At 37.5% G+C, this 72,089-nt stretch overlaps 1 long non-coding RNA gene across 2 annotated transcripts; it reads right to left on the reverse strand.

The window, feature by feature from the left end:
• Positions 1 to 1,780: 1,780 nt before the first annotated feature.
• On the reverse strand, positions 1,781 to 54,625 carry LOC142140443 (uncharacterized). Of its 2 annotated transcripts, XR_012688480.1 has the most exons (5): positions 53,677 to 54,625; positions 37,715 to 37,807; positions 36,407 to 36,474; positions 6,029 to 6,122; positions 1,781 to 3,095 (listed from the first exon to the last, which is right to left on the reverse strand). It is a non-coding gene; the product is annotated as an uncharacterized LOC142140443 (long non-coding RNA). The 2 variants fall into 2 exon arrangements; XR_012688481.1 differs by lacking the exons at positions 36,407 to 36,474; positions 37,715 to 37,807.
• Between the last annotated feature and the right edge of the window lie 17,464 nt (positions 54,626 to 72,089).

The following is a 72,089-nucleotide window of genomic DNA, read 5'->3' on the forward strand; positions in this document are numbered from 1 at the left end:
AATAGGCGTTACAGAACACCTGAGGAGACTTCCTTTAAAGACAAGGTGGGAGTGTCGCCCGTCAGTCATCCAAGCCTGTGGGAGGAGACCTTGTGTATTTAACATTGAGTTGTGCTCTTGTCAGAGGTGACTGATGCTGAACTCGTTGGCCAGTCAGTAGTGAGCTGGTCTGTGTCTAGTTAGCTGTAAAGTCACCAGGAGGTGCAAGCAAAAGGGATTGCTTGCTGGTGTCATCCTGACAGAAGAAGTGTTATTTATTGTGATGCAAACAATAAATATATTTGATTTAAAACAAGAAATTTTCGTGTTGCTGAAATCTGCTGGGTGTTCTTGCAAAAGAAGGTGACAAAAGTGCCATGAGAAGGGTACGGTTTTGATTTTATATATATATATATTGTAAGGAAGAAGTTATTTTGTTTCCTTGTTTGTATGTGAATATTAATAATATAAAGAAAAGTAGTAGCAGGCTCAGGCATTGTATGTTAGTTGTTCACAGCACTACACTACAGTCTCAAAATTATTAGTGTGATATTGAATGTGTCTATTACAGTAGTGTCAGGAACATGTACAGAAAACTGTACCCAAAAAGGACTTATCTTAACAATTGTTTAAAATATACAGTTCCTATTTATAACTTTCATTACTGATCTCATGAATTGTTATTGTAATACAAAAATTCCTTACATAAAAAATAGTTCTATTTCTGTCTCTCCTCATTCGTATTAAATACTTATATAGTGTCAGATATAGTTTATATGTGAAAGTCACATCTTAATATACTTAGGAGTATATTTACTAAACTGCGGGTTTGAGAAAATGGAGATGTTGCCTACTGCAAACAATCAGATGCTAGCTGTAATTTATTTAGTACATTCTACAAAATGATAACTAGAATCTGATTTGTTGCTATGGGCAACATCTCCACTTTTTCAAACCCGCAGTTTAGTAAATATACCCCTTAGAGTGCTTTCAATTCCATGTTCAATTCTGTGTTTCAACTATAAGTCTTTCTTACTCTGAATCGCACGCAGTGAGTATTATTAACCTCTTACTGCTCTAAACACGTATTTGCTTCCTTATTCTGTTTACCAATATCTCAGCTGTTACCTACTTTAGATGAGTGACAATATCAACCTATTACGATCATAAAGGCATATTTAATTCCGTGAAGTGCTACAGAGATAGATCTTCATTGCTAACACTAGATGGACATTTTTATAACTCACTCCAATCACATACCTTTAATCCCATGTTTAGTTACATAATGGTCTCACTGTCCTCTATATTAAATAAATATTACTATGAATCACTTCAAAATTTGCACTGAACCAAAGTAACCAATCAGCAATACCTTTTCTGTCTTTTACAAGATGGATAATGAATGTAAGTGTCTTATCGTTTGCTACAGTTTAGAGTTTTCAACATTTTTTCCTGCGGTCAAAACCACTGGAAAACCACAACCAAAGCATCTCCTTACACATTGCCGTCCTCATGTGTTACATGATAAAATACAAATCAAGAGATTTATGAAGCTGAGATTTCTCGAACCACTGGAATATCTGCCGGTAAGGTATTTGAACTATTTGGCTGTTCGGAACATAAGAGGAGGCACAATAAACTTAAATTTAACGACAATCATTATTTATGGATCAAGAAGACAAAATAATTATTACTTATGTGAGCAAAATGATTGCATAAGTTGTTATGGTTCTGTTCAAAACCAATTCCTTAATTACAGCCATGGAGCCAGACACGTGATATAAACGTTTAAACTGTTTATTGCAGAGAAAGTGTAGTCCATGATAGGCAAAAATAAACAGTAAACAGTTCAGGCTGAATGAAACAAAAGGACTTCCAGATCTTGGCAAACAATAGGTAAATAATAATGAAATGCAGCAAATAACTTAACTGAAACCAGTTTGCAGTAGTAGCCAGAAACATGCAGGTAATCCAGGAACAGAGAAACATGAGCAGGTTAGGAACTTCAATGACCAGCAAAGGATTCTGAAAAAGGCAGGTGTGGATGATTACCTAGCAGTGCTAGTTAACCCCTAATAGTTGGAAAGACCGAACAGCAGCACCTCTGGAGAATCACAGGTACTGCAGGGTAATATGCACACAGGGAAACAAGGCAAATAATAACACAGGGCAAAATGCACACAAAGATACAAGGCAGATCATAACAGCAGGGTAATATGCACACAGGGAAACAAGGCAAATAATAACACAGGGCAAAATGCTCACAAAGATACAAGGCAGATCATAACATAAGTATAATAGGGGTGCAGAATTACTGTCTGATAATATTAAGAGGTCAATACTATTTTAAAATATATTAAGGGAGCAATATCATTTTATAATTATATTATGTGGACAATACTATTTGATTGTTAAAGAGGTAATAATAATTTATGACAAGGGCAGTACTTTATGTCGCCACCATTTTTACTGCACACTTGTGGTATTATTTTCATGTTGGCACTTGTAATGCCACAATTATGCAGCATTAAAACTGTCCATATCGGACACTGCTGCGTGGCACAAGCTTATAGTGCACTGACTACATGCATGCACCTATTCCCCTCCCTCTTCTGTCTCTGAAATCGTAAGCTGTCATAAGTGTCCTTGGCCTCGAAGATTAATTGAATGTTCACGCATTCAATGGCATTCAGTCCGTTTCTGGGCATGAGCAGAGCGATTTTTCACAAAATATGGCAAGTATCGGCATATCCATTCCTTAATGAAGCGTGTCCTGTATGTCATGTCCAAAGAGGCCTAGCTCCATGCTGGCCACTTCTCTAACACTATGCGGCCATGCCCCCTCTGGTGGAACACAACCGTTTACCAAGTGGTAAGGGCACTGATAAGGCTGTTGCATTATGGGCCTGAGTCAAGGAAAGCAAAACGAACATAATGTGCGTTCTTTTTTAAAAAAAACAAACAGAAATCCTGCCACTTAAGCATGGCAGCCGGTTCAGGTGGGTTTGCTTTACCAGCCACAGGTGGAGCAGGGTTCACTTTAACCAGTTGTAGTGTAATGAGTTTGTCAACATTTTTGTGCCTTCCAATCTGTGCCTGATGTTGCGTTGATTGTCCTGTAAATTAAAATACACGTGTTGGTATTTATGGATAAAGATACGTGTTGTTGTGTTTTTAAAAGTTGGACTCTTCTGCTACTTCCTCATAATGAGGGTTGGTCTGTTTCAGATGCGAGGTTGTCTCTTCTAAACCATCCTGAGCCTCATTTGCCACTTTCTGGCCTATGTCCCTATCCTCCTCCTACACTCTGTCCCCGCCAACACCATCTCTCATTCCTATCTCCATAACCTCTATTAAACAGTAAACAGAGATTGACAAAAGAAAGAACTACACTAACGAGGACTCACACACAAATAACACAGGACTTAAATCAAAGTACACAGCACAGAGTAATAACAACAGAGAAGTAGTAAGACAACAAAAAAACACAAGAAAACTTTCCGTACTCACAGAAAAACAAAAAACTATTTACTACACTAAATCAAGTTCTCCTCTCCTATGCCCTCAGACCCCTATCAAAGAGTTGAGGAAGTCACCAGACTTTTATAATTGTTCTGATGCAACAATCCCATCCATGTGTTTTGAAAACCAATTCAAATCAGAAAGTAAAAAAGTCATGTTTCAGGTTTGGTGCTGAAAAATGGCTTTTTGCAGTAAACTGCCAATGGTTTTGGACTCTCCAAATTGCCACACATCTCTGGTGATTTCACCTCTCACCCTCCAAACTTCTGGAAATCTACAGTAATGTACGTCTATGTGTGGCGGTTTATAAACTGCAAAAAAAAAATTGCAACCCTGGGGGTACATTTACTAAAGCTTTGGAAAGTGGAAAAGTGGTACCAACCAGATTTTAGCTATTTTTTATTTAGTACAGTTTAGAAAATTATAGCTAGAATCTGATTGGTTGCTGTGGGTAACACCTCTACTTTTTGTTTTCAGCTTTAGTAAATCTGCCCCCTAGAGTTCGTTCACAGGGTATTATTCACTAACTTTTTAATGGAGAAAAAAACAATTATATATCTTTTGAGTTACCAAATATTAAAAGGGTGAAAGTTTTAATTTTGTATATTTATTTCTTTGTGCAAACAATAAAAAATCAGGTTAGGCTACATTTTTCCTCTCCAATGACATTTAACACATCAAGAACCACCCTAATCTATTATTTATGCTGATAGAAAGTGATATTTTCTTTTACGTATTTCTACTTAATATAGTATATAAAAATAATGCAGCTGCATAGTAATAATAGTAAATGGTCAGAAAGTAATTTGCAGTATTGGCTTTTTCAGTTTTATAAAACAGTAACATCAGTTCATTTTTTGCAGAAAATAAGTGACATTGTCCTACATCACACTTTTTTTATACCACAAATTGATCCCCATTCATATTATGTGCAGGATAGAGTGGGGAACAATACACTAGCCCTCAGGTTACTACTGATCTCCTTGATATGGAGGAGTGAAGCTAAAAATTACCCAGTAAATATTGTTTGATAGAGAGCAGCTCAATATGTATACCTTCAACTCAAGTCCCCATTAGGTAAATTGTGGGGTCTTGGAGATGCCTAGTAGCACACCTTTGTGTGGAGAAGGAGTGGTACTATAATATAGCTCCGTGTCTAGTAATGTGGGCCTTAAGCTAGGCCTCACCTGTTGTGGGGTTGGAAAGATGACTATCTTTCCTCACTTGTGAAAGAGGATGATCTCATAAAGTAGCTCCTAGCCTGGTGCTGGATCCCTAACCTGCGCTTATGGAGTGGGTCGAACAAAACTATTTGTCAGAATAGTCCCATCATATCGCATTTGGTCTAAAGATGTAGCATATTTCGCTGCCTGAATTTGATTTTAAGTGTTTCCAGTCCTACCACAAACACAACAGGCACCAAGTGAATTGACTGCTATTAACTGAGATGTATACTCAGACTATATAAATTCTGCAAAATGAGAATTTACTAATACAGTGTGAAATTGCCACTCCACAGATGGCGAGAAAAAAAAGCAGAATATGAAGATTATATCACTAGAAGCTTGCACCTCTGCAAACTGGCCTGTTTTGCAGAGCAATTCAATTTACACATAACTTTTCCAAAACATCACTTTTCTGTAGGCCACAGTAATCACAGTTAGTCTTCAACCCAGCGTTGTGGCTTTTCCGTGAGATTTTTATTATTCTCTGTCCATGTCAGTTATGTCCAAAGGAAATTATTCTACCACATGACTAGAAAATATGTTATCAGTTACATAACTCCAGTAAACAAACAGACAATAGGAGCTGAATTAATCATGGCTTTGTCAGTTAATCGGTCTAGTGTATTAAAGTGAAGTTACTAAATACATTCTGAAAGACTGCTTGAAAGCATCTGTTCCCAGAAGCAGGTGTGATCACATTATGAAAGATGCTGCCTTAAGGGCAATTAAATTTAACAACCTACTACTGAATAATTAAACCACCATTTTCTCTATGGATCAGAACGTAAGAAGCAGTAACACAATAATAGCAATCTTGTATAAAATAGTTTGGTCATACAATTAATTACTTTTAAACCTTAAACAACAATTCTGGCAATCGCGACGTCACAGTGAAGTAAAAAAGATGGCTAAATCTTAACAATATATCAAGGCATGGGAGTCTGTGACGGAATCTTAATAAACTCTTGGTACAACATACATGTAAAAGCTGAAGTGACCATCAGAGGTAAAACAATTGTCTAAATAAGTCAACTTGAGTATCTCTGTGTAATTGTACTATAGTCACAATGACTTTTTAACAATAATATTTAAAGACTTGGGGCAATATAACAATCTCATATGGGAGCTTTTCTCAATATTGTTCATTACAGATTACATGATATGTTCCTAGAAGAAACAAATTTTTATCTACATTACTGCATTTCTTTAATTTTTTTTATGAAAGATATTCTTAGCAAAAGTATGAATTACTTTAAATCATTAAACATTAATATTTCACATGTGCACAATTTTATACTTACATGGAAATACAGCTGACTCTGCAATTCTGCTTGTCACGTTTTTCAGGAGAGCTGTAGATACCTACGTCCACGTTCCATGACAATTCCCGCTATCCTGGGTCCAAATATAATTTTGCTTCTGGTTACAATCCCATTAGGATGTATTAAATATAATACAAGGTTCATAATCACAAGTCTATGGTCTTTGCCACCAGGTAGGTAGAGTGGTAGATAATTAGCAATACACATATTCCAGTTTCAGAAAGCATAGGATACATACAAATAGGATTTATTAAAAATGATAAATAAAATATTGTACATTGTAACTCACGGATCAGGCAAAAATGAAAACTGCAAATGTAGGTTATGTACTATATCGTGTTATACAGTGCAAGAATATAAGAATTTTAAGAGAATTTCTAGGACAGTATCTCCTTAATAATCTAAAGTATTGGATACATTATTGCTTTACTTTAATTAAACAATCTGTTCTGTAACACGAAGACCCACACTGACATAGACTGACATACAGAATCACATCACACAGACTCACAATTATAGACTTACAAAGACAATGACACTGACAATTTGACAGAGGTCCTCCCCCGATACCTTAATTTATATTTTTTTGTCTTCTATTGACTATTTTTATAATACATTTTTTAGGTTGATGACAAAACTGCCTTGTCATGTCCACAGTTGTAGGTCTGAAAAGTTTAGAAGACACATCACTGTATTGACCTGAGATTTATTTATAAATACTTACACTGGTTAACAAAATTTGTATTACTTTTGGTCACAAGAGTGAATATAAAAAGAACTGTAAATGGATAGAGATGTGCCAAACTTGGCCATCCAATTGAAAAAGACATACACCAATGTGAGAATCCGGCTGCATCAATGTAAGAGGCATAGAGCCAGATTTAGTGTTGGAAGTAAGTCCATTTGCACCAAATGTGACATGCGTAAGATTTGTTGTACTGCAGATGTGCACAACTTACGCCCATAGCTTAAGTTGAGTGTATCTTATAATTGCATCACCTTTTGCTTGGAGAGGTTGTTCAGGGTTAAGTTCAGTTCAGTCTAATCAACCACATTCCTTAGAAATGCCTCTGATTTTAACCTGCACAAATTTAAAATATGTATTTTAGGAGGTGTATCTTTGTTCGTTCCATAGGCCTTGTGTAAGGTTCTAAGCAGATGATGATGGTCACATCTTTGCGTAAAATGTACCTGTACGTTAGCGTTAGATTTTAAGTTATTATTATTAACCTTTATTTATAGGGCGCCACAAGGTGTCTGCAGCGTCGTACAGAGTACAGATAGTGGATCATAGAGGGTATAACCATACAGAATGTGAAGGAGCTCCTATATCGCCACTGGTGATGCAGTCGCGGTGGGCGGAGCTTGAGCCACGCATAATGCAGTACACAAAAGAGAAATACTGACCATACACTCATCATGTCTGTAGAATCTATAATGTATTAACTGTATTGTATGCAGGGCCGTCTTTCCGACTGGGCACGATGGGCAGATGCCCGAGGGCCCAGGAGGAAAGGGGGCCCAAGACGGCACTTACCTTAGCTTTGGCGGTCACCTGACCGTCAGGTGACGATTTGGCTCCTTCCCTGGTCCCCTCTTCCGTGCTGTGCTCGCAGTGAATGTCGGGAGTAATATATATATATATATATAAAATAATTTTTTTACATACATATAGAATCACTTATGTTTATTACACACACACACATATATATATATATATATATATATATATATATATATATATGTATATATATACATATATATATATATATATAACGTGTGTGTGCAAAAAAAGTAATTTTATATAAAAAAAAGTGTTTTTATATATATATATATATATATATATATATATATATAGGGGCCCCTGTGCACTGCTTTGCCTGGCGGTCCATAATGTTGTTAAGATGGCCCTGATTGTATGTATGCATTTATGTATTGTGTGTTTGATTATCTTTGTATAGTAAAAACCTGTACCTTTTTGTCTCTTTTGTATGTTTAGATAACTGGTATGAATAGGATGAATGGATGTTTATATAGATGATGCAGTATAGTAAGGTAACTGATAGATTGGTATTTATTTAGCGATTAACACATAGTGGTGGGCTATCTGACGTGGAGGCCAATAGATGTGTAATGCTTAGGCGATATAGATATATATATATATATATATATATATATATATATATATATATAGCCTTGTCAAACACAAAATCTCAAAAGGTTGTGTGAAGTAATGCCTCGAAAGTGCATTTGAGATGTCACGGGTGCGTATTATTCGACGTGACTAAAATAGCTAAAAAGATGCAAATTGCATTATATTCCAATAATTAATTAGCTTAGTTATTATGGACAGCGGCATCAGTAGACATTTAACAGATAATGATACTCCAAGGCCATAATGTAAAATGGTGGAACATGTAACTGACCAGGGGGCAAATGTATCAATATGCGGGTTCTTCAACACCCGCGTGTTCAGCCTCTTCCGCGATTAAATTAAGTTAACCCTTTACAATGCAGCGCCGCTTGAAATTTAATCGCGGAAGAGGCTGAACACGCGGGTGTTGAAGAACCCGCATATTGATACATTTACCCCCAGGTGTGATACATATGTTCGACAGATACATGGTCGACATAATATGGTGGGTACCCTAATATAGACAGGTTTGGAAAGTCAACAACAATGACATTGACACTATTATTTGGACAGCAATTGAAATGTAAACAGATGGTATTTATTAGGTTGACAATTCAAATGTAGACAGTATTATTTATTAGTTTGATAATAATATGCCAAACGCTAGTCCTGTCCCTAGCCATATTCCTAACTCTGTCCCTAGTCCTATCCTTAAAACTTTGCCTAGCCCTATCTCTTTCCCTAACCCTATCCCAAAATCTGTCCTAGCCCTATGCCAGACCCTGTATCTAGCCCTATGCCTATTCCTATCGCTAACCGTATCTCTAAACCTAAAATAAAACTGTCGACATTTGAGTTGTCCACCTAATAATAATGTCCACCAGTCAACCTAATAATACGCTGGATGTGTGAACCGTCGACTTAATGTTGTCAACGTTGAATGTCGACTAAATGATTGTCTAGCTGTCGACCGCAATTAAACAGGATGATAGACCATGGTCAAAATGTAAAATAGTGCAAGACGAAATTGTCCTTGGGCCCAACCATGCACCCATATGTTAAAGAGGACATGCACATAGCTTAACAAACCTAGCACTTCAATGACAGGGACAGCAACTTTTGCAGCTGAAGTGATTGATTTTTTTGGGCTCCCACAAAAGAGAATATATTGGTAATTGGTTGATGAACTGGATTGGAGAATAGACATTTTACTTTTTAACAAATAATTAATAAGCATTTGGCTATCAGTGGTCATATTTCTCTATGGTGACAATGTCATCACCCTCATCATCCTTATCATACAATATTATGCTTATAACACAATATTAGTTCATCCCCACTGAAACCTAGCGTTACAGATTGTCTTTGTAATTAGTGGCAATAACAGTATTCCTTATACAATTTGTAGCTCATTCTGATGAACACCAGTTTTATACATTTTTGGAAAGTAGTCTTCCCTGACAATCACTCACACAAAGGAGGGTGAGCAGCTTAAGTACACAATAGCTAGTTTATACAAGGAGCTCCAAATTGCCATGTTTCCTCCCAGAATTCACAGGGACTGTCTGATATGCTAATTTATACTTTAACATTAAAGTAATCCTCCACCATTCTACTAATAAAAGGTGTATCAGATTGAGACATCGTAGAGGCTTCAATAGATTTGGGCATTTCTTTTAAGCCGGAACAGATATCACAATTGTTCACATTGTGTTGTGGTGATTCTTCATCAGTGTGACTCTTAGAAAAGAGAAGTTTTATTCAGGTACCATTTTTAGGAGAAGCTGATGTTTTCATTGAGATTGACAAACCATGTTTGGACTTTGAGGATACTTACACTTAATTCCTGTATGACCCTTTTAAATTTAGACAATTGGTTCTTAAAAAAATGTTTTATATATTTTTGGGGTGCAGCTGCTCACACTCCACTGTCACTCTCTGGTTTTTGACCGCTCAATAAACATGTCACTAACTGCACTTCACAATAATTGCTTTGATTAGCAGAAAAACACACTTTCAACTTTAAAAGGAAGAAATAAGAGATATACGAGTTGCTGTTTGTTTGTTGTTGGAGGGGGGGGGGCATACACTCCACAAACAACCTGGTTTCTACATGTTCTACTGACTGCCCCTCACAAAAATTGATTTGACTAGTAGAAAAATACACTTTCAATTTTAAAGAAAGAAATGAAGAAATATATGTGTTTCATTTGGGGGTTGGGGTGCGACTGCTGACATGGTTTCTGCACGCTTAATAAAGAAGATGTCACTGACTGTGCCTCACAAAAATTGATTTGACTAGTAGAAAATCACACTTTCAATTTTAAAATAAAGAAATTAAGAACTGCATGTGGTTTTTGGGGGGTGCTGCTGCTCACACTCCACCAATACACTGGTTTTTGCACACTTAAGAAAGAAGATGTCACTGACTGACTCTCTCAAAAATTGCTTTAAATAGTCGAAAAACACACTTTCAATTTTAAAAGAAAGAAATGAAGAACTGCATGTGGTTTTTGGGGGGTGCTGCTGCTCACACTCTACCAACACACTGGTTTTTGCACACTTAATAAAGATGGTGTCACTGACTGCCCATCACAACAATTGCTTTGTCTGTAGAAAAACACTTGGGGGTAAATGTATCATACCCTGGTTTTGTTAACACGCCGAGGGAGTTGACAAAATCGGGGTATGATACATTTACCCCATGGAATTTAAAGAAAAATGTTAAGAAATATATGTGTGCATTGTTTAGGGGTGCTGCTCACAGTCATACAGCATCACTACCCCTGTTTGCAGCCAGTGAGTACTAGTGCAGATGTCTATACCAGTAGTATATATTTTTATATATATATATATATATATATATATATATATATATATATAATAGTACACTATGCTATTTTTTTTATTGCTAACACAACCAGTAGCACCTACTTAGTCTAAACTCCCTATTGATCAATTCTTGCAGACTAGTTTCTACATAAATAAACTGCAGTAAAATGATAGTTAGCTTGCTTGCCATCTAAACTTCATAATTTCATCTTCTCTAACCCTCTCTACACGGGATTTTCATGGCAGAACCCTGCAGTTACATTAACACTTCTAAAATGGCAGATGAGAGCATAAGGGAAGGCTATAATACAAAAGATATTGCTTCAAAACTAATGAGATTCAACATTTTCTCTGGTATTATGCTCTGCTTCGTTTTGAGATCTGCAATTGGCGTGTGAAACCGAGATGGTCCATCTATGATCCCCAAAAATCGGATCTGTCGGATTAGACAGAATCCAAACCACTCATCTCTAGTTATTAATAAATATAAAGTTGGTGAGTAACAAATCGTTGTGTATTTCTGTATAAAATCAGTTTCCATGTGATTTGAATGATAAAAAAAATTGTGAGAAAGGAAATCAACACAGCTAAAAAAAATTGACTGCTTTTAGTGTGACTCAGCTGCATTCTTCATGCAATTAGCGTTATGAAAAACTATTCCACTGAGACATTTGATAAGTGCATGCTGCTGTTAAAATGTATTTTCTTGACTCAGTGTACGGAAATGGAAAATTCTTGAGCTAGTTATATTCTAGAATTGTGCTTGAATTATTCACACTATGGTTCTGTAGTTTCAAACAGTTATAAATATGCAAATTACCATTCTGGTGGTAATATAATGGAATATCCTTGTAAAATTATTTTTCCATATATTACACAATATACAGCATCTTTTCAATAAAATATCTTGCCTATTAAGTGTGCTATTAATTTAATAGGGAGTTAGCCTTTTAAAGAGCATAATGTATTGTAGAATATAATTACCCCCAGTGCTAAGTTGTATTTGATTTAGAAACTTCCCTTGTGGAGTATAATTAAAAAATACAAACAAATAAGCTGTAGGGGACTAGAGGAGTCTATCTACTATATAAATGCCTAGTGGCGTGTGTGGAAAAAAAAACCAAGCTGCAGCGCCACCTGCTGGGCAGAATTATAGACTGATCTATATATTTCTTGAAGGAGAAGTGACAGTTGGGAGTGGTTGGTGGTTGCCGGGGGTGACAGTGGGGAGTTTTTAACACCTTAAGTAGCTTGATGAAGGATGTGGCGATGAAGATGAAGGATGAGGTGATGGAGAAAAATGATGAGGTGGTGACATGTGGACAAAACCACGTTAAAAAAGGGCGCTTGTGTCGGCAAGTAACGCTCTTCCCCTGAGGAGGCCTGGACTAGGCCCAAATGCATGACAAGAACTTTTTTAACACCTTAAGTAGCTTGATTTGACTAGAAAGCATGAGTATCATGCACGGGTTAACTTGTATATATATATATATATATATATATATATATACATACATACATATATACATATATACATATATACATATATACAAGTTAACCCATGCATGATACTCATGCATTCTAGTCAGATCAAGCTACTTAAGGTCTTAAAAAGGTTCTTGTCATGCATTTGGACCTAGCCCAGGCCTCCTCAGGGGAAGAGCATTAGTTCCCGATGCAAGTGGCCTTTTTAATGTGTGTTCATGAGGTAAAATTACCTCACGAAAGAGAGTTTGACCCCTCAACTCATAAATTTCGCCTTTACTACCCCTCCCACGGGGGGAAGGGGGGATGATGGAAGTTAACTGACTTGACTATTCTAATTTTTTTGTCAAATAATGTCCGAATACCAAATTTCAGGTCAATTGGATGAGCCCTTTCTGAGAAAATAGTTTTTCCACACACACACTAACGCACGCCTCTACACATGTGTGTTCATGAGGTAAAATTACCTCACGAAAATGAGTTTGAGCCCTACCAAATTTCAGCCCTTTTTGAATTTTTTTTCCCACACACACTAAGAATTTAGTAGGTCAGTGTATAACTCTGCCCAGCAGGTGGCGCTGCAACTTGTTTTTTTTTCCACACACACACAGACAGACAGACGCCACTAAGCATTTATATATTAGATATATATATATATATATATATATGGGACATCGACACAATTCTCATATTTTGGGCTCTATACACCACCACAATGGATTACAGATGAAACTAACAAGATGTACTTTATCTGCAGACTTTCAGCATTAATTTGAGGGCGTTTACATCCAAATCAGGTGAACGGTGTAGGAATTACAATGGTTTCTATATGTGCCTCCCCAGACAAATTAGAGATATTTACTGGCTGTGGGTGGGCTGGTTAGTGTTTTGGGTTTGAGGAGGGGGGGCACACTGTATAATTTTTAGCATTGGCACCGCTTTTATTTCAAAGTTTATCTATTGAAACTCTTCCATTCAAACTCCAAAAAGCAATGAAATTACGATGATTAAGGCAGAAACCTTAATGGACATGTTATGAAGTTGCTCTACTGTCTCTTTCTAAGACACGCAGGCCCTAAACTACGATAAAGCTAAACTAAGAAAATGTAATAGTACTGCATGTGTGTATTCCAGTGAACACACAAATCTGTGAATTAGCAGCTCCACTATTTTGTGACTGACAGCAATCTCACTCCATGATAGTGCTGAATCTGCAGCCAACCACAGGATGTGATGGCATACCATGTCTGTATTGCGCAAGTAACACGTCCATTAAGGTTTCTGCCTTAATCGTCGTAATTTCATTGCTTTTTGGAGTTTGAGTGGAAGGGTTTCAATAATTTTTAACCTTAATTGGACATGTTAAACCGTAAGGTTTTTTGTCTATGGAACATATATAAATATATATATATATATATATATATATATATATATATATATATATATATATACATATATATATATATATAAAGCATGCCAAACAAATGCTGCTGACACAGGTTTTCTGAGCCACTTTGCTGTAGTTTTATTTAAAGGTGTCGGGATGGTACAGACAGCAACTGTTGTAGTTCCAGTAATTCAAGCAAACAAACACAGTCCCCTCTCTAGTCACTGGCCACTGGCTGGCATTGGCTGTCCCACCCACAAGACAGGTCCAGCTATTTAAGCTTCCTCCCCAGTATTAATTAGCTTAATCACACCCAGGTGCCCGACCCGTGATCCTGTGATCTCTGTGTGGTGAAATGTGGAGAGTTAACCCTGTACACTGCCTGAGCCTGAGGACTCCTAGAGAAAAAATCAGTCTCTCTCTTCACAGACTGTGGCAATTTGCCCTTTTTGTCACATTCCTCACCCCTTAGTTTTTTCATCTCATCATCATCATCACTCAGGCAATGTGGATACTGCGGGAAGTGCATGATTATGGTTGAGAGCCTTTGTGTTTCTATGCATTGTTCCCAGTCTATGCTCTACTCTGTAATGGTAAAAATGGAATGCCAACATTCATTGGGTCACACTGGCATTGACCTCTTTATTTATCTGCATCACTATGGTAAACTCCCTACCTGAGATGTAGTAGAGGAGGGCTTCCACAGCCCATTTGATGGCGATGCACTCCTTTTCAACTGTCGCATACTTATTTTCTCTAGGTAAGAGCTTGCGACTTTGATACAAGATAGGTTTCTCCTCTCCATCCACCTTTTGTGACAGAACCATGCTCAGACCTACTCATTAGGCATTAGTCTGCAGATAAAATTTCTTAGTGAAATCAGGTTCTTGTAACACTGGCGCTGTACATAAAGCCATCATTAGGTCCCCCCAGGCAGCTTCTGCCTACTTAGACTAGTTTAGCTTGTCTGGACAGGCTTTCTTAAGAAGTTCTATCAGAGGAGTAGCCTGAGTGGCAAAGTTCTCTATGAACCAGTGGTAGTATCCTACCAAGCAAATTAATGTCCTCAATTGGATTTTCCTCTCTGGCTTGGGGCAGTTCTTTTTAGCTTCACCATTGTCAACCTGTGGTTTGACCTTTGCCATCCAACTACATATCTCAGGTTTTTTGCCTCTGGTATAGTCAACGCATATTTTAGGAGATTGGCCATATGGCCATGTCTCATAAAAAACTCAAGCACAGCCTCCACTATGTGAAGATATGATTCCGAATCCCGAATATAGATGACTATATTATCAAAATACGCAGTAGCATATGCCCTATGTGGTTTTAAGTGCTTGTCCATAGTCTTCTTTAATGTGGTGACAGGTGCCCCATGTAGCCCAAAAGGCAATACCTTATATGGAAATAAACACTCTGGTGCAGAGAATGCTGTTTTGGGCTTGACAGAGGCCGTTAGGGGTATTTGTCAATTATCCTTTGTGTGGTCTATTGTATGCAGATTGTCACTTCTGGCTAAGTTCTTTAAGTTCAAGGAATAGGATAAAGGTCAAACTGGGAGACCCTTTTTAACTTTCTAAGTCTTTGCAAAAGCGTATCATCCCATTGCGCTTTGTTACCAACACCATCAGACTATTTCACTTGCTCATAGATTAACAAGTGCAGACAGGAAAATCATGTAACATAGGAGCACTCATTGATCATAGAATATTTAAAACTTACATTTTATTAATTTTATTAAAATAGTATTGAGTCCCAATATGGTACCTGTGACACCAGTTGCGAAATAAAAACAAAAAATAGGGGATAAACAAAAATATAAATTTAAAATGGCAGAAAACACCGCCAAGCCTCGCAGTGTGATGAGACAGCTAATAGATCTACAATATATTCTATAATAAATGAAAAAATATTGTTGGCTGTCTGAACATCTGTAAATATGAAGGACCGTTGAATTTCCTAGGTCCTAGAAGGGAGATGTCTTAAATAAATGGTATATAGTCACTAACGGAGTTAGGTAAGTATTTATATAAAGTGTTATTCCCTTATTTTAATGGAATGGATATTATAGGGATATATATCAAATTAATTGATCCTTCATATACCACAATAGAATAACCTCCGTTTATTAGGATATAATCTCTGGCAGTGACAGTTTGGTCGCTATATACCAATTTCACTTGCTGGTGGATTCTTCCACAATGTCCAGTTGAACCATGTTTTCAACTTCCCATTTTACTGCAGCTCGTCTGGCATCAGGTATATGGTAGGGCCATTGCTAGACCACTGCCCCAGGGGGTTTCTTTATAGCATGCTCTATCAGCATGGTTTGCCCAGGAATAGGAGAAAAGACATTCCTTTTTCGAGCCACCATTTCTACTACCTGTTGCCTTAGAGGCAGTGCCAAGGAGGTCTCACTGAGTACCTCACAGTCTTTTGTTTTAAAGACAAGCATAGATGGCATAGGGCTTTCCTCATGCCACGGTTTTAGTAAATTGACATGATAAATTTGTTTCTCCCACCTTCTATCCAACTGGTGGACTCTATAGTTTACTTGGCCAACCACCTCTATGACCTCATAAGGACAAGAACTACAACATTGTTGCCCGGTTTGAAAGAATGGCCTACTGCTCGAGTGTCATAATGCCTTTTTTGATGCTCCTGACCATACCCTAAGTGGTGTTTCACCAGAGGACCTATTTGTCTCATTCTTCTATACAATTGAGTAACAAACTGAACTACATTTGGCTCCTTGGGTTTTTGTTGCTACAAAGTTTCTTTGAGGATGTCCAAAATGCCCCTAAGTTGTCGTCCATGCAAATGGACTAAACCCTGTTGAGGCTTTTGGTACTTTCCGTACATGAACATTAGAAAAGGGAGGAGTGTATTTCAATCTTTCCTTTAGTGAGCCACCACCACTAATGATTTGTTTTAAAGTACGGTTAAAGTGTTCCACCAGCCCATCCATTTGCAAGTGATAGACCACGTTGTGGAGGAGGGCTTTTACTCAAAATAGCTAATTAAAGCTTTTATCAATTTTGAGATGAAAGAAGTGCCCTGGTCAGTTAGGATTTCTGTTGGTAATCAGGATTTGGAGAGGTTTTCTGACCTACTGGGAAGGATAGGCAATAGCTTCTTACAGCCATGCGTATTCCTGCTCAGTAAAACCATAGCATCACTCATTTCCAACTCTTATACTTTCCAAAATGACCTTGCAGTATTAATAGTTGTTAAACATTGTTCTCCCAATCACTGTTCTATACAACAATTCTACTTTAACAAAAAAATAAGGTACACCTTCTGCCGGCCTGGCAGTTTTCACCACACCTTTAACTACCACAAGATATTTAAATGCATTTTCTAAGGTAGCATCATTAAGCTGATCCCCAGCAAATTCTTGTAATGAAATGAACCTTGGAATTGGGGATCAGTCCTCAGCTTCCACTGGTAGCCACATATTATTACACGACAGTGTCACTGGCAAATGATTGAAACTTCTGCTCCTTTAGTCTCCTTGGGAGAGACTTGGGACAAGTAGCGTCATGGACCTGTATTCATAATTCTTAAGCAACAGTTCTGTTGTCTCTTTTCCTGGGTCCAGTGAGAGTTGGACAGGTTCTCTTAAGGTTGTATTTTCGGACAGTGTATCATTTTTTGATGTTTCCAGCTGAATCAAGTAAGTAAGAACATCATGGAACAGGGAAAAGTCTCACCCCATGCTAAGGGGGTATGGTAGTTTTGGGGCTATGGCAGCCACTACCTCAACTGTTTGGCCTTATAGAGTAATTGGAAGGAAACTCTGCTCATATTCCTCAGTAGTTCCATGGATGCAAAGCATCTTCACATTAGGTAACCTTGCCATCACCTCTTTTGGAACCACAGATCTGGAGACCAATATCAAATCGCTTCCCAAGTCTACCAGAGCCAAAACAGCATGTTGATTTTCGTGAGAGTCACCCGAAATAGTATCAGACTCCTCGTGTAGGGAGACATTGTGCAGCAACTAGGAAAGAGTGATCCCAGCTGAGCAATAAAACAATCCATTTGTTCCTGATTCTTTGGACATTCAGCACAAAAATGTCCAGGTTCGCCACACTTAAAGCATTTAGGTGGAGAAACTTTCCCTACTGGCTCTGCAAGCCGTGGTGTTAACTTTTGCTTGGGAAATAGCTTTGAATTCCCCTCTGGAGCATAAGACATGTGTTGCAGTGCCAAATAGCAATCTATCGCCATAGCAAATTCCTTATAAGACTGCGGATTGCTTGTAGCACCCACATCTGTACATTCCGGTCAAGCCCACAGACACAGTGATCAACTGCTAGAATCTCCACCATACGGCCAGGTGAATTGGCACTTGGATTTGAATAAAATTTTATATGAATCTGGGAAACCAGGATGCTTTAAATGTGTCAGTTGTACAACATGTAGAGAGATGCAAGGTATGGAAATTAAGAATAAACACAGGTTAATCTTCATGTCATATATACCCTGGTTTGCCTTTGTGGGTTGACCTATGATGGCATGACAACTAGAAATTTGAAGAATGACTGATCATATGTAGCAATTTTACAAGCACTACCAAATGGAGTCACAGATAAACCAGTTGTGAATCGCTTTTGGCAAATGAGCCACCAGGTGTCTAAATTAAGATGCATTCTACGCCCCTCCCAAAAGGTAGTGACAAAATTGTCATTCTTGATAAAAAAAAATGCAAAGTGAATTTACACTTTAAACTTACAGTGACACCAAAAGGCCTGAAGAAATGTTATCATCTTGGCATATTCCTTAAGTGACTTATATTTGCGATGATACTTACATTAGTACTTACACTTTCATTAACCAGTTAGTAAGTAATAATCATCTGCATAATAAGTTCATAAATTGCCTCTCTTTCTTATTGTTTTAACTATACTGTATATGCTTATACCAAATGAATAATGAGAAAGCTACTTAAGGGTTAATATTTTTGAGTTTTGGGATCTGCTGTTTTGCTATCTGTGTGTAATATAACTCTCTGAGGGACAGACATCTGTTTCTAGAACGTAAGCCCCACTTCAACTGTGTTGGATTGGACAGTGAATTGTTTGCTCCTTATATGGTTACTATGTAGAGATACTTGGAGGGTTATAAATACTTTGTATTAATGTGTGTGTACAGTGTGCTATATTTTGCTGATCACAGATTCTATTGCAATAAATGACCAATGCGTCATCGATATAAACACATTTAACTTCCGGTGGTAGTCATTATTTTGGCTCCAATAATGCTGACAAAACTTATGGCGACGCAAATATTCTGATTAGTATAATACTGTCAAGGAGGAAATAGAGACTTACTATATAACAGGCATGCAAGATTCCCCACACGCCTAATGCCTGGCAGATGTAAATTGCGACTTTATAAAATGTGTTCAGCGTGAATACCCTAGCTTACAATAGCCAGAGTCAGATTGACAGTTTTAAGGCAGCAATGACCCTTCGTCTGCTTTCTAAGCTAGAGTGTATGGAATTCTGCATAAAAATATTTCATTAAGCATAATTCATTGTACATTTGACCCTACCAATTTATTTAGACTCCAGAAAAAAATGTATGGAATTCCGGAATTCAAGGCATTGAACAGAAGATGGCATGACTTGTCACCATCCGGGTCTGCTGATGGCATCATTTCAGGAGTTTGCGTTAATATTCCTCAGTGCATCACTATACAAGGACAAAGAACCGCCATCCTCTTAGACTAGGGTGTAATTGTATCAAGGTCCGATTTTTTTCAGCGTTTAATCGTGGGTGATAACCCACGATTTTAGTCCCCAAGGTCCCAGATGTAGTAAGCTACGATTTTCACTCTGATCTTAAAAATCCCTGGTCATCTCTGGCAATTTGCTGAGATTGTCAAACACTCCCGTGTTTAGCTGCTAACTCTCCTGTGTTGTCCTCATCCCGCAGCAAGATTAGTAAACACTTCACTGCTACAGTGCCCCTGTCTATAGAGCCGAAGGTCCGGCGACTGTTAAAAATGTAAAAACAGATAAAAGTTTTTTTTGAAAAAAGCGTGTGGTCCCCCCGCCCGGTCACTATTAACACTAGTTCTGCCAGCCTACTGCTGGTTACGTGAAAATTGGGGGAAAAAATTGCATGGGGTCCCCCATTTTCACATAACCAGCACTAGGCAAACCAGCTGGAGTGGGTGGCACTATAGCAGGGGGACACATGGCAGGGGTCTCCCTGCCATAATGACAAACCAACCCCAGGCTGTTCAGCGCTGGGCTGGATTCCCTAGGGAATGGAGTCCGCCAGAAAAAAACGAGTGGCCCCAACCCTTGAGGAATAACCAGCCCAGTGCTGAAAGCACTAGGGCTCTTCCTACCCTGTGGGCTGTGGGTAGTAGGGTAATAACAACGAATATAATGTAAAATAACAAACAGACGCCATTTTGATTTGTGGAACTACAAGTACCAGCTAGCCCGGGCTGCCCTAAACCGTCTGGTCATGCTGATGCTTGTATAACTACAAGCACCAGCATACCCATGGCAGCCAGGGAATGCTGGCACTTGGAGAACCACAAGTGCCAACATGCCCTGACACCCATGGCTGGCTGCAACCTGTAGTTCCACAAAAGAAAATGTTAAATAAACCACAACTCCCTGTTTACAAGCACACACTTTTATTAAAAATAATAAAACCCCAAAAAAGACAATACACACCCTCATTCATACCACATACATTTATTAAAAATAAGAAAACCGCCAAAATACTCACCGATCTGATTTCTTCTTCTTTCGTCAGCAGCTTTTAACCTCAAAATACTCGAAACCCAAGTCCAAATAAATTTGTATCCGAAGTCCAAATAAATTCCCACTCCCTAGGGAATCCAGCCCAGTGCTGAACAGCCTGGGGTTGGTTTGTCATTACAGTGCCACCCACCCCTGCTGGTTTGCCTAGTGCTGGTTATATAAAAATCGGGGGGACCCCACGCAATTTTTGTGTGTTGTATCTGGCGAATTTTAAAGCTCAGGAGAGTTTGCCTAATTGCAGCTTCGTACATTTAAAACTTTTATAGCTAGAGTGGAAAATAGTTGGGACTTTGATCTCTATCGATTTTGAAAATAGCAATTTTAACAGAAACACATCTCTGGCGATTTTACATGAAATCTCAGCTTCATACATCAGAGAGTTTCAACTCTTCCGAGAAACTCGCTGGATTTCCAAAATCGCACCTCCATACATTTACCCCCAGGTCTTAGCCTAGGTACTTAGTGGTGAATGTATTTCTGCAGTATTGACTGAAATTTTTTGCCAATGTTTTATTGTATTGGTTGTATATTATCACTGGGTGTGCCCTACATTCTTAATTGAAACATATTGCAATAGAACCTTATTGGGACTTCTCCAAGTCAGCAGACTTTTTTTTGCAGGTTAGTTAAGTAGGCTCTTAGAATAGCATGCAATTTATTTCCACTGATTTTTGTCAATAGCACTAATCGTACTAATGATGGGGAGTTTATAATGGCATGGTACATGACAAGTTCTTGTCCACAGAACAGTGTTTGGTTGTATTACTTTTATGGCAAGTCTTCCATTACTTAGTACAAATAGTATAGTTGAAACTTTTCACTTTTTTTTGTTAGAGGGAAAAGATGCACTGGCAACATTATGAAGAGATCTCTATAAACTTAAACATCATTATCAGACACTAAGTACATTTCTATGCCAGCTCTTTAGTGCTAAGTTCAGCTCTAGCAATGCATCACCCTGACACTAACTAATAAATATGCAAAGGCTTCTTTACAAAAACTTAATGCACTAGAAAGCAAGCCATGAAAACACACGTATACATTTAAAGCAGTAAAATGTAGATCATTTAGAAAGAAAATCCTATCTCTATTTGCTAAAATCAGTGAGTACATTACTTGTATTTAATATGGCTATATTAATGCAGCTTTATTAAATGTCAACGCCAAACTTCTGTGATAGCATTGAACATTTATTAAAATAGCAATATTTTTAACTACGTTAATTCAGTTACAGATTATGTCTGTCTATATAATGGTAGCAAAGCACTTTTCTAATAGAATGTGGTCTGGATCTGGCGCGAGTCATCAAAGGGGAAAATATGTGTTGGATCACTCTGCCCATTATATTACCAGCTACCTACCATACATTCTGGAATCAAATTTGGCCCATCTGAAGAACAGAGTGAATGAAATGTGACAAATGATGGTTTCAATATAAATTTAAACTATCACAATTGACACTTACATCTGACCTGTGGCTGGTGCAAGTGATATAACAGATAATCGTGTACCTTAGCGATCTCCAATCTTGAATCAGAGGATGCTACGTGCACTCGAGCTTGGCACGTCCTTACTGTACATTGACGAAGTGCATATGGCCATTCCCCTCCACGTTATGCCCATTAAATCGTAAGCTATCGTAAGGGTCCTTTATGCTTGAAGATGTTGCTGCTTTCACTGGCAAATAGTCCAGTTCTGGGCATGAGCCGTGCAATTTTACACAAAATATGGCACATATCTTCATTTACATTCCTGAATGAATCAAGCCCGTAAACCGAACACACCCGAACTTAGGGAATCCTAGGGAACTTTTGCGCTTTTTCGGATTCGAAAACGAGGCAAAATGTCATTGTGACGTCGTCGGATCTCAGATCTCGTGAGTTTTGGAATCTATAAATACCGCCCTCCACGGCGATCTAGCGCCATCTGAGAGAGGGATATAGAAGTGGTAGCAAAGAGTGTAGAGCAGTTGGGCAGGCAAAGTTAGAGAATTGAAAGAGGAGGGTGATAGTAGTGTTAAACAAAGTAATCAGTGACATTCAGGAAAGCTACATAGCTCCAGTGTTAAATCTCATTGCAGAAAAATACAAATACTAGTGCTGGCAGGGTTGGTGTAATTCTGCAGTCCAATTCTACTGTGTTTTATAGGTAACACAAAGATAGGAGAGAACCAGTGTTAAATCTCATTGCAAAAAAGTGCAAATAATAGTGCTTACAGGGTTGATGTAATTCTGCAGTCCAATTCTACTATGTTATATACGTAACACACAAAATGGAGAGCTGCGTTGGTAATTCTCATTGCATAAAAATAAAAAAACTAGTGCTGTCAGGGTTGGTGTAATTCTGCAGTAAAATTCTACAGTGTTATATAGGTAACCCAAAATTGTCATTTCTGAAATACAAATACTAGTCCTTGCAGGCTTTTCTTCTGAATTTGCACCAAAAAGTGTACGGTGTTATATACATCCAAAGACAAGAGCTCCATTGTTCCATTGCTAATTGTCATCACTGAAATACAAATACTAGTCCTTGCAAGCTTTTTTTCTGAATTTTCAGGCGTATTCAGAAGTGTTATATAAGTAACAGACAAAGATGAGTGCTTCATTGCTAAGAGTCAATGTTGAAATACATATAGGAGGGCTAGCAGGCTTGTCTTGTGAATTTGCAGGCAAATTCTCCTGCATTATATAGGTAACAGACAAAGAGGAGTGCTCCATTGTTAAGATTCATTGCTGAAATAGAAATTATAGGACTGGCTGGCTTGGTCTACATCTGCAGTTACATTTTACTGTACCATAGCTCACTCAAAAACAGGAGAGATGGCAGAGTTCAGTGCTGAAAGATAAATTGTAATAATAGGGCTGTCAGTGTTCTTCAAAGTCTCCAGTGACATTGTATTGTGCCATACCTCATACAGAAACAGGAGGGGTGACATTATTGTTGTCACTCTCCAGTCTCAGTCATGAAGATACTAATACCTCTACCTCATGTGCTAAAGCCTATGTTCAAGTGCATAGTGGTTTTAAGTCAGGGAAACAAAAATGTAAATAAAAAGCTTGTACCTTTTTAAAGAAAAAAAAACCTCTCTAAAAAAGGTGAAAGTTTAATGTAGAAAAACATAACATTTTCAAGATACCATTCTACCCAAAATATTACCAGGCATACTAGCATCAGGGACCTCACTTCTCTTAGCTGGATTGCAGCACCTGCAATCTACATTGTGTCAAAGTTGTATAATTGGATGAAAGAAAGTATATTGATTAATATTGTTTTACCTTGCGACTGCGATCTGTACACCATGTGTTACGTGTCATGGCGCAATTGCACGATAAAGCACGCACGCATACACTCGCACTTTCACATTCACTTATATACATATTTCATATTTATAATGGTTCCATTCCACAGTCGTTTATGAGCAGATGCCATTTGGTTTATAGTTATATATTATAAGGTTTTATATACACTTTAGTGATATTTAAAGTTCAGGTCATGGGAAGCATGTCATATTTGGTATCATTCTAATCCCCTATTTATCCGCAGTTGTCTGATTCATTTGCCGAAAGGATGGCACATTGCGTGTGTGAGTTATCGATGATAGGGAATAAATGATCAGAATGATATTGTCTGTGTAATGCTAATAGACCAGTTTGAACCAGTTCTTGGCGGGGAAACTAAGTATGCATCATCTGGAGAGCAGACCCCCACCCTTGGAATGTTGACCCCCACCTTGGAGTGGGTTGTTTGAACTGACCTATGGATTGCTTTACACTGGACCTTCCTGGAGCCTGAACCTATGGAAACTTGCCAAGTCACCTTTATTGTCTTCACTGTATCACTAAATGTATATATACAGCTCCCTGGAACCAGCTAAACAGTCACACTGAACTGACCACAGTCTTCTGGACTGAAGGATTGTCTAGCTGTGACCAGCAGAGAGCGCAGCGGGCGCAGCGCATGTATGTATGTATCAGGTATCGACTGTACTGTACTTATTTATTGAACTGCTAAACTTTTGCTTTTGCTAAATAAATTGCTTGTGCTTTGGAACCACACAAATCGCATCGACAATGCTTATTGGAAAACGATGAAATTATTTAATAACTGTCATCATATTCACCCTCATCATTGTGTACGTCTTCCTCAAAAAATACTAATTCTCACCTGCTAGAATCCACCATCACAGAAGTCTGTGTACTTTGATGTAATTGCCGATAATGGCCTTCCTCATGGAATTTGTAGCTCATTTTATGGCAGAGCTGTCACGATTTTTGGGCAATTCTTTTAGAGCAGAGCAAATGTCAAAATGTTGTGCTGACTCATCTGCATCACCACTGGGTGCCTTGGAAAAGCTATGTTTTTTTTTCTAGAAGCAGTTGCCAGAGAAACTGAAGGAGGATACGTAATTACAGAATGTTGATAGCTCTTGGATCCTGGTGAAGCGAATTAAGTCCTAGATCTACAATTACAATATAGTTAGCGGATTTGCTTAGTTTAATTTCCTCTTTCAATTTCTCTAGCTGCTTCTCAAAAAGTATGATTAAGTTAATCACTTGACTCAAGCTAAAAGTTTCTGCACTCTCTTCACAGGTGACTACGTCGCTGGACTAAAGTACATTCCCCTCAAATTCTAGTCTTCTTGCAGCTGCTGCATTCTCCTACCTGCTGTTGCAGAATCCCGAAAATGACCCTAAATTTTTCGGGACACAGACAGCATCTCCTGCATGTCATTGTCATTTTTTAAAAAGTTCAGTAACATCAAGTTGATTGTGTGAGCAAAACAGGAAATGTGATAAAATTCCCCCCGATGTAATGCTCTAACAATATTGGTGGCGTTATCAGAAATCACATATCCTCAGGAGAGTCCAAGCAGGATTAGCCATGTTGCAGTGACATCCCTTAGTTTTTGTAACAGATTGTCAGCTGTATGCCTCTTAGTGAAGCCGCTGACACACAGAGTAGCCCACTTCTGAAAAATGTGACGTACTTGGGTACATGCTGCTGCTGTTCCTGCTGGTGAAGGTGAATCACCAACCCAGTGGGCTGTCACAGTCATATAATCTTTAGTTTTCCCACTTCCGCTTGTCCCCATATCTGCATTTAAGTGTACAATGGGTAGAATGACATTTTGTAGCCCAATAATTGAATTTTTACGAACTTTCTGGTAGAGGTGAGGAATAGCTTTTCTATTAAAATGGTGTCCTGATGGAATTTGGTAATAGGGACAGAAAACCTCAAGTAACTGTCTAAAACCAGCTGCGTTAATAGTGGATATTGAATGCTAGCATACTCCATATGGCGTCTGAGATCCGCTTTGCGACTGGGTGACAGCTTTCTTACTTTCTTCCTCTAGCAAAGGATTGTTTAACAGTCAATTGTTGCAAATAGTAGTATTCTTCTGGGTTGAAGATCCACACCCAGCAGCAGCAGCAATGGGACTAACGCTCAATAATTCTTCAGAGGAATCATGGTTAGTGGAGGAGTCATCTGTTGTCAGGATTTGTATAAAAATAATTGCATACATAAGAGGTGGATATTTCGTCTTATGCCCAGGCATGGCAATGGCCTTTTTCTTATCACTGGCAAGAACTGCTACAATATTTGTGTAAAAGTGTATGAAAATAATATTGTGACCTGTGAGGTGGTCAACATTGACTGCAAATGACTTTAAGTTAGTGTTAGTGAGGTTAATAATAATGTAGGATCAAAAAAGAGCAAAATTATGTGATTTTAGCATATATTAGCAATTTGTCGAAAAAAATACAGATCCAAAACCAAAACAGACGAGTGTGGTTTTGCCAAAACCAAAACACGAAGCTAATCCAGATCCAAAACCACTTCACGGGGTTTAGTGAGCATCTCTACCCGTAATGTATAGTTATTGGACTACAAAGAGTAATAAAATGTAGAAGAACAAGAACAGAAGTTTTTAGCATTGTTCTCTTTTGAAAACATTTTGAAATTCTGTTCAATCATATGCTCAACTATCTTTAAAAAATAAAAATTGATCATAAAAACAACTTAACAATTGCCAGAGAGCACATGAATGAAATTGGAAATGTGATTTTTGGGTACACAGTGTTATATGTGCGTCATGACAGAACAGTGGAAAATACATGTGTGTACCTACGCTGATGACAGATTACAACCCAAACATAATCTATTGATTTATTATGGGACACAGAGGAAAATAGGATCAAAAGATAACCACAATTGACTGTTGTGTGCAATCATCTTCCAACCAAACTAACAGTCTGCAGTGGAGCCGGAGCTGTTCCTACTATTCCAAACTCTCAAATCTATAGGCCTCTGTAACACTGTCCTCTCCTGGTTTTCCTCTTACCTCACCAAGCACTCCTTTTCAGTCTCTACACATGAATCCACATACTCTCTTGCCCCTTATCTGTTGGAGTTCTCCAAGGTTATGTTCTTGGCCCCCTGCTCTTCTCCCTTTACACCTCCTCCTTTGATGTCCTCATCCATTCCTTTGGCCTTCAGTACCACCTTTATGCTGATGATACCCGAATCTATCTTTCATCCCCTGACATCTCCCCTTCTCTTATGTCTCATGTCTCCTGATTTTTCTTGGCCATCTCATCTTGGATGTCCCAGCTCCTTCTTAAACTCAATATTTCCAAGACTGAACTAATAAGCCTCTTCCCTTAGAGGGCTCTCTCACCTTCCCTTCCTTATTTCTGTTAATAATACTAGCCTCCTTTCTGTCCCTCAAGTCTGATGGTGTCATCCTCATCTCCTCCCACTCCTTCAAACCTCATATTCTGTCCCTCTCAAATTCCTGCCCCTTCCACTTCTGGAATATATCCAAGATATGGCCATTTCTCACATGGAAGCCACCAAAACTGTTATCCACTCTCTTGTAATCTCTCACCTTGACTACTATGACCTTGATCTCTCTGGCCTGCCTTACTCTCACCTTGCCCCTCTTAAGCCTATCCTCAGTGCTACTGCACACCTCATTTTTCTCTCCCACCACACTATCTCTGCTCTCCCCCTTCACCAGTCACTACATTGGCTCCCCATGGCCTACAGAATTAAATTTAAACTCACACTCAACTTCAAAGTTCTCAATCAATCCGCCCTCCTACATCGCCAACCTCATCTCTACCTACACTACTTGCTGCCCCTTCCACTCTGCCAATGACCGGCGCCTCACTACTTCATTGATCACCTTCCCACTCCAATCTCAAGGAATATGCCTGGGCTCCTCCCCAACTGTGGAATGGTCTCCCAAACTCCAGTAGGTTAGCCTCCACTCTCTCAAAGGCTTCAAATGTGCCCTTTATTCAAGCCTATCAGCCTTCCTCCTAACTCCCTTGTCCCGGCTTTCACCTCCACTCCCTCAGTCGATACCACTGTAATGTGTCTTCCTCTTTCCTTTAGGATGCCAGCTCTAATGAGCAGGGCCCTGTTTCCTTGTGTATTCTTTCTAATATTCCATTACTCTCTGTACCTCTTGGCCTGCTTCCATAGCTCTGTTTTCATAAGATCAGGCCTACTTCTCACTGGTCACTACAATCACTCTCACTCACTGTCCCACAAATAATTTGATCTGCATTATCATGTTACCTCTTTATTTTATCATTCAGTATGTCTGGTCTTTAGAATTGTCACACTTCAATGCAGTAATCACAGCTAAGGAGCCCGGAATATGGTGAAACACAAAATGTTTATTGCAGGATGGTACAAACCGGATGGTGTAGGTATAGAATGAGGATTGCAGGGAGATGCAGAAAGCAAATACTAGGAACACGGCTGATGCAGATAAACAGGTAATATGAAGAAATCCCACAGAACAGGTGAACCAGAAGCACAGCAGGGAACAGCAGGGAACATAACAGCAACATACAACAGCAACAAAAACAATGATCAGCACAGGAGAGGGAGAGGGATAGAGGCAGTTATAAGTAGGGAACACCCAGGTGCAGGAGATTTTTAGTGAGCCAGGTTTACCCCTAGTAATAACAAAGAAAAAGGCACAACAGCAGAACCTCTGGTAACAAAGGTACTACCAGAAAAACATAATAAAACAAGTCCAAGGTCCTGAAGGCTGGAGCTGCCAATAAGCAGCATGCGATGCAGAGGACGCAGGTAGATCCTGACAGGTATATTGTTCTTCATGTATCATGTAATATGTTATGGATCACTGCTTTCTGTATATGTCATGTATAGCGCTGCAGACCCTTTGTGGTGCCTTATAAATAAAAGATAATATCAATAATACTGCTCAGGGCAAGGAGTCGAACAACCGGATCTGGTCTGATATTGAATGATAATCCTGTATTTTGACCTTCAGGTGGAGTGGCAGGTTCAGCAGATGTGTAATCAGCTTCATACAACAGTCAGTTTTTGTTATACAAAAGCCACCACCATAAAACAGAACAAAAATAATATAACATTGTTTTTTTCCCTCATTTTACTATGTAGTTCTTTCCACAATTTGTCTGAAAAACCATTAAAAATAAACAAGTTGTTCTAAATTTAATAGAGAAGCCATATGATTAAGTTAGTTTACTTGTAAAATATTTTTCTTATGATATATAGAACAAGCTCCTATCACCTTTAACATGCCGATACAATACATGCTTGTGCTGCATATATATGTTTTTCTTATCAGCACAAGACAGTATATTGCAGATAAAGTACCCTTACAAAGCAAATACACTAAGTGAGATTACAATAAATAGATGGAATCAAAAATGCAAGAAAGAGACTGAAGTTTTACAATGAATGTAAGGTAGTCACAAAAACATCACCTTTAAATACTTCATTGTAGTTTTTTGTAAAATAGTTGTGAATGAAATAAAAATAAGTCAACTTAAATTTTTTTCTTTTACAGGAAAGATATAAAGCAGAGAGTTTGTCATATGGCATCTGATATTGATATACAGAAACCTCTAAGCGAGAATCTTTTTTCATCAACATTTATTTATATAGCTCCAGCAAATTCAGTAGCGCTTTACAATTGAGACTCTTTTGATGTTCATAATCTGTAAAACATGCTTTAAAATAAATTTTATCAGACTCAGAACAAATATATTATGTTCTATGAGTTGTGTAGCCTTGTTTGGAGGATATGAAAGACTATTTTGTTATATACTAGTATACAGTAGAGATGCTCGGGCACGGTTCTCCGAGAACCGAGCCCACCCGAACTTCTCCGATCCGAGTTCCAAGCCGAGCCATCTCGGTACTTTCGCCCGGCCTTGGAAGTGATAAGAAGGCAAAACATCATTGTTCTGTTATCAGATCTCGCAAGTTTTGCATTGTATAAGTTCCGCCCTCTGCGGAGATCCAGCGCCATTTCACAGAGAGACACAGAAGGGATAGCACGGTTCTTGGCAGACTCTAGTGCAGTTGGGCATCATCATTTTTAAAACAGAAAGAGGAGGGGTAGCAGTTTTCTTAAAAGTCTCCAGTGACATTCTACTGAGTTATAGCTCACACAAAAACAGGAGAGGTTCCAGTGTTGTTGCCAGTCTACAGTCTATGGGCCATTGCTCCAATGCTAATTGTCATTGCTGAAATAGATATAATAGGGCTGTCAGTGTTCTTCAAAATCTGCAGTCACATTGTACTGTGTTATTATAGCTCACAGAAACAGAAGAGGTGCCCGTGTTGTTTGCAGTCGACGGTCTAATTGCCATTGCTTCATTGCTAATTGTAATTGCAGAAAAATTAAAATAATAGGGCGGTCAGTGTTCTTCAAAATCTGCAGTCACATTGTACTGTGTTATCAAAATGGATTCACAGCAATACACGGAAGACCAGGTGCACCAAGTAGCTGCTGGTACCAGTCATGATTATAGTAATCCCTCTAAGTCAGCTGCTAAAGCCTATGTTAAGGTGCGTAGTGTTTTTAAGTCAGGGAAACAAAAATGTAAAAAAACACCTTTTAACTTGACAAAGAAAAAAATGCCTATAATCCAAGCAAAGTTAACTTCAGAAAAAAATAAATTTGCCAACATGCCATTCTTGCAGTGGCAAGGAAAGAATCAGGCCTTTCTCTATGAGTGCTAGTTCTGCAACTGTCACTGAGGCAGTTTCTTGTAAGATCAGTCATGACCTTGTATATGCTCCTGAGGATGGAGGAACAGCAAAAAATCATCCACACTTACTCCACAAGCCATGACATTGGGAAAGGAGGGGTTGAGTATTTCACTGAAGCACAGTGGAGAATACTTTCCGTGTTGTGCAAGGTGCTGAAACCATTTGAAGTAGTCACCTGTGACGTTAGTTCAGACACTGCTAGCTTGAGCCAAGTGATTCCCTTAGTTAGACATTTGTCAAAGCAGCTTGAGAGACTGATGGAGGAGACCAAACAAAGCAATTATGCTAAGTATGTCGGACTTGTATATATAGTACTTTATTCACTTTGTCAGGATCCAAGGGATATCAAAATCTTGAAATCGGATCACTACATTTTGGCGACTGTGTTTGATCGTAGGTTTAAGAGCTATTTCTTCTCTTTCTTTCCAACTGACCCAGATCTGAAGAGATGCAAGGTTCTCCTGGTGAGCAAGATGACAGCTCAAGTATTACGTGACAGGATGACGTCTCCTCCTTCAGTTTCTCACTAAACTGCTGCTAGGAAAAAACTTAGCTTTCCCAGGGATGATGCAGATGACTCAGCAAAACATTTTGGCATCTGGTGTGGTCTAAAAGAATTGACCAATAAACATGACACCTCTGCCGTAACTCCAACTGATCCTACTATCAACATCCAAAAGATGGTGGAGGATTATTTTAATGACAGCATAGAAATAGACACATCAGACAGTCCCTTTACATACTGGGAGGAAAAAAAAAGAAAATATGGAGACTCATGTACCAACTCGCTTTGCACTACCTAAACTGCCCACTCTCCAGTGTGTACTGAGAAAGAGTTTTCAGCACAGCCGGAAACCTTGTCAGCGATCAGCGCAAGAGGCTACTTCCTCAAAATGTGGAAAAAACAATGTTCATCAAAATGAACTGTAATTTCCATGAGGAAGGCATTTCCCGCCAATTACATCAAAGTACAGAGACTTCTGTAATGGTGGATTCCAGTGGGGATTAATTAATAATGTGTGAGGATGATGTACATACTGATGAGGGTGAGGATGAGGCTGAGGATGATGTCAACATCTTGCCACAGTAGAGCTCATTAACAGCACTGTTAGCTTAGGTGCCTTAAGGCCAGTGTTAGCTTGTTTTGTGGGGGCTCAAACAAACCAAGCATTTCAGCCACAAAGGTGGCACTCCTTGTCGCTGAAGTGCTTGCTTTGTCCTTTTTAAGATCCAACATAAGGGTGGGTGGGAGTGCCCAAGGACAATACCATCTTGCACCACTTTTCCTTTCAGCTACAGCTGTGTGCCAATGTTACCTAGATGTTTTAGTACCAAAGAACAACTTTGCTTGCAGAAGTAATGTAAGCCTGAATGTCTAAATAGACATGTATATGTATTACTCAAACATTTCACTTTGCTGATGTTTCATCAGTATTGCACAAAGTGTTTGTAATCTGCACCTAACGTCAAGGTACCTAGCAATATTTACATTTTTTTGTGGTTGGGGACGATTCTAAGCTCATTGATGACCTTGCTATTTGCTGTGAATTTCAATGGCTCTTTTTAGTGCAAGAGCACTTAATGATATACTCATGTCAGAGTGATTCAGCCAATTTTTGGATAACTGGCGGATTTTCCCTTCTGAAGTTTACTTGCAATCAGCCTTTCAATTGCTTCTCTCTCGTACTTGTGGCCACATACTTTTTCACTGGTTCACCATCTCAAATGGTGTTATAGGAGAGCTCTGGGTTACGGCGATCTCCTCGTCTTCATCTTCCAAAGCTTTGTCTGCAGGGGCACATGACACACCCATTTGTTTTCTCAGGTCTCTTAGCTGTTTTTTAAACTGGACATATTTTTCGTTCTGCCTCAGGGCTTCCTCTGTATTATTCTTCTGAAGCGCAGTGTATCTCTCATGTACAAGCTCTCTTAAATCCGGGATCTCATCCGGTGGGTCACGTTTTAACTCAAATATGGTCTCCTCAACTGCGTTTATATATTGATTTAAATCTCTGTTGAATGCAGCATATTCCAAGATGCCAGATTCCATGCTGCCCACATGTACCATGTCACAGTCTGTCTGAAGCAGATGTAATGCAACTCCAGTTGTAATATCCATTCCTGTGTCTACATAAGTTTGGCAGTTCTTCATGGCTGAGAGGGAGGTATCCAGAGAAGTGAAGGATATTAAAGATGTAGTATGAGCAGACATGGTTTAATAATGTAGAGTTCATTAACAGCACTGTTGGGCTTAAGGCAGCTAAGCTATTGTTAGCTTGTTTTGTGGGGACCCAAACAAACCAAGAACTTCAACCACAAAAGTGGCACTCATTGTCACTGGAGTGTTTGCTTTGTTAAACTGTACATGTCCTTTGCAATATCTTACATAAGGGTGGGCGGGAGGTACCAAGGATTATTCCATCTTGCACCACTTTTCTTTTCTGCAACTGCTGTGTGGAAATGTTTCCTAGATGTGCTATGAACTGCCGTATGTTTGTGTTGTTGCTTTATCGCTTAGCATCCAGCCAAGTTGCTGCAGTCTTTGTCCGAAAGTGGATAAAAATAATATTGTGAATTGTGAGTTGGTCAATATTGACTTGAAATTAGTGTTATTGAGGTTAATAATAATGTAGGAACAAAAAAAAGAGCAAAATTAAGTGATTTTAGCATAGTTTAGATATTTTTCTAAAAAACATAGAAACCAAAACCAAAACCAAAACCTGTCATGGCGGTTTTTGGCAAAACCAAAACATGAACTTAATCCAGATTCAAAATCAAAACAATGGGGTCATCATCATCATCATCACCATTTATTTATATAGCACCACTGATTCCACAGCGCTGTACAGAGAACTCACTCACTAAATTTCCTAACACACACACACAGACTAGGGTACATTTGTTAGCAGCCAATTAACCTACCAGTAGGTTTTTGTAGTGTGGGAGGAAACCGGAGCACCCGGAGGAAACCCACGCAAACACGGGGAGAACATACAAACTCCTCACAGACAAGGCTGTAGTTGGGACTACACATCTCTAGCTATTTAGGTTTCTCAGACACAATTATGTTCTATAAGTTGTTTTTGCATCCTTTAAAGAATGGTAAAGCTGTTATAAAAAGGTCTTACCATTTTTCAAGAATGCTGGTAAGACACTGAGATTATCAGTAGGTTACCCTGGCTACGTACACATGTACATCAATAGTGAAGAGATGTGGGTTACATATACAATGCAACAGTGGGAGAAGTGTTTTGCTGGGTTAGTGCATGCACATGATTATATAGCTGAGATTACACTTAACTGACATAATAACAGACGATCATGGATAATGCAATAAATACATAACCCTCTATTGTGATTAGCAAATATTATAAAGTATGGCCGCAATTGCCACAACTCCTAATGTGTCGTAGTTCTCAGTTAAAGCTGTTTTGTTCACAAAACATGTTGGGAGGACATATTTTATTTTTTTAAAGATGTGTTGACCGCTTCAATTGCAATAGCTTTGTTTTAAGTGGTGTAAGCTATAGCGTTCTAGCTGGTTAATAATAGTAAGATAGTTTTTGAGCACATATGATTGTTTATTGAGCTTTGAGAAAGTGCTCTGAGAAGCACGAAACGCGTCAGCGGGGTCTTGTGTGCTTCATATCCGGATGTGAGTGTGCCTGCTACCGTATCATTCAAGTGTTTAATATCGAAGTGGCGATTCATCTCTGAGTATCCAAACTATACTCCTGGTTATTGTACTATATCTGCTGGTCCATAAGAAGCCTTTAACATCATTGGCTCCCATTATTTGTACCATTGGATTGAGCGCGCTCCAGCGGAGTCAGTGCTACTGAGACTGGCTAGCTTGGAGGGAACGAAAACCATCTGTGAAATGGATTATCAGCTTTATTGACGGACCACATAAACCAGGTGATCGAGACTTCAATTTGCCACATACACTGTATGGTTACGGAGGAGGCCGTTTCTATAAGCTATTATACATTATTTTTTAATCAGCTTGTCATCTATCAGCACATGCTGAGTACTTTGTATGCTCCAGATTTATGACTGATTACTTATATCTGGATGCCCTTTTTTTTTTTTTCAGTGTACACCAACCTTTTTTCCTCAGCCGCGGTTGTGTTTTTTTATACGTGTGTTTTCTACTTATATGTGTGTTTTTTAATTCAGTGTTTAAATTAGGTTTACTCTAATACAGGGTTTACTTGGATTGTCCAGGATCTTTACCTTCAGTCCAATTGACTGTGGATCATTGACGCATATATATTAAACGTAATGTGATATTTATCTGGCATATTGTCGAATGTCTTCCTCTGCACGATAGGAGATCTCCCGCTTATTGAGGTTTTTATTTAGCTAATACCAATTTGACTTATAGCAGCGCGACCCTCATTTATTGTTACATATGATTGTTTAGTTAAATAACCAGAGGTTTGAGCTATCATCACTGTTCATCATTTAAATAAAGCAAAAACATTTGTCTATTTACAAAAAGTCCACTCTCCCAGTCCTGTACAGGCCACGCTACTTAGAATCGGTCTTGGACCGCTGCTCAATGGGGCCGAACAATCATTTGGGCCCCCGCACCTAGGGATGCTCGGCCCAATGCTAAGTAGCATTGGACCCCTCCTAGTACCCCAGACTGATGGTTATCAGAGCAAAAAAAGTTAAATTGTTCTACATTACAAGTAATAGTACCCCATTATAATGTATTAAATAAATTATATAAAACAATATTAAAATAATAAACTGGTGCCCCCAATAGCATAAAATCATAAGTTCCATATTTACAGTGCCCTGTAAGCAATCAGTAAGTCTGTCCACGTGCTGTTACTTACTATTTCATTTATTTTAGTATCTTCATTATTACACGTGACAAAAATTAAATTTGAAGTTTAACCATGTAGTTGTTAGTCTTATTTATGGAAAGGTAATCACAAGCTGAATATGTTTCATTCTTCCCAAAATGTTGACAAAAATGATGCTCACTTTTTTCAACAATTCACTATTTTACAACCCATTAGTCATGTAGATTTGAAATATCAGGTATACAGTAACGTGTACTAGCTAATTAATGATTCCATGAACCAACATTCTATCATTAGCTATTATTGTTCAACTTCAAAGAATATTTAGAGCAAATTAAGTCTATACTCAAGAACATTAGACAGTCTCGATCATATTTTATGGCATTTATTTATTTACTTTTGTGATGCTTTTACTAGTTGCTTAAACCAATTGAACCTACAGTTAAAGGATACTAACTGCAATTTAAGCACTGGCATTTATATGCATGTCATTTAAACAGGATGGTAAAATTGGCTGTCAGGATTGTACTATCTATTAATGCAATGGCAGGTATCTTTTACAATAGAGCAACAAACATTTGGATCTAACAAAGGTTAAGTAAATTGGTCATGTCTCAAAATGTAATGACTGTGAATTAATGATCTCCCAAGCATAGCAGAAGTATAATTTGGATGTATCTCATGTCAGATGTGAAAGTAACAGTTAATTATCCTTTGCAATCCTTAAAAGCTGCATGGTACACTGAACACATGACAATTGAGCATCAAAGTGCAATACAATTAACAATTAATAATACTATTAATAGTAACTAAAAGTGAAAATACAACATTCCCTAACCCTACCTTAATATTGCAGTTGATATAACCACCCACACTGGCCAACCTGCACTGGTGTCTATGATTTAGCATATCTGTGTATTGAGAAAAGGGACAGAAACAGTTATGAGGAGAGAAGTTTGGCAAATTTCAAATATTTCATAATTTCATTGATTTGTGGCTGGTGAACCAGTTTGGAATTGTTAATGCTACTGTCATTTCTTTTAAGACTTTATTGTTAAAAAGAGCTAGTCAGAATGCAGGGATTTATTACATGGGCTTACAGTTTATTTTAAATCCCCTTCTTCTTACTATTTTCCATGTGTACAGAACAACAAAGTGCTACCTGATAATTTTATAGAAGCTTCTGTAAATTCTTTACACATTTGATTAGTTTAAATACTGACTCACTAACCTGAAGTGTTCTCCAATGCTAGCCACATGTAAATGATAAAAAGGGAGCCCCTGTTTGATCATATAATGGCAGTTGTTGGTAGTATGTTGGTTGCTTTTTATGGGGATTGTTTTTATGGGGATGTTTTTTATTCCATTTTGATAATGGTGGCTCAAGAAAGAAGAAAATAAGTTGTTGTTTTTTTAAAAACAATGGTGAACCATGAATTTGTGTAATCTTTAATTCAAATAGTTATTTCAAAATGATGCGTGTAGGTTTCTTATTTATTTATTAATTAATTAAAAAAGAAATGTTGGGGATTAGTTAGAATGGTTAGGAATGCATTGTATAAGGCTGCTTTTATTTGTATTCTAACTATTGTTTCTAATATTATTTTGATATCTCTACATAGTGGCTATTAAATTATATCATTTTACATATTTAATTAATATCTGGGAAATAATCAATTTCTCCTGAGTCTTCAATAATATTAATTTGTAATTCTAATTAATTAAATCAATTCTACTATTAAAATGTTATTAATTGTAGGGGATTAGTACAATATAATTGTTTTCTATTAACTCCTTTTGCCCCTGAAATTTTCACTGCATTTATTTTATCTGTTTATTTCTATTATGTTTGTATTGAATTACATTGGAAGTAAGGAGTGCATACAAAAATACACAAAATGTCAAAATAAAAAATAAGTTCTCTAAAGAGAATAAATCCTATCCGTATTAACTGAACAAAACAGATTATCCCACTAATCTGGTTAGGATAAGCCTTTGCCAGAAACTAGACAGTATAAACAAAACAGAAGCAAGATCTTCACTTGTCATTCTAGAATGTCTGTCTGTGGTGTGATTTCAAACATTCTTCACACAGAATTTTTTTTTATCGAAGAGAAGAGCTCAAAGCTCCTTACAAAGCAAAACAATAACCTGTAATCTTCTGCTTCTGGCCTGCGGTAGCTTGCAGACTTTCTCCCTGCGACGAGGATTCTCAAGGGTTCAGTCTTAAGCATGGATTTTTCACTTGTGAAGGGAAAACATTTAATATACACCAATTATAAATCATATATTTGAACACATGATCAACATTATGAAGACATAGACAATCATTATGACTGGGTAGGGCATAATTTATAACAATAAAACAGCACACTGCAAAAGACATTTTCCCTTGTTGATAAAATCCTCATAAAGCTTTTTGTAGATTGAAAAGTTCAAACAAATAACAAATTAGTTACAATTAGGTTCTATCTTCAATAAAATTAAACTCTCATAGATAAATATCCTAATGGGACACACGCTTTGACCTGATTTTTCACTGTTGAATTCCATGTGTGATACAATTGTATAGAAAAGTGTTTGAGTGGAGATAGCTGCATTGCATCGTACAGTGTGAACCTAATTGTGTACAGGGCACAAAAACAGGTGCAAGATCAGAAACATTGGTTGAACTGTTTTGAAAAATGTAATTTGTTCATAAAAGTCATACTGTATTTAATTTAAAATAACTGTATTTATACAGCACAGCATAAAAAATTATTGTGTTTCCTGTATAGAAATTCACAATAAGTGAACAGTTAAGTAGTATTGAGGAAACTAGAGGTAAAGAAACAACCTCCAATCGGTCAAGTGCAAATTTAAACAAAATAATGAATAAAAGCATAAATTACAATTTATGGATGGTATCACTATTGTCCATATTGAAAAATGCAATATCTGCTGGAAGTTGAAGGATTGAATGGTGTACTGGTTAGACAGTGTTTTCGCAATCTCAGATGTCGACAGTGGTAATGATAGATTAGCTAGGCTACAGTGTTCCCTATTAAGTATTTCAGAGGAACAATTCTAGCTCCTTCCTTAGATATAGGAACACAGGTACACTATATATACTCATAGCATTATTTGTATTGATTGATGCCTTTCTCATATAGTGATAAACGATGAGACAGTCACATCTAATTAGGGAGCAATGGGAAATATGCAAGCATTTTCCAGCCCATCACATTGGCTCGTCCTATCGGGTTACACCGTTTATTATAAAAAGATGTCACTACACATAAGGTTAAGACATTTAAAAACAGGAATTTTAAGGTACATTTTCCCTTCTTTTCTTCCTATTTCCTCATCATATTGGCAATTATTATTTTTAGAAGTAACTATTAGAATAATATTAAGGTATTAGTATAGAATATATTGTCAAATAACCACATGTTCTTTCCTATTTACTTATTTACTGGCATTCTCTGTACAAAATTCAGCATATAAACACTCTAGCCAATTTCCAGTCAGCATGAAGTAAGCTTGGCAAGTGTGTTTGTATTTCAGTAATTGCAATATTTCAGACATTGGAAAGTCAAGCCTGGATACTGTTGCAGGTGGATAACTCCAAACAGGATGAGTTATGTTCCTATGCATACAGAGCTGTCAAGGCTAATTTCTTTTCCAATTTCTGTTTCAAAAACTGTTAGCTGTACCCACTAGAGTGATTTTTTTGTCTTCAAGACAACAGAATCACAGCCATTTGTCTATTACCTTAATTTTACTGTATATTTGAATAAATCGCTGTTCAATCTGACCTGTATATGCAGCTATTGAGCGCCCCTGGATACATAATTTTTTTATGCTTACTATACAATAGTTTACATATAGTAAAGCAACAAATATGTAAAGTTTAGGCTGCTACTATATTAAGGGATTATTCAATTCAAAAGTGAAAATTCAGATTTAAGTGGAATATATTAAGTTAAACATGGTCACTAAAGAGTACTTACTGGATTGGTAGGAACAGAGAGATTGTGGCAGCCGTTGGCTCCTGAAAACCGCTCTGTTTTCAGTGAGTGTGTCAGGGGACCTACCAGGTAAGTAACCTTTCAGGTTCAATTAGGTTTATCCTTTAATAAACATTACTGAATTTTTCTTGAAATAGATCATTTCACAAATCAACTTAGCTGATGATATTTCCAATAGAAAAAAACACTTCTACATGTTCATGGTATTAATTATGGTGTACATTTTTCTTTAGATTACTGGTGTACAACATGCAGCCCGTTTATGTGGTCTGCAAGACTATATTTTTAGAAAGTAGAATAGATACAGGGAGACCCAGGATGCTGGAGTAGATACACTACTGTAATTTTTTTTTGTCCCTATGGTCCACAATGTACCAGGATTCTGTTTGGGCAATCTCCCAAATAGCACTGCACCTGCCACAGTGAAATCCAGAATATGGGGGTTGTTGCTATGGGGGGGCATATGATGCTGTGGGAGGGAATGTTACTACAAGAAGGAACTTTGTGTTGCCACAGTGGTGGAAGAATGGGTTAGGTGTTACTACAGGCATGATGATGCTAGATGTTACTGCAAAGAGCAAGGTGGAAATGTGTTGTTAAAGGGGGAGAGGGAGAATGTGTTGTTACAGGGTGGAAAATGTGTTGCTACAGGGGGTATAGGGGTAATGTGTTGCTACAGATGTGAGAGGTGTGTATAACCGGCAGGGGTAGGCTGGTTTGGGGGTCAGGGGGGCATGACTGGGTCACTCTAAAACATTTCTAACAGGCTGCTGAGTCGAGTCTTGCCCCCCGGGCTAAAATTTGCCAGCCCTCCCCTGATAACAGGGAAGGGAGGGATGGAGGAAATGTGTTACTACAGAGGTGATTGAGGGTGTGTTACTAAGGTTGTAAAGGGGGAAGAAGTGGGGGAGAGGATTTGTTATTACAGAGGTGATGGGGGTGTGTTATTACAGAGGTGAAGGGGCAGTCATTTACTAAAGTTGTGATGGGAGTTATGTGTTATTACAGTGTTATGGTGGTGATGTTTTACATAAGAGGGGCACAATGTGTCATTACAGAAATGAGGGGCTAAATGTTGCTACTAGAGATGTTCACTGACCCCCGTGTTCTGGTTTATGTTTTGGATCTGTATTAACTTCGTGTTTTGGTTTTGGCAAACCGCCCTTGCGTGTTTTGGTTTTGGTTTGGATCCTTATTTTTTTTCTAAAATCCCTATTTTTTTTGCTAAAATCACATAATTTTGCTTTTTCCCACCCTACATTATTAATAACCTCAATAACACCTCACAGGGCACAATATTATTTTCATACACTTTCAAACAAAGACTGCAGCAACTGACTGGATGCTAAGCGACAGAGCAATGACACAAACACACGGCTGTTCATAGCACATCTAGGAAACACTGCCACACAACAGTTGCAGAAAAGAAAAGTGGTGCAAGATGGAATTGTCCTCCCACCCACCCTTATGTAAGATACTGAAAAGGACATGTACATTTTAACAAAGCAAGCACTCCAGTGACAAACAGTGCCTCTTTTGTGGCTGAAATGCTTGGCTTGTTTGGGTCCCCACTAAACAAGCTAACAATGGGCTTAAGGCACCTAAGCAAACAGTGCTGTTAATGAACTCTACTGTGGCAAGTTATGCACCAGTGGAAGCAGTTCTTGCCAGTGATAAGAAGAAGTCCATTGTCATGCCTGGGCATAAGACCAAAAAATCCACCTCTTATATGTGGAATTATTTTTACACAAATACTGATAACAGTTGTCTAGCCATTTGTAGCATTGTAAAGCCACAGTCAGTAGAGGTAGGGAACTTAAACATCTAGGAACCTCATCCATGTTATGCCATTTGAATCAAATTCATGGAAAGCTTTTGTGAAAATCAGAAACTTATGCTAAAAAATAGCAACTAGCAGTCCAACATCAGCTACCTCTCTTCTCTCAGCTAGATCCCAGCACCTACAATCTACACCCCAACACCTTCATCATAAATATCCTCACAAGTGATCAGAGTTAGTCCTACATTTAAGTTTCTAAGGCGAGATGACTCCTCCCCTATCCAGGACTCCTCAGAAGAATCCTTGAGCGTTAGGCCCACTGCTGCTGCTTCTGCTGCTGGGGGTGAATCTTCAACCCAGAAGCAGACCAAGAAGAAGACTACTAGAAGTATACAACAATTGAATCCTTTGCAAGAGGAAGTATGAAAGCTGTCACCCAGTCGCAAAGCGAATCACAGACGCTATGGCGACTATGCTAGTATTAGATCTGCGTCCAATATCCACTATTAATGCAGCTGGTTTTAGACAGTTACTTGAGGTCTTCTGTCCACATTATCAAATTCCATCACAACACCATTTTCCTAGAAAAGCTATTCCTCACCTCTACCATAAGGTTCGCAAAAATGTAACTATTGGGCTACAAAATGCCATTCTACCCACTGTACAGTTAACCACAGATATGTGGACAAGCAGAACTGGGCAAACTAAAGATTATATGATTGTGACAGCCCACTGGGTTGGTGATTCGCCTTCACCAGCAGGGACAACAGCAGCATGTACCCAAGAACGTCACATGTTTCAGGGGCAGGCTACTCTGTGTATCATCTACTTCACTAAGAGGCATATTATTATTATTATTATTATCATAGATTTGTAAAGCACCACAGTGTAACATAGTTCGTACAGTAGGGAAGACAAGGACATACATTAAACAGGACATACGTAAAATAAGAACAGACAAGGCAGACAAAATGAATGGAGACATGAAAACAAAGGGTATGGAGGACCCTGCTCATTAGAGAGCTTACATTCTAAAAGAAGAGGGCACAGCTGAAACAAGAGGAGCGAGTGAGGCTCAGAGTGGAGATTGGGATAGTTTTGAGGGTACATTAGTGTTTATAGTGTTATCGAGGATAAGGTCACCTCTAAAAAAGAGATGGGTTTTCAAAGAGCATCTAAAGATTTGAAGGCTGTGGGAAAGTCTGATTGTGCATGGTAGGGAATTCTATAAGTGGGGAGCAGCATGGGAGAAATCTTAAAGGCGGGAGTGAGAGGTGGTTATCAGGACAAGACAAGGCGCAGGTCAGAGGTAATACGTTGACAACCTGTTCGAAACTCTAAGGGATGTCATTGCAACATGGCTTATCCTGCTTGGACTCTCCAGAGGATATGTGATTTCTGATAACGCCACCAATATTGTTAGAGCATTACAGCGGGGGGAATTCCTTCACATTCCCTGTTTTGCTCACATAATCAACTTGGTGGTACAGAACTTTTTAAAAAATGACAATGACATGCAGGCTATGCTGTCTGTGTCCCGCAATATTTAGGGTCATTTTCGGGATTCTGCAACAGCATGCAGGAGAATGCAGCAGCTGCAAGAATAATAGAATAAGAGGGGGAATGTACTTTAGTCCAGCGCAGTGGAGAATACTTTCCATGTTGTGGAAGGTGCTGAAACCACTCAAAGTAGTCACCTGTGAAGAGAGGGCAGACACTGTTAGCTCGAGTCAAGTGATTCTCCTAATTAGACTTTTTGAAAAGCAGCAAGAGAAATTGAAGGAGGAAATGAAAAAAAGCAATTCTGGTAATTATGTTGGACTTTTAGATTAAGTACTTTATTCGCTTTGCCAGGATCCAAGAGTTATCAACATCTTGAAATCGGATCATTACATTTTGACAACTGTGCTCGATCCTAGGTTTAAGAGCTATGTCTTCTCTTTCTTTCCAACTGACCCAGCTCTCAAGAGATGCAATGCGCTCCTGGTACAGTGAAAATCTATTTGTCCCTTATGCTAAAATGTAATGTCAGAGTAATAATGTCTATCATCAGTTTACCACAACAGAAAGCACCTCATTATTTGCTGAATGAAAGTCCCCACCAATTAGATGATGAGTTGTATTATTTTCTATGGAGGTGTTGGGACTGCAGAAATAGGATTTATACAAAGGAACATATATAACTATGTTCTTGGCTGCCACAACTGAAGTGGTATGAGGTATTTTTAACCTTGTATTGTGCTCTGTAAGGCCAGGGTATTATCATATAGCCCTGATACAAAACAATAGGAGTGATTGTTCATTTCCTAGTTTTTATACCAACTAAGTGGAGCCAGAAAGATCCCCTAGAGTATAAAGTTTTATTACCTGTACCACACCACAGCAGGTGGAGATGGGAATATGCTCTTCCAAAAGTGAACATTTCCACAAGGTAGGTTATAATATTTTTACCCCAAGTAGAGCTGAGAAGACCCCCTTCAAGAAAATCGGAAGAACAACATGCACTTTTCCATATGCACATGCACAGCAAAAAGAAGTACATCTTAGTCTGTATGCAGCCTGAGTTGTTTTACCCCATTTCGCCTATTTATTTGTGGAGAGGTGGAATGGAGGAGAGAAGGGGTGGGCTGGCGTAGCCCAAGTACTGTAAGGATGGATTCACATATCTTACTAGGTATGTAGAGTAGGAAGCAGGAGCAGACATGGCTCTTTCGAGATGATCATCAGCACAGACCTTGAATTTTGTGTAAAGAAAATAGACTTTTCCAAAAAAATTAGTTCCCTCCCCTCAAAAAAAGACCACACCAATGTTAGTGCTGCCAGCCTAGGCTGGTATTAGCAAAATGGGGAGGGTGAAAATACAATCACTGCCGATATCAACATTAGATTATGCCAGCCCAGGCTTGTGGCACTATAGCAGGAAAACCCATTGAGTGGGACCCCCCATTGTCCATGATACCAAACAAGCCCTAGGCCAGTCAGCATAAGGCTGCAAAAAATGTGCTGCCCCTAAAATTAAGCCCTGTGCTGATACCATTAATCCTCCTAGGCATTGGGTGTGGTGTAATCAGTGAAAATTAAGTAGCTAATTTTGTATATTATCTTTGGTGCACAATAGGTCCCGGCATGCCCAGGCTACATTTAATTTTTGGGTATCCTGTCACTTGTAGTGCTATAAGCACAAGCATACCATTGGCTGCCAGAGATGCTAACACTTTGGTAATCATAAATGCCAGCATGCCCTGGCATCCAGTACTGTACACCAAGGATGCATAATAAAACCCCACATATATAAGAAACAAGGCTTTATCAGAAATAAAAACTCCCCCACATCACCCTCATTGGTCCTTTTTTATTTCATCAACTAAGGCATGTATGGCACCACTGACATCTCCATGGAATAATCCCGATCACCAGTTAATGATTTAAGGGATTAATATATGACTTGTATATTGCTTATAAACACCAGCTTTCAAATTAATTTATGCTACTTTACATATTGTTTCTGAGCAAATGCCTTATCCTGCTCTATGAGTAGCCAACATTGAGCATAACTCTCCCTAATAACTGGACTTCTTTTCCTTAAGATTTATAGTTTTAGCATAAGTGGGTTTTATGTGCACTACACTGAAGGGTAGCACTATTACATGTTCACATGTCTCATGCAATTGAATACTGGTACTAAGGACAGGGAAGCTAATGGTGTGATGCCACCAAACCTGAAAATAATGCAATATTTCAACCATAGGGATGTATCTACATGTGTCTACAGATTGAGACAAGAACAGACAAAGGCATCAAATAGCAAGATAGCAAATAGTCATAGACAAGAAAAGAGTTTAATCCATGATATGTAGACCATGCAGGAACAAAAGCTGGAACTGGTAAACAGAGCTGGAGTTTGCAGACAGGGAAGCCAGAAATCAATGATAGGGAAAGTAGTTCCAGACAAGCAAAAAGAAAAACAAAAAAACTGAAGTGTTTAACAGACGGTACATAGACACTACTGTGATCTGGACACTTTACCTTGGAGCTCTCAAGATAAATGCAGCCTGTTAGAATAATTTGAGCTAATTGTATTATTAAATATATTATTTATTAAGATTCCTGGTGTAACTTGAGCTAATCAATACAAGCATAAAGAGAAAAGAAAAAAAATCTTAGCACAAAAATAATGCATTAATACATTTTACTTGCCAAAACCATTAGATCAATAAATTACCTGATTTTCTTGCAGTTACATTTATTTTTAATAAAGTCATTCTGGGTTGGGCATTTTAAAGATAGTTTTATATTAACCAATTGGATTGCTAACACTTTAGCCAATACCTGCTATCAATATTCATTACTTAGATTGATCCGTGGTTGGTAAGAAATAAGTAGAATAATGGTAATTAGAATGTTTTACATTGATTGGAGTGCATTGAGCTCTTCTGCCTGTTCATAAACTACCAGTAATTTAGTTGTACATTCAAAAGAGAAATCTACATTTTGAGCACAAAATTATCTACCTCCTGTGTAAACTGTTAATTGTTAAGACTTATATAATCTTTTCTTTAGAATATGTAAATGGTAACTAAATAAAAAATTGTGTAAGTTTGTACAAATACATCTTTAGTAAGGGAGAAATCTTTGCATGTTTTAAAAATACATTATAGGGGAAATGGTAATTAAATTAATTTATTTGCTTATATAACTGCTGTTGATTACTGAATGCTGGGGGTTAGAATTAAGATTACTAATTGGCTAAAGTGTGTATTATTTTGTTTTTGTTGAACTAGGAAGTTCCAATGAACATTATTACACAATTATTTTGAAAGATGGGTCTCTCATCTTTGAAGCAAGGGCCCTCTTTTGCTAGTAGACAGAAATATGAGAGACCATTTGGTGTCCACATAGGAAGCCTTTTTTCCTGATTGGCCCAAGGCAAACATTCCCTTTGCCTTGTTAAAATAAACTTGGCACAGATAGACCTTCAATACAGAAATAGAAGCATACACCCCTGTATGTGCGCAACTGACAAATAGGACACAGTTGTGCCAAAAAGTGCATTGCCAAGGTGACAAGTAGGATACGAGTACAATACCATTGCATTGAGAGACCTGCCTCCCACCAACACTTATCTTCTTTCCCTTAAAATTGTGTGAACTGTGAACTGTAGGTGGGTAAATATCTCGTTTGATGTATTTGTAGCCTTGTAGTAGTTAAAATAATGCTTCAGTCAGATTCAGATACAGATGGTACAGGAATGGTAAAAGCTTAGTCCATTTACTCGTCCCTATTCCCTCTGTGTCATGCTCTGTGCTGCAGTTGGCTCAGGTCTTCTCAGTTAGTATGAATCGGATATCTGTTGTTCACAGTGCAGTTTAGAGATGAGTGCAGGGCACCGTGTTTTGGTTTTGGTTCTAAAACCATCTTTGTGTTTTGGTTTTGTTCAAAAATTCTCATGTGTTTTGGTTTTGGTTTGAATCTGGATTTCATTAAAAAATGTGAAAAACAGGTAAAATCATGTGATTTTTCAGCTGTTTTTCTTCCTATATTAGTATGTACAGCATTAACATTTGCAGTCATTTACAGTCTATTTTCTAATGATTTCTTCACAACTGTCAAAAGTTTACACCAATTTTGGCCAAAGGCTGCAATGAGCTGAGTGGTTAAAATTAGTGACAGAACAGTTTAATAAAAGATACAATTCCTTTGAAACATTGTGACACAGCAGTGGCAGAAAGGATGGCAGTTTAATAAAGTAAAGGACATTTTAAATACATAAAGGCAAAGCACTGGCTGATATGATGCTCATTTTAGAAAATACATAATCCAAGGGTACGCCCACCCCACAACTGATATGGTTTGAGAAAATGGCTGAAGTATATAAACTGTTGAATTCTACCTCGTTACTACCTCTTGCTGGGTGTGGTACATATGTTCAACAGTTACTTGATAGGTATTTATATGGTTGACACCATAATACAGACAGGGTTGGAAAGTCAACAGTAATGACATCGACAATATTGTTAGATCAATAATTGAAATGTAAACAGTGTTATTAGGTCGAACATTTGAATGTAGACAATATTACTAGCTTGGCAATTCAGGTGTAGACAGTTTTATTAGGTTGATATTTCAAGTATAGTCAGTATTTTTACGTTGACAATATTAGTCCAAACCCTAACCCCATTCAAAACCCTAACCATTAATCATATAATTCTGTCTATATTTAAATTGTCAACATAATAATGCTGTAGACCATATGAATCGACCTAATGATACTGTCAATATTTTAATTGTCAACCTAATAATACTGTTGAGTATATTATTTGTCGACCTAATAATACTGTCAACATATTTGAATTGTTTAACTACTGTTGTCGACTTTCTCAATGTCAATTAAATTATTGTCTAGCCTTCGACCACATACCCTCTTGCTTCAGTTGGTTGCATGGCAGGTAATTTTTTAAGAAATTCTGAACAACCAAGTTATGTTTGCTCCATTATTGGCAATAAGGAATCCTGGGGAAAGTATTAGTGGGGTGAGCCATTTTGCTATGACATTTTTGAGTTTTTCCAACAGAATGACCCTGGTATGCTTCTTAGTGGAGCCAACAAAACAGAGAGTAGCTTCTCTGTGTTTGACTTTGAGCAGCACACCCCCCAAAATAAATATTTCTTGATTTTAAAATCCAATTGTTTGACTGTGAAAGCAATTGTGTGAGCGACAATATCACATTTGTACTAGTAAGTGGGCACAAGACAGGGTGCTGTGTTTACAGCACAACCCAATTTGATTTCAACTAATTGTATTATTTTGACTGATATTGTGGAACAGCGTCTACATTGCAAAGTAACAGTCCCTTCTTTCCCTATCTCATTGGGTATTCACGTGGTGGTGTGACAGCTAGAACTGGATCCAACTTCAAGTAGCTTTACTCCTGTTGTCAATCATGGATCAGTTTATAGTCTAGTAGTGTTAGTAGTAATACTTTTTCAACCTCTACAAATAAAAAATAAAAAAGACCATTTAGGAACAAAGTGTAAGAACGGGCGCTCTAAATCCAAACGTTTGCCACTCTCAAAGAAAACATCAGCTCTTGTTTTAACGATTAAGGGAAAAGTTACTGAGGAATGTGGTGATTTGTCTAAAAAAATGAAAATAACTAACTTTCCATACATGACATGCAGTGGCAAGAAAAGGCTCAGATCATGATCACGTTTTACTAGTAGTGATCCTACTACTGCTCTTACACATATTAGCATACCCATTTCAAAAAAAAGTGCTCATCATGGTATTGCATCTTCTGTAACTTCAAAAGAAACTTCTCGCTGAGTGTAGGTCTGTCATCTCCAAAACAGCCATATCAGTGCATTAAAAGAACACTGAGGCTGAAGAACAAATTGGGCATTCACAGAATACTGAGCAGGGTTGATAGGTGTACAAAGCTTGTTTTTTTGCCCAATAAGTAGTTCATATATCTCTGATACTGCACCTCACACAATTGCTTACAGATTAAAACACTTGGGATTTTAAAAGAAAAACTTATATGTTTTTGGGTGGGTTTGGGAGGGGGTGCTGATCAGAGCCAAACAGCGCCCTGTGTTTTTTGTCCACTAAATAGTTTAGATATAGCTGATAATGCCCCTCAAACAATTGCCTTCAGATTGAAACACTTTAATTTCAAAATCCATTTTTTGTGTTTTGGCCACTCCTAATTAGTTTACACATATACTATTACAACCAGCAGCCACTACCTGTCTACTCTTCTCTCGCTCACATCCAATTTATCTACACACATTTCCTGCAGTATGATCTGTCAATAACTCTTAAGATTTGTGTAGTAAAATTGCAGCTATTTCAATATGCATAGCCTCTTTCACCCTGACCAAACCTCCTACCCACATGCTATCACTTTTAAAATGGCAGCAGATAACATTTTATTGGAATTTACATTTTGCCTTGTTTTCGGGTTTGAATTTGGCGCGAGAAAGGTACACTAAAATTTTGATTTCTCAGATTTCTCTGAATCTGAACCACTCATGTCCAGTGCTGTTATGTTCTTACATCCAGTGCTCTATATTAGAGGAGCATACTCCTGTGTCTGCCTTTCATTTCCAGCACACGTGGTACTCATTTCCAGCACGCATATCATGTGGTGTGCACCCCACCTGTGTTAGGATTCAGAACAAGAGGTAAGTAGAGGAGAGAGGGAAAGGCACAATGTAGTAGAGGAACATATCCACAACAGTAGTTGGTCCCGAGGGAGGGAACAGCTTGCCAATTCGTCTCAGAGTGTTCCCTAAGTGTAAACCCCTCTAAGTTCATACCTGAAAACATTAATTTTCCAGGTTTTTCAAACATGGTATACTGGTATGTTAACATAAAGTGGTTTCAGAACAAAGCAGATATTGCAGTTTCCTTAAATAGTTGATTTAAGTATAGATTTGTTACTATATTTTCTTGTTAATTTGATTCATGCAACTTGCAAAATACAAATGAAAACAAAATCATACAAATCACAATTTTAGAAAGTTAGTGAAATTTCAATTGCATTGTGCCTAATGTCTTGCAAGATTTATTCAGGGCTATAATTTATTTAGACTGCATACTTTTTTTAAATAGCATACATTTACTTTAAAGTCATACAAATTTTTTGCCCATCATTTTTAAATAATGTCTAATTTTAATTTTCACATAATAACTACTGACTGGCAAACTGATGATTAGATTGTCAATTTGCTGATTTACACATACAAGGAAACTTAACCTGTAAACCACATAATGAACCTAAAAGTTTTACATTTTTTGCATAACATCAAATCTAGAATAATGACTATGTTCAGCTAAAGGCACCTTTTTTCATTAAACTACAATTAGTATGATAAATTGCTAGGGTGTTTGGTTACAGCTTCACTGGGATGCACTTGTTCATTTATAATTGAATGGCATAAACTAGAATTTTAAGAGTAAAAGAAAAACAGTGAAGACTGAAAACAAAGCAGACAGGGAGTTTTTGTGTAATTGTGTATTCAATTTTTACTTATTTAATCTTTATTGAAAATTTTAATGCATATTGGTAGGGTACAGAGACTAAAAGGAGGCTAAAGAGAGAGACAAATAATTGAGAAGAATAACAAGGATGCTGTAGCATACAAATCGACTTTACAGTATTGAGACAAATATAAGAGTTTAATATTGCTGACATGGGTGTCTGACAACATAATTTTGTAGTTAAGAATAAGTAGAGCTAACTTTTTGGGTGTTTTATGAGTTTGACATTAAGAACTAGGTAGCAATACTAGGCAAAGCGAGGGCCTCAACCTTTCCTCCTTGCGTGTTAGAGCCCTGGGTATAGTAATGTCTCCATTTTGGCCATCTATTGTATTTATTCTCTGAGGAGGTTGCAACAGTGGCAAATGAACACATATCCATGAAAGAGCTTTAGAGTCAATTGTCCCATTACTTTGGGTCCCTTAAAAAGTGGGAGGCACATATAGAAACCGTTGTAATTCCTACATTTTTCACCTGATTTGGATGTAAATACCCTCAAATTAAAGCTGAAAGTCTGCAGTTAAAGCACATTTGTTAGTTTCATTTCAAATCCATTGTGGTGGTGTATAGAGCCCAAAATATGAGAATTGTGTCGATGTTCCTATATTTATGGACTTGACTGTATGTCCCATGAATGGTTTTGGAAGGGGATCCCACTCAACTTTGTAGCTACATCTAAGCTTCTCAAAATAATAAGCTTAAAATAATGCTGCAATTAAATATTGACTTATTTGCTACCATTGAAGAGGCAAAACTCATTTAGTAATGATGATTACCTCATGCATTTTTTTTTTGTTTATTCTGCTTTGTCTGTGCTCAGTTGAGTCACTAGATACAGTCTTCTGAAGCCTACTTAATGGTGAACTAGTTATTACAATATAAAAATATGTCCTTAAGTCCTTAACTGTGTTCAGAAATTTCATACTTGAATAAATTGCACATTAATTATGCAATTTTTCTTAGACATTATAATTAAGTTGCATTATATCCTGATACAACTAGCTGATGTGGTTAATGTGTCCAAGTCTTTCAATGATTTATTAAGATACTTAAAAAGCACTTGTGTGCATTAACGAAAAAGATTCAAAACTCTCAGCTCTTATTTGCTCTGCTCACGATCAGTTATGTAAAATGTCTTTGAGAGCAGCAGGCAGCACAACACAGCAAGTGAAATTTTGGGAAGATATTTAAAAGCTTCATTGTAGTGGTTTTTTTTTTATTATTGAAGTATAAAGCTTCTTTTAAAAAAATAATAGCAAATAGGTACCTGATATCTTGAATCTGCACAAGCCATTAATTCCCAAAATTAAACAGATTCAACAAACTTGAAATACACTATTTCTAGAGCTATAACTTAGAGAAAGCTGAAGGATATAGGATGTATCCTGCTAATACTTCTAGTAGTTTTGGTTGGGGGTGATATCCGTGGCTGGATTGAAATTCTCCCATGAAAGTATTACAAATAATCATGTGATGATGACTGAGAAACTACAGTTTGCGCTTCATAATTGTCATCAGATTGCCATCTGAGTCCAAGAATGATACTCATTGTACATTATCCTCACCCTCACCACCATCAGCAATGACAACGCTAGCTATACAATTAACATGCTAATAGTTTGGAACTGCCATCTGGTTTGGCAGATCTTGTGTGTTTCTGCCAAAGAAAACTATGATGTATTTCCCTATGTTAGATTAGGGTGTTAGGCTAATCGCCAGAAACTGAAATAAGTCTCCTAGTACCATGTACAGATGGCTTTACCTGTAGAGCATTAAAAGCAAAGGTCTGTATCCAGGCAGAGTTCCAGCCCCAGGCAGTGATCAGTATAGCAGAGGACAGTATTCAGACAGACTTCAAAATACAGGCAGCTGACAGACAAGGATGCAGGTTGAGTAGCTTACACAACGTGGATTCATCTATCACTGGCATTGGGAAACCAGACTACAAGCACTATAAAGAGTAGGGAGCCAATCAAAAAGCCCCATCTAGTGATTCTCTGATCATGTGATCACACTGCACCAATAAATTATTTGCGAGTGAGTTGCCTAAGCAATCCAGCAATGGAGAACACAGCTAACAATCATGGGGGTGCACATCTGCCCCCACTGACCCTTACAGTACCCCGTACATGAAAAATGTGATTCCACAGGAAAGAAACCCAATACCTTTCTTCCAGCCCATACTATTTCCAATGGACCAAATAATACACAAGACCTTAAATTAATTTGGAGTCCAAAATTTCCCCAACCACATATTCAGAATGTCTATCGATCATCATCTGCTCATCTAGGATGGAGCCTAGAAGAATGTGCCTTCTTGAAAAGTTTTGGAATTCAACACTGAGTTAAACAAAGAACAGTGAAATGTTCTAGGAATTTTCATTGACTTGGGTAATTCGAACTGGAAAGAAATCAGGTAAATCTTTCAAATAATTTTAAAAGATCCAAAATGCTGAGGGCCAAGCTTGCCTGAAGATTGTTGAAGTTTGTTGTTAGACAACCAAACTTTATTACCAGCAAAAAACATAAAGCAACCCTAGTGGTGCTGTTACTTGTATGTTCTTCCTGTCTGGCTCCAGCCCATCCCATGGTATGGTTCAAAGAGCTGTTTCACCGCTTCAATCAAAATCTTAGCAAATACATTCTCACTTAATAGATGGCATCTGCTCAAGCAAGCATACTGTTATCCTGCTCAAATAAGCACAAAGTTATCCTGTTCTATTATCCTCATGCACTAATCAGTCTAATAATTCAATCTCTTGTTCTGACAAGTTTCATTACCCGTTTTCTTTAGAGGATATCAGCAAATGTTTTTACACAGATAATCAGAATAGTGGTCAGCTTGAACGGTGGATATTTAACACAAAGGTACTTAATTAGTAGTTAACCCCAGATGTGCACCAGTGGTCTCCCTTGTGCATAGACCTCACACCTGTTCCTAAATTAGATTAGGTAATAAGAAACAACGTCAAATCTATCTTGTAAAAAAGGCAGCAACTTTAGCTTCTTTTTTTTTTTTTTTTTTTAAAAATATCCAAATAACAATGTAAATTCATGGTACATAGTCAACCAATTAGTATTTTAGAACAACACATATATTAAGAGGCAGTCCTATTTGCAATAATAGTATTAATACATCATCAATTCATGGCTATTTCACGTCTCTCCTGTTTGTTCAACCAGGAATATAAAATCATACAAAATTAAAAAGAAAAAGTTTCCTCCTAGTGCAATACTCCTACTCTTTACAGCCTTATTCAGATCAATAATACTTATGTACCAAATGAATTATCTGATTTTGCTCATCAGTATATTATGGTGATCCACTGTGTCTCATAAAGCTCTCTGCTCCATATATCCAAGGAGTTTGACATAGAACCAACAGAGAAGAAAACATCAATAGTGCAATTTTGCCTTTTTCTAAAAATACACCTGTGCATAGATCACACTAATATAGTGAATTAATACTGGAAAATCTCTTTTCTCAGCATGCTTCCAAAAACAATCTATAAAAATCCACTGTAGACAACAACTTTCCAGGAAAAAAACACTCCAAATTTTTTAAAATTCATGAAACATGTATAAATTGCCTACATACCAACAATTATCTTATAAGATGCATATCTCCTCTCAAACAGGTTCTCTTTAAAATCCAAACTTCTTTAATGTGCTCTGCTGCACATATTTGTGACCTCCCAAAAAATGTAAGAAAACAACATAGTGTGAAACCCTTAAAGATTTTTTGTCTATCAAATTATAAAAAATATTGCATGTACTTAGAACCTGAAACAGACGTATCTGATCACAGGCTGTACAGATGTTTCCCTGAAACAGTATGAAGTTTTCTTATTGTTGTATGATCCACAGAGTGTGTTCAAAATGTCCCAACATAATTTGTTCCTTCTTTTTATGGGCTTCCTCATGGAGTAATAAAAAATGAACCTCTACAGAGCTCCTATTTATAGGAATATTTGAAATCGTTAATTCCATGGCAAAAACTATTGCACATGCGCCCACATGTTGGCAAGCGACGTGGGCATGCGCAAACTATGTCTTCAATAAGAAAACAAAAAAGTACATTGAAGCCTATATAGGTTTAATACTGCTTATTGCGCACGTGCCTACCTTCAGACAGGCACACTGCGCATGTTGGACATTCTCCTTCTCCGATAACAGGAGAAGACCAAAGACCACTTGAGACTTCTAAGTCTCAATTGCGTATGTGTCCATAACGGAACGATGGACAACCTTTATCCAGTCCTTGGGAAACAAATTATATATAATTATTCTATATCAATATTCACGATAATAAAGAGCAATTATCTTTAACACTACATTCTTATGGGAACACCTTACTTTTTCAAATATAATTATCTTATCAGTATATATATATATATTGTAACAAAGGGAGGCATTTATCTGACAAGCTGCAGAGAAAGCATACAAGCAGAATAAAACATTGGCGCAGTTATGCACCTAGATTGAGGTAAAAACTTATGTGTAGTTTAAAGTTTTATTTAACTCACATGTTTTGGAAAGCTGCTTCCTCTCAGCAAACAGACAGGGTGTGTCTGTTAGTGCAAACAGAGCCAGTGATGGGCGTTTCCTCTTAAAGAGAAGGTGGGTGTGTCCATCAAGCTAGGGGGGGAGGAGTATCAGGTATAAAAGCTTGTTTGTATCATTTGTTCAGTGAGACCAACGCTGGGGAAGCTGGCTGGTCTTGAGAGAGCTAAGTTATGTCTAGCTAGCGTTTAGGGTCTCCAAGAATTGCTGTGAAATCTGTACGGTGTCAAAACATTTACCATCCTGACAATCAAACTACATAAAAAGAAAGAAGTTGTTCGCGTGTGCTTCTGCAGTAGCTGGCTCTTACCACAAGATATATATATATATATATATATATATATATATATATATATATATATATATATATATATATATGTTTTGCCATCCATGTCAATATAGCACTCATAACATGACAATATCTTAGGTACAACCTCTTGTCATCCAAAGTTCAAGCAGAAATAGTACTTCTCTCTAATCACAATGTTTCATATCACAGATATAGGATATTATCACATGTAAATTGAGCAGAAATAGTAATAATACTGATCCTTTATCATAGTGTTACTACAATATTGTTATGATACAGAACTGTTATACAAAGGTTGCTATTTCATAGCTCTTATTTAACCCGTTAACCCCGCTCTTTCTCTTTGAGAAAGTCTATTTTGCAGGTTCCCCCCTCTATCACCAAGAGTAACTTGCTCTATATCCTTAAAGAAGAACTCCCTAGGATCTGCATTATGTTCACTATAAAAAATGTTTGGATAGGGAGTGACTCTCTACTTTATTTTTATTATTTTGCAATTTTAGAGTTTTGCTTGCATGCTCCAGGCCGCATTTACATTCCAAAAAATATATTACTGACAGGTTTATGAAGTGTTTGATCTCAAAACTTTTCGTATTGTCAAAGTTGTAGAATTTCTTAGTGGATCCATTTGCAAATCTACACATATTGCAGTGCCCACATTTATACAAACCTATACATTTATTGAATCCTATATCATTTAGATTCTTCTTATGATGTAGGGTACTGGAAGCCAGTATAACTTTTAAATTTCTCGCTTTTTTAAAGTTTATTTGTGGTTTTTCAGGAATGATCTTATTTAGTTTAGTATCCACCTGCAAGATATTCTGGTGTTTATTTAAGATCTTTTTACCTTTCCTTCCTTATTATTAAACTTATTAATAAAAGTAATAATTTCTGCATTATCCTTCTTGATTCTATATTCCAGCAAAACTTTCCTTTCTACTTTTTTGTTTTAGATATCGCATTTTCCACCAATACATTTGGGTAGCCCCTTGAGCTAAAGCTATCTGCATAAATTGATAGCTGTTCTCGACATACTTCCTCTCTACTATAATTTTGCTTAATCTGACAGAATTGAGAATAGGAAATTTTTTGATTCCACTTACTTGACCACTTTTAAAATGTAGATTACTATTCGTGTCCACTGATTTCATAAAGCTTTTTGTGACTACTTTTTTATGAATTACTACTAAATCCAGGTATTTTATTTTCTCTGTATTGATATTATAGGTAAATGTAAGATTAAATTCATTATTGTTATATATTTCATTAAATTCTCAAAACTTCTTATGTCTCCTTTCCATACTAGGATTATGTTGACAATATAACGTTTATACAAACGTATATTCTCAGAAAAGAAGACACTATTGTAAACATATTGTTCTTTCCACTGACCCATAAGTAAATTAGCAAATCTAGGTGCAAAAATTGTAGCTATAGCAGTTCCACATAAGTACAAATAGAAAACCTCTACAAATTTGAAATAATTATAGATTAAGATGAAGTACATAAGATTATATATAATATATTTATGTTCTTCATTCAATGTATAATCTAATACTAAGAAGCCTGGTACAGATGATATCCCTTTTCATGCAGAATCAATGTAAATAGCAACTGTACATCTGTAGTTACCCACATAAATTCTTCCTCCCAGATAAAATCTTCCATTATTTGTAGTACAGCTGTGATGTCTTTCAAATGTGATGGTAAGTTTTTAACATAGTTATTCAAAAACAATTCTGCATATTATGAGATATGAGAAATTAAAAACTCCAATCTGGCTATAATTGGTCTACCTGGAGGTTGTTCCAATGATTAATGTATTTTAGGTAAAAAAAATAGGGAGAACTGGATTATTTTGCACCATATATTGATATTCTTCCTTATTATTTAGTTCTCTATGTAAACCATATACTAATACCAATCTCAATTATTTTAGAACATCTTCAGTGGGATCTTTTTTAAAAACTTTATAGGAAATATATTATGTAATATTCTATATTCTTTAGCTTCATAATTTTTAGTATTTATCTGCTCTTTTAATAACTAACACATCGTTATTTTTTAATTTTTGAATGCTCTTTTTTATTTGAAAGGTAAGAATATAAAAAAATATAACTAAATAACATCTGAATAATTATAGTGTAATTCTGATTAGAAAAACCTCATGAACAGATTGTGTTTCATCTTAGAGCTGCACTGTCTGCTACTAGAAAAGGTGTGCTTCTGTTAAAATTCTCATCCTCTTTTAGTAAATCTGTTTTCACAAGTTCATATAAATTATCGATTTAATTTTTTAATTCAATGGGATAAAATTCAGAATTGGGTTTTAACTCTGAATTAGATGCATTTAGATCATTTTCATGTTTTTTTTATAACTGCTGGCTCTTTTCTTGAAAAATGTCTTTTCAATGTTAGTTTCCAAATATATTTGTTCAAATCTATAGAAAGCTGAATTTGATTTTGTTTTTTTATCACAGCAAATGATAAACTTTTGATCAATAAGGAGACATTGGACTGTGTCATGATATATTTAGTTAAAAATTCCATGTACTCTCCTTGATTTCCTGATCCTTCTCCTGTTGTTTCTTTGTCCCCCCCAATGCTCCCCTCTTTTTCTACACATCTTCATTTTAAAGGGGATACTATTTAAAAATATCTCTATGTGTATATTTTCGATATCTTTCTCTTATATTCAGAATTTGGTCCAGGGATTAAAAATCCCTATCATTTTCAGAATCTAACCTACCAAGAACTGTATATCAGTTTCGAAGGGGCGGAACTTCGGTCTTTTTAAAGTTCACTTCCCTTCCTTTATATGAACCTCTTTGATATGTCTTAGATTGACTTGTGGTCCACTCTTTATTGTGTTCCTTCTCCTATAGGGTTTAGATGAATTAATATGTTCAGGTTTGTAACTTGTCAAATGTACGCCAGTTATTTATTTTATTGAGCCCATAATCTCACTTATCTCTATAAAATTTTCCTTAATTCTAATAACCTGTGTCTTTATCCTCTCTTTTTTCTTATTAAGCATTATTTTATTGGTAGTGAAGTCTTCACTATTTTTCTTTGTCTCTAATGATTGTTAACTTCATTAAGTTTTGAGAGCAATCGTTTAAAATGAATTCACAATCTTTGTATACTATTTATTTTAATATACATTAATATATTGTTCTAAAAAGTTTTGCATTCTTTTATAAGTAATTTCTTAAGTCCCAGAATGTGTCATCCAAATTATTAACATAGTTAGTATCTGGGGCTTTCAATTCTTCATTAAAGAATTAAATTAGTCTAAATGTACCCAATCGAAGTCCTTCATTAATTTATATCTAACTCTTATCTAAAAAAAAACCTTTAGCTCCAAATAGCTTATTATAAATAAAATCCAAACATTACTACTAATCCCATGTCAAATGGATTATATCCATAAAAGCCCATACATATTAATCAAAATAGATCATATGGTCTGCTTTATGAGTTATTAAGAACCGAGAGATCAAACCCCAGACATTTTAACTAAGAAGAAAAGAGTATGTAATGCATGGATTCAAAAATCCTCCTGACAGCATATCTTCTTATAGCTGTCACCTTCATGCATTGTTGAGCCCACATTTTTGATCAGTTGCAAACTACTTGGCTCTCCCCCATGGCAACTCAAAAAATGAAATGACACACTATAGTTCATAACTCTAACTTTAATATTGTACCTGTGTTCCATAAACCTTAATTATAACATTCTAGTAGCCCTTCCCACATTTAACATTTGTCAGCTGAATTTCAGTAAGGTGGTATTGTAGGTAATAAATCTTCTAAACTTGGAATTTTTATAAATGCATACAAGTTTTTGATCCAATTTTATATATGACTATAGGGCTGCACCTACTTTGTGGAATTCCCTCCCACGCACAGTAAGACTTTCCTTTAGTCTTCAAACCTTCAAGCGTTCACTGAAAACCCACCTCTTCAGACAAGGTTATGATATTCCTCAACCATCATCTTAATTTCCCTAGATTACCCTATTGCCATCCTCTACACTGCTAACGCAAGACAACAACCTTCTGACCAACATTGCAACACACACAGCCCACTCAGTACTTTTACCTTTGCAGTCTGGCTGGTCCATTGTGCAATATGATGTAGCACATGCCCTTGTGTTTCTAACTCCCATTGTCCTATAGATTGTAAGCTTTCGAGCAGGGTTCTTTTACCTCTCTGTCTGCATGTATTACCCAGTATTGTCTTATTAATGTTTGTTCCCAATTGTAAAGCGCTACAGAATTTGCTGGCGCTATATAAATAAATGTTGATGATGATGATGATGATGATATGACTACAGGTTGTACATTTTCTACTTTCACATGTGGAACATCCTTGAGGTATCATAGGTAATCAATTAAATTTTTTCCCTACCACTAATTCATTTGTGTCCTAATGCTTTTGTTTCAATTGACTGGGTGCTAAGATATTTTCAAGCATATGTCTAAACTGTTTTGAGGACAAATTCTCTCTTCAAATCTATAAGCATCTCTTCAGCTTGGACCCTAAAGGTGTTATCGATGGTACAATTATTTTCAGGAGCGTTCCTTATGTTGTCCCTGAGAGATATTATTTTTCTAAGCTTTAAAATGGGCACTCTTATGTAATGTTATGCAATGTAAGTAATTTGTCACATTTACATTTTTCTTAACGGTGGTAATAACTGACTTTTCTATAGACAATGTCAAATCAAGGAAGTCAATCAAAGTAAAGTGATAATGGTGAACAAATCTTACAAGGTATGTGTTGTCATTAAGTGGTTGAACAAATTACTGTGCATGTGCTTCCCCTCTATCACAAATAATGAAAAAAATAATCTTTATAATTGCAATATAGGAATGGGTGTGCCCCAAACTCACCCCACCCCTCCACACATGGGTGGACTCAAATTCCCCCATATATAGGTTGGCACAGCTCAGAGCGAAGTGGCTCTTAGCAGCATGAAATCAAATCAACAATATTCAAATTGAATGTTTGTACATTGATTTGCAGATTTGCTATCTTTCCTATATAATTATATGGAGAAGGAGATCCCCCTTTATGCATGCTGGCATATTTTAAAAAGAGTGACCTGAACGTGTATATTTTGGCAATCTTTTCAATATTGTTTATAGTTGAAAATTAGTGCAAGAGGCAGCATGAGTCAAAGCAGTTTGAAGCTTCTTCCAAATAGACTTAAAACACAATGAGACTTGTCTGACCTCATGAATTTCGAATGAAGACACAACATAAAAGAACATGACTTAGCATGGAATCCATAACCATGATAAAAAGGAGACGGGCTTTAGAAGAGTTGTTATACCCAAATTCTGGCCAAGGTAAGAGTATTCAGTCAGTATGCAATTCCAAGATGTAGCATCTCAGGTATTGCTTTAATACTTGTTTGACCCTTTGGTCTGTGGATGACCATAGGTCTGTGGATGGTAGGTGGAAGAAGACATCAGCTTTCATATTTTTGGTCCCACTCTGTAAGTTATCATTTAGTTATATCTTGAAAAGAAGATAGCCCATCATGCCTTTCTAGGGTTTAACCTTTTTGTTGATTCAATATATTATTTTATATAATAAGTTCTTATGTTAATATATATAGTTATAGGATGGCAAGCCCCCTCTAAGCAATGCTTCCATTCCTACAAGGACCATTTTATGTCTAGAAATTTACGATTTCCCACTTCATAATTTAACTCAGTCAGGCCAAATAGGGATGCTGTTTAACACCTGGGTCTGTTTGCAAAAGAACAACACCAGCTTCTACATCAGAAACATCCATCTCAACTATGAATAGAAGGTCCACATTAGGGTTACAGAGAAAGGGGGCCATGGCAGAGGCTGACTTCAATTAATCAAAATCAGCAAGAAGTTCAACAATCCACAAGGCTGGATTGGCCACTTTCCTTGTTAGAACTGTTATGGGTACTACTATGATAAAGAAAGATTTCATAAATCTCCTGTAGTAATTATCAAAGCCCAAACAAACATAGATGGATTTAAGTGTGATGGGATGTGCTCACTCAAAAATTGCCTGGACATTTCCAGGATCCATGGTGAACCCCTTTTGCGAAATGATATATTCAAGGAAATAAATCTTAATAATATCCAGTTTGCATTTCTTCTGCTTTGCATACTACAGATTCTACCTCAGTTTACATAGGACCATGTTGATATGAGTGTGATGCTCAGAAAGGAAGGATGAAAAAATGTGAAGATCTCGCAAAAAAGTTCTGTGCCATCTGCTTTGACACAGGCAGCTGATTGGCCAATACTTGTTCTGGAATTTAACACATTCTAACTGGTAGGGGCTTATACCAGTTCTGGCTTTAGTGCAAGATATATATTGAAGACTGAGTAATAAACAAAGTAGTGAAATATGTAACAAGAACATGATTCACCAGTATATTCAGCAAGACAAGGATAGCAATGGGTGTCCAGTACCTTCAGGGGTAGATAAGTAGCCATATAGCAGAACTGACAATGCAGTGCATAGTACCAGGCCAAGATTATCATAGATAGGTAGTAAATTAAGCCAAAGTCAAGGCAATGGTTAATATTCAGACAGCAGTCAGTAAAAAACAGAGGTCAGTGTCCAGGCAGAGGTCAAGGTCCAGTCAGCAAATAGTATAGCAGAGGTCAATATCCAGGCAGCGGTCAGTATAGCAAAGGTCAATATCCAGAGTTTCAGATCCAGGCAGTGTTCAATATAGCAGATGTCAATATTCAGGCAGAGTTAAAAAATCAGGCATCGCACTGACAAGGACACAGGCTGAGTAACTCACACAGTGTGGCTACAACTTTTACTGACATTAAGAGATCAGACTCCTTGCACTGTAAAGAGCAAGAAGCCAACCAGAAGGCCCCAGCAGAGCTAAACCCCTCTAGTCATTCGCTACAGTGCAATCACGTGAAAACATTTGGATGGAGGGAGTTCCGCTTCTCAGATGCGGTTGGAAGGGTAATTTTTTTTAAAGAAAGAAACATATTGTGGCGATTATGTAGTATATCTAATGACTGATTGTTATTTTCTGATGAATTTATGTATAACACTCTGAATATTTTATGTAACCTTTCAAAGTATTTTGTTAACTGACCTGAGTCTGACCTAGGCAATTGTCAATGGTCTTGTGAAAGTAGCCAGGCCGACAGATAAAATCTCTGAGTAGTTTTTGTATGCAAAGGAGTTAGCCAGGGCAAATGAGCAGAGGTAAGCACTCAAGTCATGTGAAAATGCCAGGTCTCGGACAGCCATAATTTACTATGAAAGCCCAGTGTCATTTTGGGCATTGATCTAACTTAGGGGAAAAATGAAATTCCTAGGGTGGGGGGTGAAGAGCCAGCAAGAAATGGTTTAAAAATCCCTTGTATCAATAGTACAGTGTCCATTGTTTTGAGGAGGGTCTACCACGACTGAAATGTGCAATTCTTCTCAATGTGTACTCCTCACATGCCAATTCCTGAACTTGTAAGTAGGGATTCTGGTTTTATTTCCTATTTGATTTTCTGAAAATCATTTGTGCAACCTATTGTATGTCTGTTTATTACCTTTTTGTAAATAAGCCTACTAGCTTACTCTCCATGATTCTTTGTGAACTTACGAAGCCCAGATACATAGGTATGTGATTTATGTGTGAAACATTAATAAGTGGTTCTGGTGAATGTAAGGACACCATAATAAATTCTTTGTGGTGGCAAAAAAGGTGTATTCATTGTTAATTAACTAAAGTAACACCAGTCATTGACAACTGTTCAGATTGCTGTATCTGGGACAGGCTGGGCGTTCATGACACATCTATAATATGTTTTATCTGTTGTTAAAGAAAATAATTACCCTGCAATTTTTCTTATTTTTATCTTTAATTTTTAAAGCACCGACATGTTATGTGAAGTGCTGTACCTTGAGGGGACCATAATACAGACAAATTACGTACAATGATATCAAACAGAGGGTATAGAAGGCCCTGTCCAAATGTGCTTACAATCTTAGAAGTAAACACTTGATACATAAGTGATAATATAATTTATCCTTTATTACCACTCACATGTTTTCCAGTAAATGGGTATCATTGTACTTAAGATTACTTTTCTAGAAGTGAGCAGTCCCTGGAGTGAGTGTTGGAAGATTTGGGCATATTTCCCATTTTATTATGAAAGACAAGCTTGTTGGCTGTCTGGCTAGTCATCTGCAGGTGCGTGCAAATTAAAAATTGAAGTTGCACAGGCTCTCATTATCTGGGAAAATGAGGACAAACATGTCAGTTACAAAAATCTGAGTTGCAAAATGTCTACAAGTGCTGTGCGCTTGTCTTAAAATTTACTGACATTTAGACAAATAACAGGCTTGAGGTCTGAGTTTTTCTCTGTAAACTTGCACATTGATTAATAAAATGAGTTGTATCAAATCTACTGGGTCAGTGTTTCCTAAATCCAGTCTTCAAGGAACCGTAAGAGTGCATGTTTTCCATATTTTCTTGCTTGGCTTTATTACTGGCTGACACGATTTAAAAGATCTCCAGGTGGTACCAATTATTTCACTCAAGACTTTCTTGAGTAGTGGTAACTTAACAGAGAAAGGTTGGCACAGTAGGATACAGGCAAAGATAATATGAATGCTGCCTAATAGGTTTAAGGAATAATCATATACCAGTTTATTAATATACATAAAATACAAGATAAAATCTGAAACCCCTTCAAGCGCAATTAATATCTCCTATAGAAAAGGGAATACTTATATTTCAGCATGATGATTTTTCTTACGTGTTTGATGTCAATACATCTCCCATGGAAGAGCCATTCCGTAAGGTCCTAGTCACATGAAAGAAAAAAGAGAATAAAATAAGCAATGACCATATATATACTCCTGCCGGAGATGATGCGGGTATGTAGCAGTGTAGAGAGAACCTATGCATTGTTGCAGTCAACTCCAGCCTGCTTCATTTGCACTACGTAGCAGTTCACCTTCAGCTACATTAGTGACACTATTGAGTGCAGAATGACAGAGTGAACAGCCATGCTCATGCTCATATCATTTCACTCACTAAAAAGGAGAACAAATGGTTGTCTTGGTAGTACTCTTGAGCTCATGTTCTCAAATCTTCACAGTGTCACTAGCCTCTCTCTATATTCTGAACCCTCCTTATCTGAACTCAGGCACACTAGAGCACCAACAGCATCACAATCACCCAGTCTTCAGCTCCCAAAGCAATTAGCTATATTCAGCGTAATTGAATTTGGGCAGCACGGTGGCAAAGTGGTTAGCACTCCTGCCTCACAGCACTGGGGTCATGAGTTCAATTCCCAACCATGGCCTTATCTGTGTGGAGTTTGTATGTTCTCCCCGTGCTTGCGTGGGTTTACTCTGGGTGCTCCGGTTTCCTCCCACACTCCAAAACCATACTAGCAAGTTAATTGGCTGCTATCAAAAATTGACCCTAGTCTCTCTCTCTCTCTGTCTGTGTATGTTAGGGAATTTAGACTGTAAGCTCCAATGGGGCAGGGACTGATGTGAATGAGTTCTCTATTCAGCGCTGCGGAATCAGTGGCGCTATATAAATAAATGGTGATGATGATAGTGGAACATCAAACTCAATGTGCAGCTCATGACTCCAGCTTACTCTCCCCCTTTGTACTAGATAGCTGGACTCAAAGTTTATTTTATCTTCTGGGTCTTTTTTCCCCCTGATCCATGTTTGATTTGACTTGGATTTTGTTTTGGGCCCTGTGAAGGATCTTCTGAATATAAACTCTGCAGTTGGCACGTGCACAGTAGCTAATTGACTACTTGATGCCAAATGCATCTTCAGACACTGACTGCACATGTGTAGTATTAATGACACAGCAATGGCATGCACCTGGGGGCAAGAAAACACAGTTTTACAGAGGGCAGCAAAGCTGCCTGTTCCTAGGTACACTGTGCCTTTCTTCCCTCTTAACAAACCAGTTTTATGGTATGGTTCTGACCCGAGACCCGCACTATTTATCAGCTCAGCTATTTAAACCTATTCAGTTCAGAGGCCTGTGCCAGAGTATTAGGCTCCAAACCTTTTCTCCAGCGTTCTACTATTTCTTGTGCTAATCCTTGCGAATTCTGACCTAGACTGTTCCTGACCTCTCTTCTGCCTGTCATTTGGTACTGTTTATGCTCCTGAATGTTGCTGACCCGGCTTGTTCTGGCACTCCTTCCCTTCACTGATTTGGCACCCTGCAGTCCTATTGTGCACTAGCTCCATCTACATTTACTAGTCTCTTGTTACAGTTTGATATTAGCTGATCATGCAGCACAGCGCAGAGGGTTGCAACCTGTGAATCTACCTGCAGTGAAGCTCAAAACCTCCTTATGGGGGTCCCTGGCAAAATCTGGGTGTTCGTTAGAGTCTGCGCCTCTGTTACTGCCAGCGCTGATCCAGGTTGGTGAAAGTGAATCCACATTATGCGCTAGATTTGTGACAACCATATTTAGTTTCTCCAACTTAGCCTTTCCACTCTTTGACCATAACCTCCCTTTCTTCAGCATCACCTTATCTTGTGCCCTTCCCTGAGGCCGAATTCCACACATATACAATTTCACCTAAGTACTCTTATGTCAATCCACTTCTGATTTTCACTAAAGCAACTACTTTTACCTCAGCTTTGTCCTACCCTTTGCAGGTTGCTTCTTTCTACAAAAAAAAACATTCAATTTAACTCTAGAAAATGCAGCTTCAGCAACCATATTCAGTCTCTCGATGATCCACACCCCAACCAAACAGATCCATTACCTGCAAAAGTGGTTCAGCCCTGCAGAATGACATTGGAGATCTCATTCCTATCTCAATTTCCTCCACTATATAATAATCCTTTCAACAAGATATTTCCAAATTCTACACACTCGACCCACTCTACCCACATTCATCCTACACTTCCCATTCCATTCTCAATTCATTTTCTCGAGTAACTGAAGACAAAGCCTTATCTCCTTATCCCACCTTACAACATATCTTCTTAACCCTATTTCCTCCCATATTCTCTGCTCCCTCTACCTCAATGCCTGTATCACCTCTTCATCCTGTCTCTCTCCAGTGGCACATTTCCAACCACCTTTCATCTCAACCAATTCTAAGAAACCATCTCTCGAACCAGCCTCTCTCACTCAACTACTGGCTAATTTCTCTCTTACCCTTTGCCTCCAAACTACTTGATTGCTGTACAAACACTTGTTTTATTTTCTCACTTCTTACTCCGTTCTCAACTCTCTTCAATTAGGATTCTGTCCCCAACAGTCTTGAATCCCTTCAATCAAGATTCCACCCACAACATTCCACTGAATTTGCTCTCACAAAAGTGGTCAAGAATCTACTTAATGCAAAGTTTAAGGGTCGTTTCTCCATACTCATTCTCCTGCACCTTTCTGCCGTTTTTGACACTGTTGAACACGCTCTTCAGCTACACACCTTTCACTTCATTAGCCATTGTGACAAGTTCTTCCTGGGCTCACTTCCTACCTATCCAACCAGCTCCTTTTGTGTTTCTAGCTCTGGAAAATTCTCTCATTCCATCACACTATCTGGAGGAATCCCACAAGGTGCTGTTCTTGACTCTTTATTTTGTTCACTGTACACCTCTTCTCTGGGGGAAAAATTTGCTAATGCGTCCACCAGTACCACCTTTAAGCTGACGAAGCTCAAATCTAAATCTCTCCTCCTGATCTATCCCATTCTGTACTATCTTGTATAATTCACTGTCTGCTATATCCACATGAATGTCTCAAAGCTACCTAAAGCGCAACATACCATAAATAGAACTTATAATTTTCCTTCCTATCAGAATCACTACCTTCCCTCAAATCTCCCTCACCGTTAATAACATCCAATTGTCTCAGTTTCCCAAGGCCTCTGCCTTGGTGTCACTCTTGACTCCGCCCTCTGCTTTATTCCAAGCTCTCTCTCAGCCCCATTGACTCCACCTTAGAAACATTGCCAGAATACACCCTTTTCTTATCCAACATACTATTACCCCTTCTTACATCTCAAATCGCATATCAAAATACTCTCCCTCTTGCCCTCTTAGTTCTTGTCACAACTTACCTGCTCCACACTCCTATGTTGCTGATTTCCTCTCCCTTTGTGTAGAACTCAGCACTTCCTGGTTCGGGTGGTCACGTGATCATGGCTGGGAGGCGGCATAGTCTTTCTGCAGAGTATATAACCTCACTCTGAGATTGTAGCACTGTAAGAGCAACAGGTGTCTCAGCTTGTCTTACTCCTGTTCCTTGTTAGGTTCTTGTGCTCTTGCTACCCAAGTTGCTATCCTGTACATTGACCATTTGTGTACTAGACTCTGACTCCGTCCTGACACTCCATCTACCTCCTGATTCTGCTACTGCATTGCCCTCCTGTGTACCAGACTCCGGCTCCGTTCTGACTATCCATCTGCCTCCTGACTCTGTACCTCATTGTCTGCCTGTGTACCAGACTACGGCTGCTGCCAATTGCTTCTTCCCTCGCCTACTGTGTTCAGCATCGTGTGTTACACCTAATGGCAGGTCAGGGGACCGCAACCTGCGGGTTCCCGGCAGCTAAGTCCATCCTGCCTTGCGGCGGTTCTTGGTTAAAAGCAGGGAATATGTTAGAATCTGCACCCTTGGTTGGTCAGCGCCAATCTAGGTTAACACAAGGAATCCTACCTCTGAAGTTGTTACAGTTGTACCTCGAACCTGCACCTGTCTCATCTCACTCTCAGCTAGAAGTCTGCTCCTGTGCTGTTACCCACTTAAGGAAATCACTATCAGGCTTTCCCATTAAATTGAAATCTTTAGATGCTTTCTGAAAACCCATCTCTATTTTAGAGTTTAACTTATTCCAAAGGATGCTACTCACACTAAAGGCACCATTGCAACTGCCTCAATCTCCACTCTGGATCACACTCGCTCCGCTTTTTTCAGCTGTGCCCTCTTCCACTTAGAATGTAAGCTCTCTAATGAGCAGGGTCCTCCATGCCCTTTGTTTTTTTGATGTCTGCATTTATTTTGTCTACCTTGTATGTCCCTGTTTTATGTATGTCCTGTTTTCTTTACTGTACGGTGTTGCAGAGCACTGTGGCACCTTACAAATCTATGATAATTAAAATAATAATAAGAATTATTATTATTATTATTATTATTATTATTATTATTATTATTGTCATGCCTCAATAATTGAAAATGTACAGTAGTTATGCTTCAAAATATGTTATTATATCCATTAACTAATACAGTCTCCATGTTATCACAAATCAAATTGTTTGATAAACAATTTTCTGGAGATACAACATTTTTCAGGTGTTATGTAAACAGACATTTGCAATGTATTTGCACCTGATGCTATGTGCACTGTTATAAATAAACTAAGCTAAGAGTATAGCTGTTTCTTTTTACTAGACATTAATTGAAATGGAATATACTTAGAACATTTTAGTCTTTAGTGAGTCATAGCATTGAGGCATGTTTGTATCTGCCCTTCATAATGTTATTTGATATGTGTTTTTACATATTTATTGTTGTTTTTTCATTATCTATTAATAACATGACTGATTTTGACATACTTTTCCTTAGCGTACTTTATGAGATAGAACTTGTGAAAGATAATATGCACGAAGGCTTTTAATTTATTCACACTTCTTTGATGACTAGAGGAACTAAAGCTGTTTCATATATTTTATTATATAAAGTGGAAAGAAAATATAAATATTAAAATATATAGAAAATGTTTTGTGTTTATTTTGTCAAAATGTTTTACATTTTCTTTTAATCACATGTCATAATTATTTATTTATTTATTAAGTGTTACTGTGGCTCATACAGAGTGAGATATACACTAGTTTGTGTAGCATATCTTGCGTTAATTCATTCTGTGCATGCCCAGAAGTGGGTGCATGCATATGCCCCTATGCATACTTGCATGATTCTGGCACTTACACCCATCTGCATCTGGAGACACAGGATGGGGAAGGGAGGTAAAGTGTGTTATAACATTGGCTGAAAACAGTAAATGTGTCATTTACACAAATGCAACTCATGCAGTCCTGCATAAACATCCGGCCCTCTTTTTGTTTTTTAAATGGCTCTGGATGGAAAAAGTACAAACTGGAGCAAAAGTAGTTATTTTGGAGTCATATTGTGATGGTACAGGCATAAGTGTTTAGGATAAAGTGGTTGGTACCTTTCTCTGATTCTCATTGTTTACACAACTTTGGCCAGACTCAATAGTACCCACACCATGGTGAAAGTCAAGAGTGTCTGCAACAATACACAAACAGACAACTAAACCTCACTATAAGGATTGATAAATACAGTTTTTTTAAAAGCCTGTAGATTCTAAAATTTGTATCGCCCCTAGGCATTCAAATATACAATTCACTATACTAAACCACATTCAGTTATAAGCAAAGCACATCAGGTACAATAGGCATTCACAATAACATCAACAATTCAGCATATATATATATATATGGTGCACCAATAAAGGGTGATCTGTGTAAATTATGCCAGTTCTTTCTTTCAAAGTTTCTTGTGTTAGATTAATCTGCAGTCAATCAGGAGAACAAGAGAACCAAGTCTTGAGCTGGTTATTCGAGGGTTAATAATTTTTGTCTTTAGATTACTTTAAAGCATTGAGTGTTTAGTGTGGACTTTTACAGGCAACAACTTATGTTGTGTAATTAACCACACTGATGGTTCTTTCATATGCATACAGTTTAAAGGATTCAAAGGGCTAGATTTACTAAACGGCGGGTTTGAAAAAGTGGAGATGTTGCCTATAGCAACCAATCAGATTCTAGCTTTCATTTTGTAGAATGCACTAAATAAATAATAGCTAGAATATGATTGGTTGCTATAGGCAACATCTCCACTTTTTCAAACCCGCCGTTTAGTAAATATACCCCAAGGTCTCTGTTCCTCAGCCTGCCATTTCTCTCTCATTTACCCTGCCATAAATCATAGCTCTGTCCCAGCTCTGTAGTTTCTTTTATCTTATCTTCTCCATCTCTCTCCTCCTTTCTCCCAGCTTTCCAGGGCATAAAACCAATGCTTCCTTCCTGTAGTTCTTCTCTTTCCTCCAAAATCCTGAAGCATACTGGGAACTGTAGTTTTTCACTCTAAATGCCAGTAACACCAGGACACCTTAAAGGCATATTCCGCTTTAGTGGGGTATCACAATATTTTTTCTTGAAGAGGAGCATTTTTAGACAGCATATAAAGACTGTAGAATTTGTGAGTATCTGTTGGTATGAGGAAGAGAAATTGAAGAAATAAAAGTTCTGGAGCTGTGAGTAGAGGTGATTAGAGGTAGAGAAAATAAGTTCATGAGTGGAATGGAGATTATGTTTGGGGCAGTATTTACCGGTGGCAGTCATTACACCGATTATGGAAACGTCGACATCAGATACCCCAACATAATCAGCCCGAAGGTGTAATTCCCCTCAGTATTACCACTCTGTCAGGAATTACACCTTCGGCCTGATCATGTCAGGGTATCTGATGTCGGTGTTCCATCATCGGTAATAAGGTACCCAACCCTTATTTACAGTTGAGAGAAGAAAAATAAGGAGAATTGTGTCCTATTTATGGTGGAGGATAGAGGTAATGTTTTCCTTTATTGCAATGTTATTGTATAAATACAGAATAACTTTCTAACATTGAACGCCTGATGAGGGCTGTTACGATACACCGAAACCCTTATAACCTTTTAAGTTACAGCTACCAACCTCTGCTTCAGTAAGACATTATACAGTATTTTAAATTAGTTATCTTTAATAGTATTATTGCTAGGAATGAGCTTAATTTTGGTGTATGTTGCTAAACCTCGTGTTCCTTTCTTTCATTGTCTTCCACAAATTCACAAATATTTAATGCCCCATCAGGGCAACCTATTATTTCCGGGTTATGTTTTTTTGTGTTTTTAAATATGGTGATTTTTTTTAAGCTGATTGACACCAAATTTAAATCATATTTAAAAGATTCAAGAGAAATTATTAATATGACAGGACATTATATGGGAAGAGGGTTTTATGTTGGCTTCCTGTGATATTCATTCTCTGTATACTGTTATTATACATAAATACTGTTTGAACACAATTGCTTTTTTTCTACAAAAGGTTAGACATTCAAATGAACATGTGCAATGTATTTTATTATGTGCACAGATTGTTCTCGTGTACAGCTATTTCAAATTTGATGATCAGTTTTATATTCGACTCCAGCACAGGTGTTACAATGGGTTCATCTATGGCATTGAGTGCAGCAATATAATAAGAGTATTTTGTGCAATGGAAATTCCCTGTAAATCTATTGTTTAATAGATTGTAAACAATAAAGATATTACAAATTAAAATCAAGAGATTCTGCCCTTTTGCACTATGTTTTAAGCATTTTGCCCTAGTACAATTTGGATGGAATGAATGACTGGCGACTTAAAGCTCCTTATATAAGACATGTGACTTGTGTTGATGTTTGTTGATTGACATCCCATATACTATTATTATCATTATTGTTATTGTTTATTTATATGTATAATGCCACCATATTATGCAGCACTGTACAGAGAATATGTAATCATTCACAAGGGGAAACTCTGCTCCATTGAAGCTTACAGTCTAAATTCCCTACCACACAATTGTCAGCAGCCCATTCACCTATCAGTATGTTATTTTTGGACTGTGGGAGATAAATGAAATATGTGGAGGAAACCCTTGGAAACACAGAGAGAATATACAAAATCCACACAAGTATGTCTCTAATACGAATCAAACCCATAACCTCAGATTATATACTG

This window comes from Mixophyes fleayi, chromosome 2 (genome assembly GCF_038048845.1).
Source record: "Mixophyes fleayi isolate aMixFle1 chromosome 2, aMixFle1.hap1, whole genome shotgun sequence".
Lineage (NCBI taxonomy): Eukaryota > Metazoa > Chordata > Amphibia > Anura > Limnodynastidae > Mixophyes > Mixophyes fleayi.